General features: G+C 38.0%; 2 protein-coding genes across 5 annotated transcripts; both read right to left on the minus strand.

Annotated features, from left to right (window-relative positions):
• Positions 1-29,913: 29,913 nt before the first annotated feature.
• LOC145591602 (uncharacterized) lies at positions 29,914-42,874 on the minus strand. 4 transcript variants are annotated; one of them, XM_081648110.1, is made up of 15 exons: positions 42,593-42,874; positions 42,414-42,490; positions 41,027-41,108; positions 39,926-40,029; positions 38,254-38,380; positions 37,829-37,923; positions 37,542-37,665; positions 36,956-37,036; positions 36,365-36,463; positions 35,054-35,212; positions 34,911-34,974; positions 34,734-34,804; positions 34,186-34,230; positions 30,807-30,983; positions 29,914-30,726 (listed from the first exon to the last, which is right to left on the minus strand). In XM_081648110.1, the coding sequence occupies exons 2-15, from the start codon at positions 42,449-42,451 to the stop codon at positions 30,286-30,288; spliced, it is 1,707 nt and encodes a 568-aa protein (XP_081504236.1). In that variant the 5' UTR covers positions 42,452-42,490; positions 42,593-42,874; the 3' UTR covers positions 29,914-30,285. The 4 variants fall into 4 exon arrangements, with proteins under 4 accessions (XP_081504236.1, XP_081504237.1, XP_081504235.1 ...); XM_081648111.1 differs by having other exon boundaries at positions 34,923-34,974; positions 39,926-40,032; XM_081648109.1 differs by having other exon boundaries at positions 39,926-40,032.
• Positions 42,875-45,437: 2,563 nt separating this feature from the next.
• On the minus strand, positions 45,438-51,698 carry LOC145591960 (uncharacterized). Its single transcript, XM_081648437.1, has 8 exons — positions 51,357-51,698; positions 48,861-48,893; positions 47,169-47,594; positions 46,998-47,054; positions 46,762-46,904; positions 46,641-46,650; positions 46,081-46,292; positions 45,438-45,948 (listed from the first exon to the last, which is right to left on the minus strand). Exons 1-8 carry the CDS (start codon positions 51,696-51,698, stop codon positions 45,438-45,440), a joined length of 1,734 nt encoding a protein of 577 aa, XP_081504563.1.
• Positions 51,699-72,089: the final 20,391 nt, after the last annotated feature.

Here is a 72,089-nt window from a genome sequence, read left to right on the forward strand (position 1 = left end):
ACAAACACAATTCCTCATACATTAGCACTAGACACACCTAATCAAGTTCGAAGTTGCCTTCGCCCTAGACGTGAAAAGTTATAATTTCTGAGGGTTTGGTCCCAAATCTCTATTTTAATTATTTAATTTAATTGTTTTATTTTATATTTTCCTTGAAGTTACTAACGCCTGTATTTTGTTATTAGAAAGAGGTACGAGGCATCAAAGTATGTAATCTTATTGCTCTATTCTTGTAGAAAGCATGTTTAAATTTTTTTAATTCCTAGCATCATGTTAGGATGTTATTATTGCTTTCTAGTATCATGTTTAGGGTGCCTTTTACTCTTTTCTAATATCATGTTAGTATCATGCTAGGGCTAAAGCTTTGATTTTTATGTTTAGTGACATGCTAGGGTTTGTTATTAATCTTGTTAGTATCATGCCTAGGATCTTGCTATTAATATTATGCTTTAACATGATTATGATAATTATGATTATTATGATTGTTATCATGATTATGATTATTATTTTTATCATGTTGCTTGATGATTATTATTGTTATTGCTTGATCACGCCTTTTATGCATGTTTAAAGGGAATTTGTACTTGTAATCACGCTTAATAAGATAATTAATAATCTTGTTTAGGCTAATATGATTATAATTCAAGTGATCGCCAATAATAGTTTTGCTTGTGCATTAATATTCAACCAACATAGATAAACAAGTTTAGGGTTAACCTATTGATTGCATGTTAGTCAGAAAGCGCACATGAATACGAGAAGAATAAAGTAGAGGCCTATTTAGGGCAGGTTCAATCTCTTTTAGGTTGGATTTGTACCTTCATCCCCGAACCCTATTTGGTTCAAGACCTTTTGGAGTTGACGATCTCTTGGATCGTTAAGGGGTGTAATCTTCACCTTGTGAACGGTTTACAAGTTCCTAACACTTGTTGGCGACTCTTTTGCTCTAGCTTCCTTCCTTTTGGACGCCACCATACTTAAATGTATGATCACAGTGGGGTTCAAGTTTGGGGTAATGCTTGAAATATTCCCTACACATATCATAAAGCAAGATAATATATATCCTTTTAATTACCTGAGACATTCTTTAACATAAAATCTATAACCTCTAAGAAATATATCATATCTTATTACATATGTCACATATCCTCAAATGTATAACTGATATACTCTAAGAGATATATGGTATATATTCAATTAATAAAACATATCCTATATTGGTTTACTAATATCCTGTAAAAAAGACATTTATTAAATTTTATATTAAAATTCAAATAAGTGTAATAAGAATATTAACGTATCTAACAAAACAATCATATGATATTTAAACAAATGATATCCTCAAACAATTAAAACATGTCATCCATATGTAAAAATGTAATATAATTACAATTGAAAATATATGTTCATATATATTTATAAAAAAATACTATTACAAAATAATATTATATATATTAAAAACTATTACAGAATTATAAAAGTTTTAAAAACTATAACAGCATTACAAAATACAAAAAATAAAAATAAAAAAAATAAAATAAATAAATAAATAAAAAATTCTATGTATATATATATACCTAAAATTACAAATTTTCATGTTCATTTGACTCTTGTTTATGCTGTTTACTAAGTTTAGCAACCAAAGCTTGTGTTTCTCTTTCTATTCTTGCTTGTTTAGCATAAAACAATTCTTCATCTTTCTTCCTAAGTTTCTGCTTCGCAAAAACTTCTTTTTTGTTTAGACAAAATTTTACACAGTCCATTCGAATAGCATTAGCAAAGATGTTCTTAGGGCTACGTACCAAATCCAGTGCCAGTTTACACCTAAAAATCTTCCTATTGACTTTTTGCAAAAGAAAAAAAAACAAAAAAAAAAAAGAGAAAATATAAACTATATCCTCAAATCAGATAATGATATCCACGGATAGTTTAACTCAATATGATATCATCTACATCAACAAAGGATAAAATGTCCAAGAATAGAGAAAATCATCGAAACAATATAAAATAACGACAATAAAAGAGGACATCATATAAACATTTACAGGACATCATCAATATAATATAGGAAAATGATAATGAGATAAAGAACATAATCAATAAAATAAGGAAATATAATAAAAAGAATAGAAGACATCATTAATGAAATAAAGGACATAATTAAAAAACATAAAAGATATAATAAAATGAATAGAGGGCATGATTTATATGATATAGGATATCATCAACAGTATAAAAGATATAATCAAAACAATAGAGGACATCATCAACACAATAAAAGATATAATCAGAATAATATATTACCGAATTCAATTATGATAGAGTTTCATCGCAGTCACCATTATATAGCTCCATAACTTTGATTAAGTACAGACCACAATCTTCTACTTCTTTGGTTGACCTCCATTTAAAATTAAGATATTTATTGTCACCCCATGTAGTAAGATTAAACAAAATAGGATGTTTAAATATTTTCCGACCAGCTGAATGTACAACATCAATCTACAAGAATAATCAAATATTGAAATTAAAAATGAAAGATAAAACATATTATCTATATGAAACAAAAAATAAAAAAATTAACTTACCAACATATTATCTCTATTCTTAAATCTTACAAGTTTATCCCTTCGGTTGTCAATGATCTCAACTGCAGGTCTTCTTTTCTTATTTCCAATAATATTGACAACAATATTTACATAATGATTGTGCTTATTAACAGGGAAAAATATCTGAAAAAACATTACAGGATATGGTTAAAACAAAAGAGGAAATCATATATCAAACAAAGGATATCAATGAACAATAGAAAAGACAAAATAATCTATGGCATACAAGATATCTTAAAACAAATAGAGGAAATTATGAATGAAAAAAGGATATCATGATAGGAATAAGGGAAATAATTAAAGAATGTAGGATATCATAAAGCAATACAAGATATCATTAGAACAAAAATAATAAAAATAAAAAATTACAGAAAATCATGAATCAGAATACATAATATCATATAAGCAATAGAGGAAATCATGAATTATTAACAGGATATCATCAAACAAACAAAACAAAACATCTATCCAATGCAAGATATCATTGAATAACTAAAACATATCAAAAATCCGGCAAAACATATAATTAAAATAATGAAAGAAAATATTAAAAGAATCGAAAAATACCAAATCCAATTTGTTGAACTTAATTGCTAGAAATCTATCACACCACCTCTGTATATCTTCTACAACCTCTTTATCAGAAATATCTATTGGTTCAAATGAAGATTTTAGTTTATCCAAATTCTGCTTTGCATCCAAATAAGCAGCATAATCAGAACCATTACGCAAAGCCTCCATCACATCCTCTGCTTCTTTCACCTGTGCACATCTCTTATTTAAAACGCTTAATCTTTTTGTGCTGCCTATCAACTTCATGCTGTTAAAACAAAAATTCAAATATGAGAAAATATAAAATACATTATTAAACGTGAATTTAAAAACAATGTAGTAAATTTACTCACAAAAACACTGAGTGTAAACCAGAATTTCCGGATACGCTTTTGCCCATCTGGAAGTTTATTAGCATATTGACTTTCTAGTTCTATTTCTTTCAAGTTGAAGAGATAAGCAAAACAGTTAACAATATTACCACCCACCTAAGTACTAGGTGCTAAAGATAATATATCATCCTTGGTAATGGTAATTTCAGTGTTAGAGCCAGCAAAATCTGCAATAGTATCTGAATCAAGTTCAAAGAATCCATCTCCTTTCTTTTGTCTCCCTTCTGTAGTTTCAACTATCTCCAAAGGTTCTTCTTCTACAGAAGGATCAAAAAACAAGAAATCAAGTAATTGCTTCTCTTCTGAAGTAAATGATTTATAATCCTGCTTTCTTTCCTGCAATTTCCTAGCCACAATGAAATCAATATTTTCTTCAGGTATTTCTACTGGCAAAGAAGGAACTTTAGCATTCTTCTTTTCAATCCTTCTTTGTCTCAATTCCTTCGACCTTGCCTTTCTCAATTCAGAATTAGCAGCAATTTTCTTTGCAACTTCTTGACGCTCAGATTCATTCAAAGGAGTTTCAATACTAACAATAACAGGTTGTTGGACAGGTATTGAAACAGGAGTCTGAACAATAACATGAGAAGCAGAACTTGTTGTACAAAGAGAAACAGGTAGCATAAAAGCATGAACAAATTCAGATACAGAAACAACAATAGAACTTATTGTTTAATGAACAGAAATAGGTACTGCAAAATTATCAGGAATAGAAGCCTTTGGACCAAGAAAAGAACCATGTAGAATAAACCATTGTGCTGAACTTATTGCTGTATTAACAGAAAAAGATACTGCAGAAACATGAACTTCACCATTACCAAAAGCATTTGGGGCAAGAACATAACCAGAAGAAACAGGTAGAGCAAAACCTTGTCCTGAAGTTGAAGATGATCTTCTTTGCTTTTGCATTAACACTTGCAATATCTGACTAGTACGCCTTACCTCTCTTTCCTGTAAAAGATATAATCAAGTAAAATAAAACAAATGGATGAAATCAAATAATAAATAAAAGATGAAATCCATTAAATAGAGGATATCATACATAAAAAAAATGAAAAATATCAAGAATAAATGTAATCAATAAATAATAATAATAACTGAAATATATTAAAAATATATTAATATTCTAAAATAAATATCAATTACATAAACCAATAAAATACACTGGTATAATTTACAATACTGTTTAACATAAAAACATTACAAAGTGTTGTGTTGAAGATACCTCAAAAGGATTTTGCTGCCCAGAGGAAGAAATAGGATTAGAAGTAGTAGAAACAATAGATTTAACAGGAGGACTAATAGTGGTAATAGGAACAGAAGTAGCAGCAACAGTAGAAGTATCAGAAGGAATAGAGCCAGCAACACCAAACGAGGTTACCAGAAGTGAATTAGTTTCAGTAGGAGAAGTTGTTTCTTGACTGAGTAACAGGTTAAAATTAGGAGATGGCAAACCAACAATTAGCTTTTTAATTATATAATCAACGGTAACTTCTGGAGTAACATTGTCCTTTGACACCAAATTTTGAGCTGGTCTTAGTTCCAAACATGCAGAGGTAGCTTCATAAATTCTCTTTTCCAAACCCTGAAAAATAATCTCTGAAGAATCAGCAGCAACTTCTGGAATAATATTCTCTTCAGATTTACGGCTAGACTTAATTCCAAAGTTCCAGAAACAGAATCATCAATTCTCTTCTCCAAACCCTGACAAATATTCTCTGAAGAAGGTAATGTTCTTGAAATACCTCCTGTTTAGGGGTATTTTTACCCCCTTTTATAGACAAATGAGTGGCCAACAAGTGGCCCGATTATAAGCCAACACGTGGCATCCTGCTAAGCTAATATAGGCTAATAAGAGCATGACACGTGGCCAAAAGAGAGATATCTGAAAATGAAGGGCTCAAAGCCCATTAAGGAAACATGCCTAGCATGAAGGAAACCCTAATACACGTGTCAACCACGTATAGGGCAGCCAATCATCCTAGGTTATGAAACCCTAGGAGCATGATCTCCCACCTTCCTATAAATACCCCATCATTTCATGATGGAGAGGGAGAATACACAATTCCCAAAGGCACAATACCCAAAATATGCTCTCACTTCTCTCTACTTTCTCTCTCTAAAATTCCGTTTTCCGGTCACTAACTTGATCGTCGGAGGCGGATCTCCGGTAAACCGGAGATCCGTTGTTTTGCAGGTGTTCAGATCGTACGAGTGTTGCATCCCGGATCTGTCTCCCGCGGGAATCCATACCCCCTTTCGGATTATCCAAAAAATCCCCGAAAAATTTGGCGCCGTCTGTGGGGAAACACATCTGGGATGGCACTTAGCCATATCCGAACACCAAATCATGAAGTAGAACTCTTCCTTACAAATGTAACCCAATGTGAGGGCAAAGTTGTAGTTCTTCTGGATCGTCTAGATTGTCGTCTTTCTTAAGAGAATGAGACGAACTCTTGTGTGAAAATAAGACTTGGGCGGCACTAAAACCCAAAGTCATGATCATTATTATTGATTATAAAAAAAAATCAAAAAAAAAAATCAAATGAAATTTTGATCAGGCAACATTGTTCATGCCCGCGAGCTAGTCAAATGACTTGTCAAATGGATGAGGAAAAGCGTCAGAGCAAAAGCAAGAAACTCGTGGACATGAGCATAGCTACTCGTACAGGGCAGCCAAGCAGCATGTACAAGCCAAATTGAGAACCTCGTGGACACGAGCATAGCTACTCGTACAGGGCAGCCAAGCAGCCTGTACGAGCCAAATTGAGAAGCTCGTGGACACGAGCATAGCTACTCGTACAGGGCAGCCAAGCAGCCTGTACGAGCCAAATTGAGAAGCTCGTGGACACGAGCATAGCTACTCGTACAGGGCAGCCAAGCAGCCTGTACGAGCCAAATTGAGAAGCTCGTGGACACGAGCATAGCTACTCGTACAGGGCAGCCAAGCAGCCTGTACGAGCCAAATTGAGAAGCTCGTGGACACGAGCATAGCTACTCGTACAGGGCAGCCAAGCAGCCTGTACGAGCCAAATTGAGAAGCTCGTGGACACGAGCATAGCTACTCGTACAGGGCAGCCAAGCAGCCTGTACGAGCCAAATTGAGAAGCTCGTGGACACGAGCATAGCTACTCGTACAGGGCAGCCAAGCAGCCTGTACGAGCCAAATTGAGAAGCTCGTGGACACAAGCATAGCTACTCGTACAGGGAAACCAAGCAGCCTGTACGAGCCAAAATCGAAAAGTTTGTTTATACAACAATAGCTACTCGTACAGGGCAGCCAAGCAGCCTGTGCGAGCAAAATTGAAAAGCTTGCTCACACTAGCATAACTACTGGTACAGGGCATGCCTAGGCGTATGACCCCTTAGAAATTTACAAGTTGAGAAATACTTGAAATATCATGAGTATGTCCGAGAGATAGTGTCAAAGGACGACTCAATACCACCAAAAAATTATATATATGTATTATATATATACAAAAATATATAAGCCGAATGGCCAAGGTGAACACAAAAAACTTTGTGAATGTACAAAAGTGTGTAACAATATTGATAATCTAGTAATAATATTATAATATTAATATTATTATTTTATTATTATACCTTCTGTTTCTGTCTGGATCTGAATTGTTTCTGTCTAGATCTGATCTCCCAAAAACTCGGACCCGAGATCCTGATACTCCTATCGGCAAGCTGAGAACCTACACAATGAGAAGAAGTTAGCTAACCCCGGGAAGATCCGGGGATAACCACTCCGATGATAAAGTCAGAAAGTGTTTAAGAAAGGAAGATAAGTATGAGAGAGAAAGTAGAGAGAGAGAGAGTGTGTGTCATTAAAATCCTCATTAATGAGGTCTTACCTACTATTTATAATGATCCAACTTGACAGGTGGCTCTCATCCATGCAAAGCTTCTTGAGCCAAGTGTCAAGCTTCTGTTGCCACGTGCCAAATTCCGACAAGCCGATATGTCTACTTTCTGGTACATATCAGCGCCTTTTCGCAATTACTGAAGGTTTGATCACGCGTTTCTTCAAGATATCGGCCTTGCCTACATATCATCCCATACAATTAGCCCCCCAAGTGAGGACGCGTGATCACATATCATCATTCTCAGTTAATCTAGCTGAACAAACTTTGGGTTCCGCTTCTCATTCTTCAAATTTCACCTCATTTTGGAATTTTCATATAACACAACGTTTCTTGCACTCTGTCAAGCACTGTGCACCAATGAAGCATTACTGCCGTTCCTATTGTTGCTCCAGTTCGTTATGCCCATTTGGTTTACACTCAGATACTGCAGTGGATGAAGTTTAAGGATACCTCAGAGACTTTACTCTAACCTGACGGTGCGGCCACAACTGGATTTATCCTTGTCCTTTAAGCTCTATATTCTTTTGTTGAGAAGATTTCAATACACAGGTTTCTTATTTTTGTAACATTCAGGATGACTTCTTGTATAATGTTATAATTCCTTGGTATATTCATTTGCATTATCTCCGATTTTATCTCTCAATTTTATAGTCCATTATACTCCATCAACACATTACTATTATTCATTAACTCCGTTCCCCCCCCCCCCAAGTGACCTTGTGTGCCGATAGCAGACAAGGTCTACTTGTTACAATATCTGGGAGCAAAAAACTCTGTTTTCCCCCCTAAGTGACCTTGTGTGCCGAGAGCAGACAAGGTCTACTTGTTACAATATCTAGGAGCAAAAAACTACGTTTCCCCCCCCCAAGTGACCTTGTGTGCCGAGAGCAGACAAGGTGTACTTGTTACAATATCTGGGAGCAAAAAACTCCGTTTCCCCCCCCCCCCAAGTGACCTTGTGTGCCGAGAGCAGACAAGGTGTACTTGTTATAATTTTTGGGAACGAAAAACTCCGTTTTCCTCCCCAAGTGACCTTGTGTGCCGATAGCAGACAAGGTCTACTTGTTATAATTTTTGGGAGCGAAAAACTCCGTTTTCCTCCCCAAGTGACCTTGTGTGCCGAGAGCAGACAAGGTCTACTTGTTACAAATTATAAAATGGAAGCGTAACCGTTTATTTATTTTTTTTTTGAGCGGGAAACTTGATGGAATTAAGTACACGTGTTGCAAATCCCATCGCTCCTTTTTGAAAACGATTGCCGATTCAGGACCGTTGGATCTCTGAACCACCTTTCACCTCAACTGCCTTTTCAGTTTCTTCCTTTTAGATCTAAATTCCGCCATTTTTCTTTTTTACTTTTCATTTCTTCCAAGTTTTCTCTCAGAACCAACTATACTTCGATCAAAGCTTTTACTTTTCTTTTCTTCGCTGAATTTGGTCTGCGCATTTCAGTATTTTCGGCGTGCTTTCCTTCTTCGTCACTTTTTACCATTCAAAGACATCGAATCAGCGATTTTCATCGAAGGTATCGTCGCACCCTAACCCCTGATTTTGCATGTTGTTTTTATTTCTTATTTTTAAATTAAATGTCTAAAGATAGTGTTGAAGAGAACTTTCCTAACCTTAGCACTGCTAGGCGTCGTTTAATTAGGCAATCCCTAGGCAAAGAAACCGGTAGTAATCAGGGTAACTCATCCTCTCTTTCTGATAATATAGATTACCCCTTTGAGGCGTTATCTTTTGTAGAAGAAAAACGCGCTTTTATGCTTCATAGGACCATTGCTCATCGCGAACGTGCTTATTACCCCACTAATCCTGATATCCCTGCCGATATTGAAATTCTTGACGTTGAGCCTGTTAGTGTTCGTTATCACTTACGCAGCTTTGCTGGGAAACGGTATTTTAATCAATACGGCACTAACGTTGGCAATATAGGTATAAACACTATGCCAAGGGTAAAGAGTACCAGTTATCAGCCTCGAGCTGTTGCCCGTGAGGCTGCTGAGGCCGTCAAAATAGCTAAGGCAGCCGAAGCCGCTAAAGCAGCTGAATCCAGCAAAAGACCTGGGCAAGGTCAAGTCGTGAGTTCTTCTGAAGAAGAACAAGAAGCTAATTTCCCTGTAAACCCCCAGGAAGGTCCGTCATCTCCCGTTCATGATTCAGTCGTTAACTCGGTTTTAGGAGATGACGAAACTCAAGAAGGTAGTATCAACAATGAGAGCAGGGAAGATATTGTTGACATGACGGCAAAGGTTATCCAGGAAGAGAATCTGGATGAGGGCTACAACTCTGAAACAGATGGGGCTGAATTCCGACAGCCTATTATTCTCGCTAGGGATGGGAAAGTGGCTAAGGCAAAAATAAATGATGATTTTAGGAAAACGGCAATCGAAAAAGACTACTGCCGCCGTGCTAAGAAGTTTTTCAACTTACCTGACGGGTATGAGCTGTCAGTTCCCCCTTTTGGAGCCTCAGTACTAGATTGCCCGGCAGGTTCCGTGGCCGTTTACATGAAGCATTTTGACTTTGGCCTCCGTTTTCCTTTACACCCTTTTGTTGCAAAAATCTTGAAAGTCTGGAATGTCTGTTTAGTTCAGGTGACCCCTCCCACCATTCGGGCTGTTATTGCCACCATTTGGGTTATGCTGTATCGGAACTATCCCCTAACCCTTAATGTTTTTAGACGACTGATTACCCTGAAGAGAGATGGTCAGTCAGATGGGTGGTGGTCTTTATATACCCAACCCCACAAATATACCGTCCACCCTAAGCTATCAAGCTGCAAGGGTTGGCAAGTCAGGTTCTTCTTCATGTCGGTTCCAGAGGACTTTCCTTTGAGAAGAACCTTCTTCAGGCCTCACCCTCATTTCGACTCAATTCCCGAGAGAGATCTCCGTAAACACGAAGAGAGAGCTGTCAATCATTTTGACATCTCAGAATTTGACGAAGGTGACGGCAAGGTCCGTTTAGTTCCTAAGGTGTGGGTGCCGAATGTGAGTTACATTCTAGACAACGCGCCGTTATCTCGTGTCGGTCTCTATTGGACTGACCGTTATGGTACTGTTCATTTTATTGACCTCTTACTTTTGTTTCTTTTATAAAATTATTTGCCCTTGGCTGATTGAATTTCTTATTCTTTGCTCTCAGGTATTGATAAGTTAGACAACAGGCAACTTGGCCTATCAGCTGACGGGAAAAGAGTTATTAGGCGCTGCTCTAAGGCTTCAAGCCCTTACGATACCCTTGCTACCGTTTGTGGCCGCACTCCTGCTATCAGTGCCAAAAGAAGAGCTGAAATCATGGCCGATGATAATGCCAAGAAGAGAAAGACGACATCACTTGCCAATCGGCGAGGTGGAGGCGTCGTGATCTCTAGCCCTAGACAGCCTGAAGGGCGTGGTGAGAAAAGGAAGGATAAGTCGGAGTCCGAGAAGATTCCACCCACCACAAAAACTAAAAGCCCTGAGGCCATTGTAAAGAAGGTTATTCAGGGGATTGAGATCGAGGATCTCACTGCTGCTGAGTCCCCTCGTCAGCTTCAGCCAACCTCTACAATTGCTCCCACTACGGTTGGCTCAGATTCAAGCATTCCGGCTCTGACTTACCGGTCCAATCAATGGATTGAACGAGTCTCTGGAAGGTTTCCAGACGAAGTTTTGAAAGGCTTCGCTGTCCCTGCTGGTCATTCCTGAGACCGTTGGCAACCTAACATGGATGTCGGTCGGAATGAATCCATGATCACCGATGACCCAATGCAAGGTGGGAATCTCGGCTATCGGCTTTTGAGCAATCTTACTCTACCGATGGACAGACCTGCTGGTCCAATCGGCCCCCTTGCTGCTACTCATATGCACAACATGATGAAGGTACCTTTACTTTTGTTATTGACCTTGTCTACCCCACTCTTTTTTTATATATTCTTATGCTTTATGCGCACCTTTAGTATGTACTTCCCACTCTCTTTGTTTATTTTTAACTTTAAACATTTCTTTATGTTCAGGCCGTCATGTCTGGTACGGAGCTTGTTGAGATGTACCGTTATTACCAAGAGAAGAATCATCAAGCCTCCTCCAGCTAAAGTGCTATGCAGGAAATCATCGACAACGCTGAGGGGGCCTTAGATGATTTAAAGAAAATAAAAGAAAGAGACGACAAGGAGATGTCGGAGCTGAAGATTAAGGCTGAGAAGGTCGCTGGTCTGGAACTGGAAGTGCAGAGTCTGAAGACTCAAATTACCGAAAAGGATAAGGCCATTGAGCGCCTTCCTTCAGTTGAAAAAGATCTCGGCGATGCCAGAGCTAAAATTAAAAGCCTTGAAGAGAAGGTTCAACAAATGGAAGCTGACAAGCGTGGCATTCGCCAAAGGGATGTTGGCCGCTATCTGGCTTCTGATGAGTTTTGTTCCAAGCTCCAAGATCGTTTCGATGGAGGTTGGACTGCTGCTCAGAGATGTATTGCCCATGCTGCCGGTTGGAAGAAGGAAGATTGGGCCAAAGTTGAAAAAGCTTTCAACGAGGAAGCTTACAAGATTCCTTCCGGCTTTGAGGCTCAGCAATTCTCTGAGGAGGACTTGTACAATCTGGTGCCAAGTGTTGATGACGGCCCCAATGATCCCAGCATTTTGAACTCCCCAGTGCCTGAGAATGCACAAGCTTGAAGGGGCGGGCAGTCATCACCGACATCTTCTTGTGGGTCTTGTATTATTGGGCCTTACCAGTTGTAATTCTCTTTTCATTGCCTTTTGTCTATCTGAATATTTATTTTGACATTGCTGTTTTATCGGCATATACCCCTTTTTTGTGGTGATGCCTGTCGATTGTCAACTTTAATTTTATTGTTATGTAAACTTCTCAACTTATTTTCATTACGCTTTGCTGCTTATCAATTGCTTGTAAATTCAAACATCTCTTACCATATCAGTTAGGGATACGATATTTTATGTTGCAAATTTGCCTATTTAAACAGTGTTATTGTTTGCAAAAAACAAAGATATACCTGATATCTGACAACTCTCAACAATTATCAAACCATAACAATATTCAATCATAACAGCCTTAACAACCTGTCATTTAAAAATGATCAATATACGATATCTATCTCAGTCTTTACTCCCCCTAGTGTACATAGTTCGTATTGAAATTATGTACACTAAGCAGTAACTTGTGTTGCTGGTCCAGATTATAACATCGGTCACCTACTGCTTTGTTGTTTCAGCCAGTTAGGTACCCTCTCGGCGATCACTTTCTGAGCTACGCCTCATATCGGCGTATACTCGAATTGATTTGGCTGGTATTATATTTTGAACCAGCAACCTTGCGAGTTAATGTATACAACTGATCAGGTTGTAGATTCATTAACGTCACGGAAGCGGTTTTGAGCTGTCCGTCCCATTAAACAATGTTCTGTTAAATGGAGGATGCCTATTCTGAACATACGTTGTATGAATACCTTTTCATTCATCACTGATATCCTTTGTTGATATTAGCTTCACAACAAAATTTCATATATTTTGCATATAGTAGTTTTTTCAACACAGCCGAGTTCCATACATTCTTTAGTGGTACCCCATCCAAAGTCTCCAGATAATACGATCCCTGGATGACGATATCTCTAATCCGAAAAGGTCCTTCCCAGCTTGCTGTCAGCTTTCCGTCTTCATTTCCCTTACCCGTCGCTGCTGTTCTTCGCAGTACCAGATCCCCTACACTTAACGGCCGATGATTCACTCTTCTGTTGTAAGCCCTTGACATTCTTTCTTTATATCCAGCTGATTAAACTGCTGCTTTTTCTCTTAGCTCTGGCAGAAAGTCTAACTGCTGTCTTAAAAGCAAATCATTCTGATCTTCACAATAATGCTGAACTCTAAATGTCGGCAACCCAACCTCTGCCGGTATCACTTCTTCTGTTCCGAATACTAAAGTGTAGGGTGATTCTCCCGTGGCTTCTCTGATTGTAGTCCTGTTTGCCCATAATATTTCCGGTATCAAATCTGCCCACAAACCCTTTACGTCTTCAATCTTCTTTTTTATTGCTGTTATAATTTGCTTATTTGCTGCTTTTGCCTGGCCGTTAGACTGTGGGTGGCATACTGCAGCATAAGCAAATTTCACTTTGTACATCGCTAAAAGATCTTTGACCCGCTTACAATCAAATTGGGTTCCGTGATCAAAAACCATTGCCATTGGTAACCCAAATCTTGTGAAGATATTCTTCCATATGAACTTCTTTACTTCTGACGCCGTTATCTTTGCTACTGGTTCTGCCTCAATCCATTTTGTAAAGTAATCTATTCCCACTATCAAAAATTTCCTTCCACCCGTAGCCGATGGGAACGAGCCAACTATATCCATTCCCCATTGTGCAAAAGGGATTGGATTTAATATCGGAGTCAGATCATTTGGAGGCAAGTTAATAACTGGTGCAAATTTTTGACATTTCTCACATGTTTTAACATAGGCCACTGCATCCGCATTCATCGTCGGCCAGTAATACCCTCTTCTCATTGCTTCTCTGGATAAGGCTCTTGCTCCGAGATGATTGCCACAGCTGCCCTCATGCAACTCTTCCATCAACCTTTCTGACTCAAAGTCCGTTATACACCTCTGTAATGGCAGTGAGAACCCCCTTTTGTATAACTGACCTTGGTGCATGACAAACCATACACTGTCTTTCCTTAACTTTTTCGACTCCCCCTTATCCATCGGCACTGCCCCATGAAGGAGGTATGCCAATATCTTATCATACCACTGGACTCCGATATCCACACATAGCATCTCTGCTGATGTCTCATCTATGCTCCTCTGCTTTAAAACCTCCACCATGACTGTCCTCTCCAGGTCATTAAAACTCGAACTTGCCAACCTTGCCAATGCATCTGCTCGAGCATTTTTCAATCTCGGAACCAATTTTATCTCAAAATATTGTAACTGCGCTGCTAACTGTTTCATCTTCTCCAAGTATTTCACCATGCCTGGTTCTCGAGTTTCATACTCCCCACTATACTAACTTGATACCAGCTGGGAATCAGTTGTTAAAACCAACCGTTTTGCTTCTACTGCTATCGACAACTGTATTCCAGCTATTGCAGCCTCGTACTCGGCCTCGTTATTTGTATCCTTGAACTTAAACTTCATGGCATATTCAAATATTTTTCCATCTGGCGCCGTTATCACAATTTCGGCCCCTACCCTCGTTGCCGTAGCTGAACCATCAACTGATACCTGCCATGTTCCCAACTCTTCCCCTTCATTGGTATATGTGGTCTCGACAATGAAATCTGACAATGCCTGAGCCTTTATTGACGTTCTTGGCCTGTAGCTTATTTCATACTCCGATAACCCTACTGCCCATGTCAGTAACCTGCTAGACGTATCCATTTTGTGCAATGATTTTTCCAAAGGATGATTGGTTAATACTTCTATCGGATGTGCATCAAAATAAGGCCTTAACTTTCTAGCCGCCATTACTACTACTAGCGCCATCTTCTCTATCACTGGATATCTGCGCTCTGCCGCATTCAGTACATGACTAATAAAATATATCGGCTTTTGCTGCTTCTTCCTTTCCACCAACAAAACGGCTGCTACCGTTTTTGGTGATGCCGAAATGTATAGCTGCAACAACTCTCCCTTCTCGGGCCTGGCAACCGTGGGGAGAGATCTGAGATGATTCCTCACTACTTCCAGAGCTTCATTCTGTTCTTTTCCCCATTCAAATGCCTTGTTCTTTCTCAACACCATGAAAAACGGAAGTGCCTTGTCAGCCGACTTGCTGATAAATCTGGTCAATCCCGCCATCCTACCAGTTAATCTCTGTATATCACGAATGGTTTTTGGTTGTTTCATTTGGAGCACTGCATTCACCTTATCTAGATTTGCATCTATTCCCTGTTCACTAACCATAAAGCCCAAAAACTTTCCTGATCTAACCCCAAACACACACTTCTCTGGATTCAACTTCATTTGATACCTCCTCAACGTCTCAAATGTTTCCTTCAGATCTGCTATATGGTCTTCTTTCTCCTTACTTTTTACTATTGTATCATCCACATACACCTCAACATTCCGGCCCTTCTGCTTCTCAAATATCTTATCCACCAATTTCTAATATGTTGCTCCTGCATTTTTCAACCCAAACGGCATTGCCTTATAACAGTACACACCGGCATCCGTTATAAAAGCTGTTTTGTTCCTATCGGCCTTATGCAAGCTGACCTGGTGATAACCCGAAAACGCATCCAAGAAACTAAGCATAGCATGACCAGAGGTTGAGTCTACTAGCCTATCTATTCGAGATAATGGGTAGCAATCCTTAGGGCAAGCCTTATTCAAATCTGTAAAATCCACACACATTCGCCACTTCCCTGTCGGCTTTCTCACCATTACTACATTTGCCAACCATTCCGGATATGTGCAAGGCTCAATGAACCCTGCCGCTAAGAGTTTATTCACCTCAGCCTGAATTGCTTCTATCTTTTCAGTTGAGAAATTGCGCTTCTTTTGCCTTATCGGTCTGAACTTTCTATCAACATTCAACTTATGCTCCATCACCTCTGGATGTATCCCCGGCATCTCATTCGCTGAAAACGCAAAGACATCTACATTCTCACGCAGCAGGCTTATCAGATGGCATCTTGTGTCTACATCCATATCAGCCCCAACTTTCACTGTTCTACTTGGATCACCTGGTTACAACTCAACCTGAAAAGTTTCCCCCCTGGTAACGGCCTTGGGGTTTCCTCTGGCCTCGTGTCAAAGTTCTTCATGGTTAAGTCTTGGACTGTTGGCTCACCCTCTCTTATCGGATTGCACGGTACTGGAGCACTGCCAACTGGATTCTTTAAAGCAGTCACATAATAAGCTTTTGACATCACTTAACCTCCATACACCTTTTCTACAGCTCCCAAATTTGACACATAAGCTATTGCCAAATGGTAAGTCGACACAACGGCCTGCATATCATGTATTATCGGTCTGCCGATAATTGCATTGTAGGCTGACCTAACGTCCACCACCAGAAATTCTGTCATCACATCTCTTGCCTATGGCCCATCACCCAGCCTGACTGGTAATACTATGCTTCCTTCTGGCCTTACAGTAGACCCATTGAACCCAATGATAGGATACGATACCGGCTTCAGATACTGCCTCCCTATATTCATTTCATTGAAAGGTTGTACAAACAACACATTTGCTGAACTACCTCCATCAACCAATACTCTTTTGATGTCAGCCCCGTTTATTTTAGTTATTAAAACTAATGGGTCATCATGCGGGAACACTACACCCCTTGCATCTTCTTCTGTGAACGTTACTTCAGGTATTGCAGCTGGCCGGGGACGGTTGTCCACATCCAAGGCACAAACTAGATGACGGTGTTCAGCTAAATGCTTCTTTGCTCCACTAATCGTTCCTCCATACACCGCCCCCCCCCCCCCCCCGTTATCACATCTACCCTTCAAGTGGATAACGGCGGCATTCCTACATCTCCTTGTCGGACTACTCCTCCTTGCACCCTTTCTGGTCTTGCTTCTACCCGTTGCCTCTCAACTGGCTGTGCCGGTTGCTGATTTCTTCCTGTGTTCAATTGGTATTGTGCCAAATGCCCTTCAGCTGTGTACACTCCTCTGTGTAATGCCCCACATCTCTATGAAACATACAATACTTCTTCACATCCCTTGGCCTTGCCTTCATGGGAATCGGCCTTGACCACTCTTCTCTATTTTGATTCACTGAATAAATTGCTGCCCTTGGTGTATTCAAGGGAGTGTAAGTGTTGTATCTCATTGGCGGCCTTGACGCCCTTGGATCTTGCCGGCTTCCCCCTCCCCTTCCTGGGGCAGAGGCTCTCGGCCTACCACTTCCGGACGATGTCCCTTCATGCTGATTTTGCCCTCTTCCGACAACTGCATTTCTACTACTAGTTTTCATCAATTCTTCACTCTTTATGTAATCATGGGCTTTACTGAACGCCGCTGCCAATGTCGGCAAATTTTTCCTCGTAAGATAACGCTTGAAATTAGAATCAACCAAGCCATTCATCAAAGTCATTACAGCTATTTCTTGTTGCAGTTTTGGGATTGTGTTTGCCTCATTATTAAATCGCCTAATGTAATCCCTCAGAGACTCATCTGGCCTCTACTCAACAGCCATCAGCTCCCCAGAGGTCCTCTGCCGCACACTATTGCTGATATACTGACCCACAAACATTTCGGTCAACCTTTCAAAACTATCCACCGATCCAACTCCAAGGTTGTTAAACCAATCGGCCGCAGCCCCAATCAAGGTAGTTGGAAAGACCTTACACCAAACTGCATCTGAATTGGTATACAACATCATGTTTCCCTCATAGGACGTTATAAACCTTGCTGGGTCTCCCCTTCCATCATACCTACAAGTCGGCATTTTCACCTTTTCCATCGGCTGGTCTAGAATATTCTGTGTAAATGGAGATGCCCTTAGCTGCACCACGGTTCGCACTGCCTGCCCATCTACTTGCGAACTTCTCTGCTGTTGGGTTCTTGTACTAACGGTATGACTTGAGGATTGCTCAACCCGTCGCGACATAGTGTGAGTTCTTACCGGCGACTCATGTTGGGGTCTCCTGGGCAAGTTTATCAACTGATTATGTTGCTCTCCCTGATTGTTGTGTGGTGTTCCCTTATCGGCCTGAGCGGCCCCCCTTTCAGCTTGTGCCATCTCAGCCTCCTTTCTCTTCTTACTCATTGCACTCATCACCCTTGCTGCTATCTCCAATTCATCTGGTGTGAATGCTGCCATAGGATCCTCTGCCTCCCCTCCACCTGCAGGGGAGGTTAACGGCATATGAAATTGGTTATCCTCCAAGGTATGAGTTTCATCCACTATCTCTACCTGAGGTTGCTCTACTGATTGGTTAACTACTTTTCTCGTCACTAGTGTTTCATTATTTCCGGCCATGATTATTGTTGTTATATATTTTTTTTTTTGTGTGAGGTTCTTAGGCGATAGAAGTGATCAACGTCCCCTCCTTCTAGCGCCAAATTGTTTCTGTCTGGATCTGAATTGTTTCTGTCTGGATCAGATCTCCCAAAAACTCGGACCCAAGATCCTGATACTCCTATCGGCAAGCTGAGAACCTACACAATGAGAAGAAGTTAGCAAACCCCGGGGTGATCCGGGGATAACCACTCCGATGATAAAGTCAGAAAGTGTTTAAGAAAGGAAGTTAAGTATGAGAGAGAGAGAGAGTGTGTGTGTCATTAAAATCCTCATTAATGAGGTCTTACCTACTATTTATAATGATCCAACTTGACAGGTGGCTCTCATCCATGCAAAGCTTCTTGAGCCAAGTGTCAAGCTTCTGTTGCCACGTGCCGAATTCCGACAAGCCGATATGTCTACTTTCTGGTACATATCAGCGCCTTTTCGCAATTACTGAAGGTTTGATCACGCGTTTCTTCAAGATATCGGCCTTGCCTACATATCATCCCATACACCTTCCATTTAATATATATACACATGATGAGTGAAAATTGTCTATAGAGCCATAAAAAGCACTAAGCTAAGTGTCGTGGTATGTGCCTTGTACTTGGCAAAGTTATAAAGTGCATCTATAAAGGAGCTTATTAACAAAAGCTTCATCAATATGTACTCCTTGAGAAATATTGGAAGCAATTGCTGCTCAGCCCCACATTTACACGGGCAGTGTATTAGCCGAGTTTCCATCACGCATAGTTTCATGTGTTGAATTTGATACGGCTAAGGCAGGGTGGCAAAGCACTCAGCTGGATGAACAGTCAGCCTGGCCGAGTAGCCCACTTGACCGAGCAATCTAGCAAGACTCAGCAGCAGCAGCATAGGAGTCTGGCCGAGTAGTCAGCCTGACCAAGCACCTACATGGTCGAGCTGCTATTGAGGAAGGGACCATGTTTCGACTTTCATGCGGCCATCAACTTGACGGAGCTTATTGACCAAGTGAAATAGGAAGAAAATCGGCAAAACTTTGTATGCCAACTAGTAGAGTTGTACTAATAGTGATTGATCATTATTATGATTATGATTAATCATTAGATATTGATTTAAAAAAAAAAGGTTCGATCTCCTAACCAATTTCAGGCGGACAGGTTCTAAGTCGGCCATGGACAGGTGTCCGAGTTGCTACTTAGCAAGAGACCTCCTAACCAATTTCAGGCGAACAAGTTCTAAGTCTGCTATAGATAGGTGTCCGAGTTGCTATTAAGCAAGAGATCTCCTAACCAATTTTAGGCGGACATGATCTAAGTCGGCCATAGCTAGGTGTCCGAGCTGCTATTGAGCAAAGGACCACCTTCTCATTTTTTAGGCGGATGTTGTCTTGCCAAGCAAGGTGGCCGAGCTACTACTTAGCAAAGAACCACCTTCTCATTTTTAGGCGGACGTTGTCTTGCCAAGCTAGGTGGTCGAGCTGCTACTTAGCAAAGGACCACCTTCTCATTTTTATGCGGCTAACAGCCTGACCGAGCTAGGTGGCCGAGCTGCTATTAAGCAAAGGAACCACCTCCTCATTTCTAAGCGCGCGACCTTGGCAAAAGAAGTTAATCAGCACAAACAAATCGGCACCAAGGTAGAACGAGTAGCTACTGGTTCCCTCGCCAAATGTGGATATGAAGCCGATCTGGCCATATAAATGAAGATAGCTTTGAGAAAATAGGCTGCAAGAATAATATTTCCAAGTGGGCAAGAGATGAGACCGACCAACATCTTGTCCAAGTAGACGTTGCGTGTCATCCCTCGAACATGGGCATGCAAGACAACTCTAAGCCAAGATCATAGCTACTTATGGACGACCCTCCTCAAAAGACTAAGCGACCGACAGCTGACCAAGTTGTTGGCAGGCGATTATTGAAGAATGAGCAGGGGCTAGACGACACACATGCCGAGCTTCCAAATGTAGTGTCCTAAGACTTGTACAAGGGGCATCAAAAGAGTCACCCAGACTTAGTATGCTCCAACCGAATGGCATCGGTGACGAGTATCTAGCAACATAGATCAAGGGCAAGGCATTAAGGTCCTAGCCAAATCATGCAGCCTGCCGTATGATGGCATGCAATATTTGAAGTGGGGCCTCTAGAGATTCGTCCAGCAACAAAGTGAAACCGAGCACCAAGATGAGGCCTGTCCAAAAATAATCAAACGGACATGAGGCTAACTAAGCATAAAGTCCTAATGGATAGGGGCAAATACGCAAGTGATAGCAAAGCAACTGATCAAGCTGGCCGATGCATGAGCCGAAAGGCCTAGCTTGAGAAAACAATCTTCCTTTTGGAAGATAAATTGGAAGAGTTAAAGTGTTAACCAGCTAATGAGAAAACAACCTTCCTTTAGAAGGATAAGCGGCACTTGTGAAGAGCCAAGTGGACGAGTACTATTAGGCCTCGACTTATTACCAAAAACCGCAAGCGGCAACAAATTTCTAAAGCCTAACACAATTAGGCCGAGTAGGCCCTCTATGAATCCAAGATGCCTACTCAGTGTCCGACTATCTACACAAGAATTCATTGCTCACAAGATAGCTTCAAGGTCGGGTATCGTTACAATATAATCAAGTTGATAATCGAAAACAGAAGAAAGCCTATCAAAAATAAGATAGGGCAGCTCCTTCTAGTTAGCAAACGGCCTAATTACTGTACCAAATGCTAAGCCGTCACATTTTATTCAAGTCTTTGAAAGACAAGCCACCCCATTTGGGCAATAAGGAAAGACTAAGGTCCAAGCATTCCTTATTGAGTAGCCACTTCATGAAATTAAGGACAAAGGTCCCCTAGTATAAGGCTTCGGCCCAATAAACGTATTAATACCTTCGGATAAGCCTCCCTTAATAGGGCAATGTACGGATCTTTATATGGTCCGAGTGTACATTGAATGGCTCCTTCATCCGAACAAGTACAGAAAACTCTAGAAGATGTTGAGGTGTTCATACATCACCCTTCCAAGTATGAGTAAGACTTACCATATAAAAGAGAAAAATGGCACATGTGCCGAGCTCCTATGTAAGGAGAAAGTCCATATGGAAGATACATACGGCAACATTGCCAAGTATAATTTCCAATATGATGGTGAAACACCGAGTATAATCCCGAAGATTTACTCGACAAAACACATTGTACAGCTTAAAACACCCAAAGTACAAAGATTCTAGGCGGCAGAAATGTCAATTAGAAATCTCAAAGGTACTCCAAAATGCAGGAATTCTAAGCCTATGCTCCAAATTGAATTCCGAAGGCAAGGGCAAGAAGTGACAGATGGTCATCTTTCGCCCCAACTAAGTCCGAGCCCAATTGAGTCATAAGTGACAAGGGCATGGGATGAAACTTCTCGTTAACAAGAACTTGAAGTTATTGAGAGGGCCAAAAAGATAATGTCAATTGACCTCTCAAAGGTTAGTCCAAATGACTAAAAAATTGTTGGACGCCTAGAAAAGAAAAAGGAAAATTCATCCCACGTGGCATAGAGAAGAGACTAAAAATCTCGACAAATGTTATATCTAATTTGGCACAGACACGAGGCAAAGCCCCTCGGCAAGTGTTAAAAGTTTCTCGGCATTTTCCTAGTCTAAGTTAATTGAAACCTTCTAGACTAGATGCCGAATGAATGCAAAAGAAGCATTTAAACCTAATTGGCCATTAAAGAAAAAATTGTCTAAATGACAAATATCTTTTAACAAGCCTAGGTCCAAAAATAATCCTTAAAAGGATAGACCAAAATAGGGCAAACCTCATTCAAATGAATAAGAGGAAATTGAAAAAACTTAATAGCCAATCAAACCTTGTGAGAAGGTATTTTAAGTAACCCATTAGTCGTGAGACAATCAAAGTGAGGCTTAAAAGTATAAGGATCGACATCTGTCTAGTTCAAGGGCAATCATTATTATGATTGATTAACTTTGAAAATAACATACCGGCCAAGGTATAAAAATTTTCCAAGTTAATCAAACCTTTTTAATTGAACTAGACATGATGTCGAATCCATAGAAGTTATAAAATTCATTTTCGAGAGGTAAAATCCCTCTTGAGAAGAGAAATTACCCCTCTCGAGGGGCTTATGTTTAGGGGTATTTTTACCCCCTTTTATAGACAAATAAGTGGCCAACAAGTGGCCCAATTATAAGCCGACAGTGGCATCCTGCTCAGCTAATATAGGCCAATAAGAGCATGACACGTGGCCAAAAGAGAGATATCTGAAAATGAAGGGCTCAAAGCCCATTAAGGAAACATGCCTAGCATGAAGGAAACCCTAATACACGTGTCAACCACGTATAGGGCAGCCAATCATCCTAGGTTATGAAACCCTAGGAGCATGATCTCCCACCTTCCTATAAATACCCCATCATTTCATGATGGAGAGGGAGAATACACAATTCCCAAAGGCACAATACCTAAAATATGCTCTCACTTCTCTCTACTTTCTCTCTAAAATTCCGTTTTCCGGTCACTAACTTGATCGTCGGAGGCGGATCTTCGGTAAACCGGAGATCCGTTGTTTTTCAGGTGTTCAGCCCGTACGAGTGTTGCATCCCGGATCTATCTCCCGCGGGAATCCATACCCCCTTTCGGGTTATCCAAAAAATCCCCGAAACACCTCCCTCCAAATTATCTTTAAGGGCACCAGAATCCAGTAAATAAAAATTATTTTTATCCAAATCATTTGGACTCTTATTCTTTTCAAATATCACAGGATATCCCTTGTTGTTCTTGCAATCTCATTTTGTTTCACAAAATTATCTTCTACAACATCAAGCATCTGAAAGAACTCTTCATTCATATCAAAATCTGACTCTGGCTGAGAAGCTTTTTCTGATAATTTTTCTCCATCTTTCCTAAGATCCTTAATCAACTCAATATTGATAGCAGAACCAATTTCAATATTCCACTGTATAATCAACAATTTCTTATCAAGATCCTGAAAAAACAAAACAAAACATGATCTTAGAACAAAATTCATAGAATTAAGGATATCATTTAACTAATAAAGGATGTCGAAATGATTATACCAAACATAATAAATAACACATAGGATATCTATAAATATAACAAGGATATTATAATATCAATACAGGATATTAATCAAGAAATAAAGAAATTATTTTAAAATATAAGGGAATTAAACAAAAAGTGTTGGATATAATTCATAAAATTTAGGATATCATTCTAAATACAGAGGATATAAAAAAAAAGCATATAGGATATAATGCAATAATAGATAAAAATAACACCACAAAGGATATCATTAAATCATAACAATGATAATAAGAATAATATAAATGCTGAAGAAGGCATAGGATATAAATAACAACATCAAGGATAAAGTGTATATAATACAAGATATAAAAAAAATTATAAAAACATTTAAGGAAATGAAACAAGAGATGTAGGATACAATTCATAAAGTTGAGGATATCAATTTAAAAGCATAACATATCAAATTAAGTATAAAGGATATAATACATTAACACAAGATATAATAAACACCACAAAGGAGATAATTAAATCATACCAGGATAAGATAATAAAAAAAATGTAAATGGTAAAGAAGATATGATATCATTAACAACATGAAATATATTGTATATATGATACAGAATACAATTCATAAAATTTAGGATATCATTTATATTGCATATGATATCAAGATGAGTATACAGGATATAATAAACACCAAAGAGGATATCATTTAAGTCATTACAGGACATGATAATAAGAATAATAAAAATAGTAAAGAAGGCATATGATATCAATAACAAAATCAAGGATAAAGTATATATGATACAAGATATAAAAACATTTAAGGAAATGAAACAAGAGGTGTAGGATAAAATTCATAACATTGAGGATATCGTTTAAAATGCATAGGATATAAAAATAGGTATACAGGATATAATGCATAAAACAAAGGATATAAAAATATTATAAACATATAATAGATAAGGAAAAAAAAAACTTACTGATATATCCATAGATTGAATTTCTTTGTCAGAAGGAAAACCTTTAAGAATCTTATATTTCACAAACATATCAGAATCATCACTAACAACTTCAACATCAGTTTTATATTCAAGACTTAAAGGCACTTCCTTCTGAAGTTGTTCAGGTTCCTTTGAAGATTTATCAACCTTTGAAGATTCAGCAATCACTATGCTAGAAACAGCAATATCTGGTAAGACTATACCACTACCAAATTGAGATGGACTTTTACTTTGTGCTTTCACTCGAGCATTCAATGAATCTGAATCCCAATTTCTTATAAAAGGAAATTAACTTCTGCATGTTCTCCAAAATGCACTTTTTGAACAAATCCAATCAATAATGCTAGCAAACACCCACCAATCTTCTTCAAATGCTTAGTACCAATTGTGGGCTGTTTTTTCTTTTCAAACAAAAACTTTTGAAAATCCTCTATAGAACTGCACATTTCCCTTATAATATAACCACAGCAGTCAAAATCTTTGATTTTATTAACATCTCTCAAAGATTTAACACAACTAATGTTAAGAGACTTGTCACCATAAGGTGCTAGAAAATTAGTCAATGCATAAACCACAAAGAGTCTCTTAAACTCATCTCCACCATCCTTTAAAGCCTCAAATTTTGCCTTAAAAACCTCCAAAGGAATATATCTCTTTTTGCCAACAGATTTAGGAGCACCAACCTCCTCTTCAGATATATCTTCAGAAGACTTCTTCTCTGTCTCAGAAGATATAGGAGCTAGACATACAAAAAATAATTACATTAGTATACATTAAAAAAATATTATTAAAACAATAGAGAACATGAATAACATAATAAAGGATATCAGTAAAGCAATAAAAGATATAATATCACAGAATAAAGGAAATTAATACCTTTTTCACCAACTTTTTCACCTTTTAAAGGAGCTGTTCCAGATAAAAAAAATAAATTTCTTCTTCCGAGGCTTCACAACTCCAGCATCCCCATCATTGTCTAAACCAAAATAATCTCTCCATTCCTTGATTATATCCTTATCTGGATTTTCACCTACCTTCTTTTTTGACAACTCAATAATTGCATTACCAGTGTGAGGAATACCAAGAACATTGTGTAAATCAGCACTGTTAAAAGAAATCTTCTGATCACCAACCAACAAAACTTTTGCTGTAGGATTATAATTCAAAACAAGAGGCTGTTACAAAGATCTGTTTAGATCTCTAGAAAAGTTCATATACAAAAGTCCACCAAACCCAATCTCTTCAACATCACACTTTTGTTTATTAGATAAAAGACTTATAAAATATGTCATTGAATGTGCACTAGATTGACTAGAAATTGTAATATCTCTCATATCATCTATAGTTATGTCACTGGAACAACATAAAAAAAACAAGAAAAATATTAGACAAGGAAAAAAGATATAACAAAATACACTTAATAATCTTTTACAAATATAATACCTCAAATCAAAATGTTGTTTTTCAACCTTCTTTCTTCTTTGGGGAATTGCAACATCAAATTTAACTTTTTTCACAGAAGATAGTTTGACTTGTTTTCTGAAATATAAATTACAGTGTTAGGGATAATAATACAATACAATATATAAAATAAACTATAAGAAATAATTAATACAAACAAGGAAATCATATATAAAATAGAGCACATAAATGGCAGAATATAGGATAACATAAATTAGATAAAGAAATACAGGAAAATATAAAAATATAAAGTTCAACAAATCATCAATAGAGTACAGGACATCATCAACAGAATAGAGGAAATCATTTATACAAAAAAGGAAATCATCAAAAAATACAAAACAGCAGTCAAAGTATTACAATATATATCAACTTCACCAATAAAAGATATAATGTCTAACAATAGAGGAAATCATCAAAACAATATACAATAGAGGAAATACAAAATATAGTGAATAAGATAACAGATATCAACAAGACAATAGAAGAAATTATGTAAACATTTACAGGACATCAACAAAGTAAAAGTAGACATCATAACAAAAAAAATAAAACATCATCAATAAATTAAATAAGAGGAAATCATAAGCAAAATAAAGGACATCATTAACTAAAACAAAGCACATCTTCAAGAGAATGTAAAACATCAATCAAAGTATCAGAAGATATATCTACAACAATAAACGAAATCATAAAACAATATAGGATATCAACAACAAACACAAAAAGAACTCATAAAAAAGTAAGACAACAGCAAACGAAAAAAAGATATCAAACAGATAATAAATATAATATAGAGGAAATCGACAACAAAATAAAGGACATCAGTTAATGCAACAAAGGACATCATCAAAAGAATGAAAAACATCAATCAAAGTATCAGAAGATATATCTACACCAATAAAGGATACAATGTCCAGCAATAAATGAAATCATATAGTAATATAGGATATCAACAACAAACACAAAATGAACTCATTAAAATGTAAAACAACAGTAAAGCAAAACAAGATATTATACACATAATAAATATAAGACATCAAAAAAAGCAATAGAGGATATTACTGAACAATTAGAAGATATAATTTAAAACAAAACATATATTACACCAACGACAAAACAAACCTAGTTTCGGCAGTTAACTTTCTCTTCGTCAATTTCTTTGGCGATTTTCTGCAAATCAACAATGAAATTTTAAACACAAAATAATAGATGACGTTGTAATTGAACTAAAAACCTAAAAAAATTTAAAACAAACACAAAAAAAGAAATTAAACAACAATTATAAACAATCAAAGAAGTAAATTCCAGTAAAACAAAAACTAAAATCATCAAAATTAACATAATCATCAATGATAAGCAAGTATAACAAGATCAACAATAAATATCATCAGAAGCAGAATTCAACTGCAAAACCTAAATTAAAAGGAAAACAATCAACAAAAAAACGATCAAATGTATACCTAGAAGCAGAATTCGACTTTGAAGAACCAATATCTTCGGCAGTTAACAGAGGTTTATTAGGATTCTTCGACCTCATCGTTGATTTACGACGATAATAAGTACGATTAAAATATTTCATAAAACGAAGAAAAAATGAAGAACAATGAGAAAACAACAATGACAAAATGCAGAGAATATAAATCGAAGAAGACTGAAGAGAAAACGAAGAAGAAGGAAAATAGAGAAACTTCAAACACAAACTATTCTCAACTTCAAATTAATGGCGGTTTATTTTGGAAAAATAGAAGAAAGAGGAAATATAAACGTTGAGAGATATTGGACTGGACAAACAAAACATTGAAAGAAATTGGGCTGAACATCATTAATAAAGTTGCTAGGCTGAACAAAACAATGTCGGGCCAACAATCCCGCGCGACTGACACAACTATTGGTCAGGCAGGACTGACCCAATAGTTTGTGTATATTTTATTAATACACTTGGTTATCTATGTGCGATGAAGGTTAAAATTATTATTTTTCAAAAAAATTTTGTAATGTAGTACTGATATAAAAAATATTAGATTTAGATATTAAAATAATTTACATTTAGGAATATAAATAAGCTACATTATATACAAATTACAATTAATAATTAAAATAGTCAAAAGAAAATGATTAACGGATGCATATTAATGAAATAGGAAGAAAAGGTGAAGTTAAACCATGACTGACATTAACCCTGAGTTGAACGTATTTAACAAATAAATAATAAATTATATTGGCATTATTCAAGTCCAAGTAATGCGTATAAAGTGAAGATAAAATAAATAAAAAAAATAATGACATCACAAATTAAATTAGAGGGGAAATGTTTACTAAGAAAACGACATGTAGGATAGTATGGGGTATATGATGTTAGCAATATTTTGTTATAGTGTTAGTTAATAGATAATTTTGAAACAAAGTTACCATGATTAATGAAATTTGACACTTTAAGTTAATGCATATTATCAATAAATAAATAAAGTAGTAAACTTCTAATAATATATAAAAAGGAAAACATATATAAAGTGGCCAAAAAAACAAAGACATACGAATTATATTTTAGAAGGATCAAAACCTTTATGAGCAGAACGTGAGTTATTCGACTCGACTCGATTTGAAACATTAACAAGCAGAAGTCACGCAAGGTACTAATGAGCTTAGCGAGCACGAGGGAGCATATATACTAGTTAAAAGTTTTTGATCGAGTCAAGCACCCCTTAACTCGTGATCTACTCGCTCAATTAGCACTCACAACTATTAGTCTATTACTTGTAGAGTTGTAGCAAATTAACCCCATAACTTTTTATAATTGTGAAATGGAAACCTATACATCAAATTTAAGCAAAATCACAATAAAAATATAAATATTATATATGGCAAAAAAAATTTGAAATCAATAAATTAATAAATATTACATCGAAGTTATACATTATCATACATATTAAATACATACTCCCTCCTAGGGTAGCTCTTGCTCAACTCTTGTTTGTTAAAGTTTAGAGTTGATTACGAACTATCAACATTAATATTTGTTTGTTCTATTTGACTTTTATGCTTTTAAATATGTCAATAATTATTAAAATTTGATATTAAAATTTGATTTCTACAATTAAATTTCAATTGACTGTATTATTTCATATAGATTAGTAAGAATTTGAGGTCAAAATTTTTAAAGTTTGATCCCAAAAATTAAAATAAGGCAAACAAATAGGGATATAAAAGATACTTATTACATTTTGTCTTTCTAAGGCTATGCTTGGTTTATTTAATTTTGTCTAAAACTAATTTATCTAAACTAATAATATCTCTGTTTCTAAAAATTCGACTCACTTACTATTTATGTGGTCAAAATAAAATAACTTAGACCACATTTTATGATTTATACAATCAAAATAAATTAACAAGTTTGATCTTATATTAGATTCCCCTATGATAAATTTTTCAAATATCAACTTTTAAAAATTTTACTTATACATAGCCGAAGTTATTAGTGGTCAAAAGTACTCATTGGAGACCGTGCAAATGCAAAGTGAGTCGAACTTTCAGGAACGGAGGGAGGATCCTCCGGGGGCGAGGGCCAAACTCCACTTCTTACTATTTTATCTGAATGTTTTTTTTTTTTTTTTACTTTATCTAATTTAAAATTTATTTTGTAAAGATAATATTTACTTGTCAGGACTTTACTTTGACTATCGATATTTTTAATTGTCTATTTTTAATAAAGTAGTAAAAAAATATTATAAAAAATTGACATTTTAACTAATCTAATGATACATTGCCTAAAATCATTTATTCATTAATAAGAGAAAATAATAATAAATAAATAAATCAAAATGATGCAAATATTTTAAAAAAAACTGAGGGATATATGGTACATGTAGTGTGCAACCTTCGGGTCACTTAGAGTTCGTGCAAGTTTATGAATCACCCACAATAAATAGAATATAAAGTTATCGAATTATGAGACCAGTTCGTTTGTTGAATCTTTGGTGAATTTAGTCAGTGTCGGGTCTCTACTCTCTACAATTGATTTTCTGTATTTGGAGAACTTTCAAGGGATAAAAAACCATCAACCATTCCTTAAAATTAGCTTACGATATCGAGAAAAGAACAAACATATAAATATACAACAGCGAAAATGAAAAATATGCAACACGGATTTACAATAGAACCGGAAACTTTATGCACAATAAAGAATTGCCGATATCTTCATTACCAAGAACCAAATATTCACACTTAACCAATTACCTTTTCTTTTTATCTTTCAGGAACAAATCTACAGAGCATGACCAATAGCTCAGTAAGAAATTACCCCAAATAAACAGAAATAGTGCTCTCTTTTGTTAATATGTTCCCTTGTATCTGGTCTGGTCTGGCCTGCCTTTGTTACAACCATTGGGAGTATACAGCCACAACATAACTAGGTTATCTTTACCGCGTGCTTCTGAAGAAATTTCGATCCCATCTACGGAAAAACCCATCCATGATACTACTTCCTGAAGAATTTTTTTCAACAGTCAATGTGGCTTTTGTACCATCACCAGATTCCCTGCCAGACGACTCTGCATCTTGAGCAGGTGCGTTATTTGCTTTCTCCGTTTCAGACCTTTCAGTACATGGAATTCTGGAAGAATGGTCTAGATGACGTTCAGATGCAGTGCTCTGAGATGCCAGGGGCTCACTATTTGTTAATGAAAGGAAAGTTGAATCTGACTTGGATGGTCCACAACATTCTTTATCTGTGAGAGTATATGGTTTAGGAATTTCTTGGTTAGATCCAATGACATTGGAGTCAGCACAGGGGGGAGGCTTTTCCGGCGGTTGACTTGTACCCATGTCCTTCAAAGACTCAACTATGGCTTCCATGACCATCTATTCAAGCAGTACACAAGTAAATTAATGCAGCAATATGAAGACGTTAACAGAATGTTTAGATTAGTAACTTGACTCACCCTTTGTTCTTCCTCCATATCACGGGGAAATTCTGCCATGTTGTCAAGGGAGTATTCTACATATTGATCATCGTCAATGGCAATTGGAACGTGAGGACCAAAGGGTTGACCATTGGCTAATTCAAAGCTAATCATTCCAGAACTTGAGGAAGATGACTCGGTTCCAGCTGCCTCTTCCTGGAGCCAAGCATGAATAAAGATTTTTTTAAAATGGGAATTAAGTAAAAGCTCTAAAATACAAATTACTTTAGCAAGAGAAATAATTATGGTTATGGCCAAAATTTTAAAAAGGAAATAAAAAATAAAGAACCCAAAAGCATTGAAGCATAGCTGCATTTGATGGTGAAAAATAGCAAGGATTTTTAACTGAAAAGGATCAGCTGGTAGGGAAAGGTATACTATAAGTGACTGATGAAAGCCTTGAAGAGAGAGAGAGAGAGAGAGAGCCTAACTAATACTTCCATTAGATATCTAATTTCCCTCCCTTTCCCTTTGTCCCATCCCCTTCATCTTTTTTCTCCCTTGGCTCTTTTACTTTTTTCCTTCTTGTTCTTCTTCAACAATACAGACTTAACAATAAAAAATATAATTGTCGTGAAGAAAAAGGGGATAAACATTCAAAAGCGCAAATAAGGAATACAAAGGAATTTTTGAATCAATAATTTGAATTACGCTGGCTCTCCCACAACTAATTTCAGGCTGCAAAAGTTGCAACTATACCAAAATGATCCCAAATTTTGGGGGGCTCTCAGAAAATTTTCCCAATAAGAACAGTACAATTTTCCATCAAAGAAATAATATATTTTCAACTAGAATAACATTATGTTATAAATCAATAAACAAAAACTGATCACCTATACTCCCTCCAATTCATAGTGATGTTGCAAGGTGATATTGGGGGATAAACCAACATAATTCCCATGTGTTACTGTCTCTTCTAGAATCTTAGAAAATGTAACTTCTTGTGCTATTCTTTCAAATTTTAAAAAACTGGAAGTGGCCTCATGAGTAGCAGATATGAGGACATATTGGGTATTAATTATTCTTTATGGTTAAACAAGGGAATAGAATTTGCTAAAGTAACAGATTCAACAGAACATATTTATAAATCACCCCAAAGGAAACCAGGAAGGCAGGAACATCAACTATACAGAGCGAGTACTACAGTATACAAACTTAAAAATAAAACCTTTGTCCACACATTCCTATCACCTGCCTTTACTACCTATAAAACCATGTATAGTACCTCCCTTTCCCTTCCCTATTGTTATCCAAACATACTGTAAAAGAAGTTGGGGGGGGGGGGGGGGGGGGGGGGGGGTTCTGTAAACTTAACTAATGCCTACAACAACTTGCAGATATTGAGGAAACAGGGCACATTCAAATATAAAGCACATATAACATTTTTTTATTCAATAGGATGGTAAAGCCGCTCAAATAACTTGACGAGAGCAACTTTGAAAACACGTGAATATCAAAAGTTGATAGGCAGAAAAGAATATCCTATCGGGTTAACCTAATTAGTCCAACTCATAAGTTGATTCTTTTTTTTATTTTTTTATAAAACTCTTTTAAATGATATTTTGTTATGTCCTTTTCTTTATATCGTACAATTCCTTATGACGATTCATGTTAGCCGACCCCAAATCATTTTGGGACTAAGGCTTTGTTGTTGTTGTTGTTGTTAGATACAATTTCACAACTTATTTTCTAGTCCCAAACTCTTTCCTCCAAATGCCTGTTTTAGTTCTCACGTTCTGAGGAATAATAAAACTAAAATCATTAGCCATTTTTTTTACCTAGTTCCCTTAAGAGAACCCTAGTTATGATCTTTTCATTTTTCGTTACAAACACGAAGGCAGCTCTCTGTGACTATCAACAAGAATTGATACAAAGGTATGTAGAGCTTGTTTTTTGGACTGAAGTGTTTGTTTTGCTTGTTTTGGGCATTATTGATACAATTTTGACGTTTGTTGATGGTTGCCTTCTATCTAAACTTGTATCTGAGTATCAAGGTGCCCGAGCCGGAAACGCAGTAAGACTTTCTAGAGATAGATTTTTTTTTTAGGTAATATTTGAATATCTTTATTTTGAATGTTTTGAATCCGATACTGGACTTTAAGATCTAGAATTTCAGTACCAAATAATTCTGTAATCCCAACCCCTTGTATTTCTCTTTACGTAAACTATGCTTCACATCATCTTCATCATAACATCATAGATTCATAGTGTGACACTGTGACAGATTGAGTTTTTTCAAGGATATGACAATAATGACGATATTAAAGGTAAAAGATATGATAATGATGGAGGATAATGCAAGGAACCAGCCCAATGAGCAGCTCAGGCCTGTGATACATTTCACTTATGCCCGCAGGAAAGCTAAATCAGCTGCAGCATCTAAGTGAAGGATGAGCTGGAATATTCAGTTATGAGTTTGTTAGCCTTGAGGCCAGTTTTGTAATCCTTTTCCTAGTTTGTTATTCCCTAAGCTAGTCAGTTTGTTATGATTAATTGTATTAATAGAGGTTTGCTTGAGGAGGAGGGTATGAAAATCATAATTAAGTAAACAAACTTGGAGAGCTGCTCTTCCTCTCGAATGAAGAGTGATTGTATTGTTTGATTACTCTGATCATCAATACAAATATCTGTTACTTAGCTAATTTTCTGCTTAATCTTCTTCCCCTTCTCTCTGTTCTGAGTTAATTCCTAGCAGATAATAAAGGGGATGGAGAGAAAAGGAGACCAAGGGGGTGGTTAGGGTGTGGGCTGGTAATTACAAATGACAAGGTTATTATGTCATTTCAAAACCTTTTGATTTTGGGTCCTTTTAAGAACATTCATTGAATTAGACCAATCAAACAATAGATTTACCCAATTCTAGAGTTTCAGGTGAAATTCTAGTATCCAAATATTGATATATTACAAATTTGGTGGATAGTTTGGAGGACCAGAAAATACCTTGTGAAATTTGTATCTACTTACCATACTTAGAAATATTAAGAAAATGAATCAGCTTAATGAGGTGGGCCAATGAGGTTTAATGGTACATGGAAGAGTACAAAATGCACCAAAAGATGGTTATCTTACACTAAAGATACTAGTTTTAGTCTATTCACTGATCATAACTATCTTTATATTTCATCGAACCTGAGTGAATTGTGGTTCATGTTCCTGTTCGAAGGTCAATGTTTCATCAAGAAAGGTACAGCTTGTTCAGGGGCATACAAAGTTCTTTTCCACATAACACAATGAGAACTCACCTCCCCTGCCCCAAGATTCTCAACAGCTGCCCTACGTTATGCTCCAGAATGAAACTACGGAAAATGCAAGAAACAACTACGACTTTAAGGTGCACAGCCAAAATAAATCAATATACCTTTGCCTCAGATTGTTCATTTTCACCAGCCATTGTTGGGGGTACCTAAGAACATTCAAATTTGAAATAAAATCAACCATATATGATGCATAAAAAAATTCAGTAAAAAAGATAAAGCTTGCAGCAATGCTTTAGTGATGTTCCATTACTTTGAAACACATGTTTCACACTGAGCTATTTTTTCGCCTATTATTAAAAGAATAAAAGCACAGCCTGAATATCAAAATACAAGTGATGCGGTGAAATAATGGGTCAACAATTAAAATCTTCATCAAATATTATTCGTGGTGAAATGTCAAATTTTGGATGATTGAAGGTAAGAGTATGAGAAGAGGAGGGGTTGTAATGGTGTTTTTTTTTTCCTTTCTGAAAATAAAAATTCATAATACTAAATGGGAGGAGGTGATAGGATGGGGACAAGCAGCATGTCAAATTCCTGTTTAGATATAGATATGCATAAATCACGCATTTCAAGACCCACCCACTGGAATTCCATCTTCATATCAGCTGTTACTCAATTTAATACGGAGGTATCTATCAAAGCTAACCTCCATTCGGCTCATGGGTCGTTTAGATCTGAGCTGCTCAATAGCGTCTCCAGTGCTACTCCTGGCAGGTTCTACATAAACAAAAGTATAATAATAAATTACAGAACAATTAGCATTTAAGACATCAAAAGTTTAGCACCCATTTTAAATAAAGAATATAAGCTACTACAGGCATGCCTCTAGATCCACCTGAGGAATTGCTACCAGAGAATCCCAGTCCATGCAATGCATTCCAAGTAGCCTGAAGATTATTAAGCCATTTAAATTGGTATCAAAACTAGTGTAAATCCAAATACTTATAGTTATTAATTTAAATCTACCTTGTCAATATATTCATGCACTGGATCAAATAACCTTGCTGGAACATCATCCTCTGGAGGTTGCAAAACATTATTGAAAAATATACTTATGGAATCAAAGTAAAACTGAGGCCGTGGAGAGTTGTGATCACCCTCAAATTTTATAAAATTCTTGTCTCCCTGTCAGATTTACTTCAACATTAAACTTTTGATGAAGAATGATGTCAAAAATAGCTCTAATTAAGAAATAGATAGTACAAGTGCATGTTTATCCTATGGCAGCAAATCTTAAGACTATCGCAAGATTCATAACAACCCTAAGTCTGGCAACCATAACTAATACACCTTTAGGGTAAACTCTTAATATATACGTACATTTGATAATCCCTTGACAGGATTAATAAGCGCAGAATTATATGAACAGCTATATTTTAGGATGAAATGGTAGCAGGCAAACAATAGCTGATCAATAATTATATCCTTACATGGATAGTTTAACTCTCCTTACCAAATTAAAGAAACAAGAATGAAGACTGAAGTTACAATAAAATTGGATGTCACCATTTTATACTGCTAACAAGTTTTCTATTCTGTAGTATATTGGTTGTTCTAACTACAAAGCATTTTTTGTCACAGATATTTCCTTGATTATTTTGTTTGTTCCACATGTAGTTCTTGCCAGCTAGGAAACTAGGACACTACAAATATGGCAACATTACAGGGAAATCGAATCTCTGGCAGCATCAAAAACATGTCAAGGAGTAAATACTCCGCCAATAAAAAAATAAGTGTCACCAACTTGGTCAAATAAAAAATAGTCAACAATATACAGTTAAAGACTTGCAAGTTTTCTACTATAAAGTTCTCTCAGAAAATTTGCCGAATTTGACACATTTCCTTAATTGCATATTTGCATCTAGTACCCAGATATGCATGTCATCACATACACTTCCCTCCTATGAGTCCCAGTAACTCAGTGCTTCCTTGATATATGCATTATGACGGTAGAAAGTAAATTCCAGCTAAGCTTAAAGCTAGGCTCATAGAAGCGCCGACCCAACAAATGATAGTGAAAAATATAGGCTTACAGATACACAGTAAAAAAAAAAATTATTCACAATTATCTAAAGCACAAAACTGTCGTCACATGGAAAACTTCAGCTGTATCACACGCATAAATGTTTCAACTGAGCCAATAGATACAAAGAGTAAGAGATACATAGTTATGATGAAGTATATAAGAATTTTTCAAAGTAATTAAAGATCAATTATGAACCATCAATGGTTTTAGATAGTTTCTTTCTTAAAAGTGAAGAAAAACATTAAACTCACCATGTAAACATCATGTATGCGTTCAGAATGGTGAGGCTGTATAAAATCATCGTCAATTGCATGGCCAAACAACACCGGAACAAAGGAAGACTTTGCAACCTATCAAAATCAATCATAACAGCACCAAAGTCAAAGAGCTTCTTCTACTAGGACATCTAAATTATAATACAGGAACAAAAATTAAAGAAAATGTCCTCCAACACTTCATGAATCAACCTCCCTTTCTAATGCATTGACCAGATAGACACCTAGCAATGATTTTTAGGCAACTAGCAAAGAAAGTAATTTAACATAATGCAGCAAAGATCTACCTTCATGCAAGACACTTGAATGTTTCCAAACATTATATACACAAAATTCTGTTAGGCAGTGTAGTACCTTTTTCCTGGTAATAAGGTTATTCATTCAAATGGAGTATTTTGAGTTATTTATTAAACAATGCAAGAGACTAACACCACAGTAGATTTTGTATTTAGTAGAAGAAAGAATTTACATTTATATTGCAAAAAAAAATAAAAAAAATAAAAAAAAAAAAAAAAAAAAAAAGAGTCAAATTGCAACAAATTACGATGTAATGAAAGCACATTGAACCTTAATGGTGTTCAGGTCCATAATGTCAAATTTTGCTTTCTTCATGATTGCTCTTCGCATGCATTGGATGGCAAATTTTACCTATTAAAGAAAAAACATAAATGTTAATGTCAATCTAAGAAATTACAATAATATAGACGGTAATAGAGCAGTATTGGTAATATCATCGGTTCATCACATGCACACATAAATACATCATTTGATTATGATAATGTATTTTACTAAAAGTGGCAGCACAGATGTCAATAGTCACAGAAAGAGACAATGCACACATCCTTCAGCAGAAGTTTAACATTAACACTTGGCAGAATCAGTTAAGTACATTCATATGAGTAGTAGTTCCTTTGATAGCAAGTGTTTTATGAAAAATGTATGTGCTACATGGCGATGCACAAATTTTAAAGTTCTTACATCAAACATTTCATAATGGATCTTGTTCACTGAGTTTTAAAAAGTCTCTAATCCCTCAAATGTTTGGAATCTTTCCTTAACATAGCAGAACATCTTCATTGCCAATTTACAGTTACAACTTACAAGGCAACTATAAAGGAGGAACTTCTTGCAACTCATTACAGATATCACTCACAGTAAATTTAGGAAGTCGGACTTTATAGGTATCCACAAGCTCCATCATCAAGTCAACCAAGTCTGAGAAGGGGCTGTCAAGAACCATTCCAGCAATTGAAGGATCCTCGGCTCCATACATTAAGCTATAGGAACAGAGCATACTATTAGATAAAGCAACAAGCAAAACATTGACAATTTTTAATTTAAAACAGGACAGCAACAGAAAAGGCTTCATCCAAAGCACAAGTCCAGGTAAGAACTTGATAAAATACAGAGGAAATTAAGTAATAAAATACACATAGGAACCTTGTAACTGCGCCCATTGAACGGCCCCACAAGCCAATCATAGATACGTTCCCATCTAATCGTAAATAATCTACGACAGCTTTCAGGTCATCTTTCTGCAATACAGAGAGGAAAAGTTTCAGAATAATAGAATAAGATACCCTCGAATACAAAGTTTAAACAATATATAAAATAAAAATAGCAACCAGTAAACAAAATCACTCTTTTTGACATAGAAAATCACCGATTCTTTTAGATTTTTTTTAAAAAAAATGCATCTTTTAAACTTTGGGAAATCAAGAAATGTCAATTATTGTTGCTCCAGATGAATCAGTTGTCATCACATATTCTAGTTATCTAGTAGCCTAGTATGGGTAAAGTCCATTTAAAGAATAGCAAAAATTATCGATATTTTCAATCCTATTAAAACAGATATGAAAACTTGCCTCGTTCCACCCTAAAGTTACATGCTCCCCTCCAGAGAGTCCAGAACCTGAGAAGTCCAAGGTGAAAACTGTAATGTTTAAGGGCAATAATATTAAAGCAGCTTCACTGGCATCTGCCCTGCACCCACTGGTATACAATTGACATGACATGAACTAAAGTCAGTATGAAGTTAACATGACATGAACACTTAAGCAGCTATGCCCTCTGATATTTTCAGAACATGGCAACATAACAATTATAAGATCACTTATTAAATAATAAAGTAAAGACCAGGAGAATTTCATAAAGTACGAGTGCCTTTTTATGGAAAGAAGAACAAATTACAAAGTTAAAATCATTTAAGCCTATTCCTCCGATAAATAAAAAGGCAAAATTGGCCTCAACAACACCAACTATAACCTATGGCTTGAGAGCAGCCAACAGGACAACCTTAAGCGGGTTTCGCGAGGTGGTCTGGGTTTTTGGGATGTGTGGAGGGATTGGAGAAGGTGGTCTGAGTTTTTGGGGGTGGTGGTTTAGGTTTTCAAGATGGGTAGGGGTTTCGCAAGGGTTTTCCGGGTCGTGGATGGGGTTTTTGGGGTGGCAGTAGTGGCTATGGTGGCTTAGGTGGTGGGGCTTGGTGATGGTGTGGTGTTAGCCAAGGGGTAGGTTAGTAATTTAATTGATTTAATAACTATAAATCAAAAGGTTAACTCATTTAGTGGATTATGAGCACTACATAGAGTTAATCAAATCACAAGAAACTATGGCAAAAAAAAAGTTTCCACCAAATAGAAAATCAAGTCAAACATGTAGAATTTCCCAAAATAAAATAAAATAACATGGACATGGACTTGAATCAAATCGCTTCAATGCCAGAAAGAATTCTCAATGTCTCAGTAGAAGCAAATGGAGTTAAAATAGGGTATAATTGTTGTGAAGGGCTATATAGAACATAGGTCAATAACATTAAGGTGTTTTAATTTTTGAAGAAAAATTCAATAAGGTGTTTGTCATGAGGTTTTTTGTGTATTTTTAAGGCCCAATTGTTGTTTGCAAGGTCGGCATGCATACATTTTTTTATACTTTTTTTTTTTGGCTTCTTTATTTGTCATGTCGGACCCGCACATAAACCTGTGAATAGGTTATTTTACTGTTGGATTGAGGTTTGTTGTGAAAGAGAACCTCCTTGAGGTTTGATCTAATATTAATGCTCTTAGATAATACATTAAAAATTGATAATTTAGGAAGTTTTACAAGTCCTATTGTTGATCATTTTAAGTTGTATATCACATTTTTCTTAGATCCAAAATTCCCACATATGAAGTGGAAGAAGAGAAAAAAGATACTTATGTATCATCATCTAAAAGTAACATAAATTGCATTAAATTCTCTTTAAATTAAGGAGTATGTTTCAAATATAACAAGCATTGCTAATATAGATTTTAACTCCATAAAACATCTGTTGTTGTAGAAGAAAAGGAAAAATCCTGTTCAAACTACAAAGTGTAATACCTAATAAGTCATAAACCTTCTTATCCGGATAAAAGTAAGGGATCAAATCATTACAACTCCCAATCAATCAGATTTCAGACATATCGATGAACATCAGCAAAGTGCACTCGCAATAAAACATAGATTACTTCTTTACAAAATAAAGTAGATAAACTCTAAACATGTATTCCAACTGACCTGTTGCCATGGCAATATATGACACATGGTAGAAGCTTCCCATCAGGCTTCACAAGGGGAGCATAATGACTGCATTGAAGAACATCCCCACGGCTGTTCTTAATCTGCTAATGAAGATAGACAATGTTTAGCCTAGTTGAATTCAGAACAGCGGCTGCTATTCAGGTTATGCACCTGTGCAGTGGCCATTGCAACGCACAACAAAGACTAACACATTTTTGGAGCACTTATGTATAAGATTATGAGGGTTTCCTCAAATTTCTAGGCAAGTCCCAAAACACTTTGATTTACAAAATCATACCCAAAACACTATGATTTACAAAATAGTTTTCTTGGTGAAAAAACAAACCACCAACCTCTTTCCAATATTCAATTCAAAATCATTCCTAAAATTCAACGGTTAAAACGTCATAAATTTGTTATACAAGTAGGAACCTCCCCAATCAGATCCTACATGGCTGGTATTGTAGTAAACTAGTACTCATTATTTAGACCATAGGAATATTCCCTAGTGTAGCAATATCTAGGGATATTTTTTTTTTTTAGCTATTCGATGGGTTTTTAAATGTTAATCAAGCTATGGCATGTAAAGTTCTTTTAATAAATAAAAATTAAAAACTAACATTATTAAAATTACTAAAAGGCTAAACATATCACTAAGAAGACAATGCATCCTAAGTAAGCTAATGCACATAGATAGTGCTTCAATCAATACATAGCACTTATACCTAGGCCAGAAATTCCTCACATGAAGACAACACCACAAAATATCAAGAAACACCACATTTTAGATTCCCTACTAGAAATTTGCCTCAAAACTCCACTCATACTTCTCATCCACAACAATCAAGGGTCAACTTCAACTAGGCAAGCTGCTCATCATGAAGCTGTGCCATGTAAATTATTATTTCTTTAGGGAGAAAGGAGGGAAAAGGCTTCTGTATGGATCCATGTCGCTGACTAATGGATTTTCAACTTGTCTGATTTGCAGCTTTGATTGGCTCGATATATCTAGTTCTTTAAAAATTAATGTTGCCAGTTCATCCAAACAAATAGTACAATATCGGTATCATATGACAATGACATACACCAAAAGATTACCTCAACATCCTTCCTCTGGTACCATTTTCCTTTTAGCATGAACTCTTGATCTAAAAGGTCGTGCTCAGGGCTATATTCAGCTCTGCATCAAAGTTAAACATGTTATATGTTGCACAAATTATTGTTCATGCTACCAAACACATATAGATATTTATAGAGCACAAACTTTCTAGCACACAAATCTACTTCGTTTTGTGGTTAAGTTCCATAACAAATGTTTAGTGGAAATTTACAATACACTTGATCAAGTTTCACACTATGTGTCTTTGTCAACCAGTACAGCAGAAAATTATATGCTTCAGCACCTCTAATTACACGGCAGCAGCTGCATTCTCTTTTCCCATCCTCACTCTACCTTTCTCCACTCACCCACCAAAAATCTAATTACTTGGGATTTATAAAAAAATAATGTTGCTGTTAAATTTTGGAAGTCTTAAATTTGATATTGATATTACGATGTAGAAAATATTTGTTTGAATTCAAATCAAGGGTCAGACAACGCCTGATCCTCGTCCCATAATCTCTTATATTTTAGCTCTGTGAATTTTTCAGCAAATATGTTTAAAAAATAGAGTAAACAAATGCACCCTCACTAGATATTATACATGTGTAATAAATGGGTCTAGAACAAAAACCACCATCCCCTCAGATAATTCATAGTATTCATTTCAATAATACTCACAAATGCTCCATTGATTAAGACGCAATAGGAATAGAAAGTAGCAATGCACTAAAGCACATTGTCAACAAGCTATATGGGATCCATTCGCCAATTTCTACATTGGATTATATAATGTAAAAAAAGTCCATTTCAGAATTTTAAATATTTTTCGTGCATTTCCCGATCATGTGGATTTCCTGATTTATACAAGAGGATCCTAACAAGCCTTCAGCACATATCTTCACTATTCAATACAATCCCCCTTTCTTTATTCTCATAATATTCACGAGGTAGATAGTTTAAACTTCAAACCGCAAACAAAAACATAAACTCCCAAATAGAAATTATTTGTATACTTCAGGCTAGTAATCCAATATTCGACCACACTTAGAAAAATAGCAATTCGATTATTATTGCAATTTGAAAAAATCCCAAAAAGGTAAGCCAATGATTTACAACATTATCAAGGTAGATATCATTAATTCTTACCTAAAATTCAGCTTCCCTGCTAAAATTACATTCTAGTTTGACGAAATTATCAAGGTTTATTTGATTATTTCTACCTAATCAGTAAAGTGTTTAAATAATTTGTTTCAGTGAATTAATCAAAACTTAAAATGGGAACCAAATATCAAATTAAACAAGCAAATCTAACCAATACAAACTTTTCCAACAATTACACAACTAAAACAGAAAAAGAAAGTAACATAATACTTCATAACATACCTTGGCGGCCGAATAATAAAGTTGACGAGTTGTTCCATAGTTGAAAGGAAACAAAATCTTTCACAACTTCAATTCACCTGCAAAATCAAATTTCCAACACTAATTAATCAACATGATCGCAATAAAATAACAAGAAAATTAATAAATTATTACCCTACAAATTAATCAATAAATCAAACCTAAAAAATTAAATAAGATTCTTTCAGGTAAAATTAGGGAAGTTAGGTTGATAATCAATTGAATTTAGCGAAAATTGCAGAAATCAGAGATCCAACGAAGAAGAAGGATCGCCGATTGCCGCCGCCATAGAATCGTCGGCAGAAGGTTTTTGACGATGTGATGATTTTCTCTCTCCTTTGACCGCGTCGTTGATACTTCGGAAGCCGGGAAAGGTAAAGTCGTTAGTTTTTTTTTTTTTTTTTTTTTTTTTTTTTTTGGGATTTTCTGATGAGGATATGAACACCGAACACTTGTTGCCGTAGATCTGTGTGTTGGGAAGTGAGACCAAGGTCATGTAGTTTGTACTGGAGACCAGGTACAAAGTGCAATTGTTCTTTTAGCGTCGAGTTGGATTGGGAAACCCAGTCACGACTCGCACATGTTTTGTCTGGAGTCAGTTAGAGTAGGTAAACGAATGACTTTATCAATATTTCAAGGAAAATTTTTAAATTACCACCCAAAAATAAAATCATTTTTAAAATAATCACCGACTAAAAATTTTATTTTAAATTATCACCCTTAAATTAAATAAATATTCAAATTACCACTTATTTTGAGAATCTAGTGGAAATCTATTGTGTGAGGCCCAGTCAACGGCTAATAACAGCTATATTTTAGTTTCTAAATGAATTCCTCCCCGATTTTTTTCTTATAAAACTCTTCCCCTAAATCAATTAGTCATTTCTACTTCATTCTCTCCCAAATTTCCACTGATTTGCCATCTCCTAATTGCAGAAGCATCCACAAGAAATTCAGAAAGTTGAATTCACATCAGGTAATCTCATTTTTGTGGTTATATTACGCACTTTAATTGGGGAAATTTGGGGGATTTGTTAATTAGGATTCTTGTTCGAACAACAATTTAGTTCTGATTTAGGGTGATTGATTGAAGCAGAAATAATTAGGTAAGTAGTGAAATGTTAATTAGGGTTCTTGTCCAAAGTAGTAATGAATTGGGGTTTCTCATAATTTTTGTGATTGATTGTTAGATAACCTTTGTGTGATTGTGTTTTGTGTTTGTTTAATTGTGGGTTCATTCAGTACTGTTATGGTAGATTTGATCTTACTGTAAGCTTGTTATGTTTATTTGTTGTTGCAATTCTTGTGGCATAAATGGAGGAGAATAAGGTGATTTTGAGATTTAAGTATTTGAGTGTTGTTATTGACATTGAATATGAATAGGCAACAGTAATTTGTTGGATACAACAATAGATTTTGAAGATCAACTTCGTGACATAGAAGATCCAGTAGAAGGATCTGTTGACCTCTTGCACCCCACATTTCAATATATCTACAAAGGGAAGTATAGGACTTTAGAAGATGATGGTGATGTGTTCAAGATGATTATGAGATTACCTAATAAGGACATGTATACCAAACATGTTGGAAGCACAGATGACCCTGGTTTCTTGACTGACTGTATCTTGGAGTACAGGATGAAGCAAAATGGAAGGTGGCCACCCCCTGGTTATCCTCATTATAGGGGGCAGCCACCACAGTGAGTAGGTATGGTTTAGTATGATGTGTATAATAGATTGTGTAATATAAGGGGTTACATTGACATTTGTTTATGGTTATTGCAGGTAGGAAGATGTCTTGGAATAACTCCTCTCCCATAAACCAGAAGAAATGCAATTGTGGATTGTCTTTTACAAAGTTGACATCTTGGACAAGGGAGAACCCAGGGAGGAAATTTAGGGCTTACAAATTCTATGACCCTAACACTTAAACAAGGGGGTGCAAGTGTTTTGAATGGGTTGACACTAATGATGGAACATATTGGCAGAGAGATGTGATCAACCAACTTTTGCTTGACTAAAAACTGATGAAGGCTGAAGTCAACTCTTTGAAGAGGGAGGTTCATGACATGAGTGGTCAAAGAAGATGTCTGCTAAATAAGGTCGACACTTTGAAACTGAAATGCAAGGCCCTAAGTGGTGACAGGAAGAAGATGATTTGCAGCAATGGCAATTCAGACAGCAAGCTTTTAGTTGTTGTTGTTATGTTTTCTGTTTTGTTAGTATTTGGTTGTGTTGTTGTGACTAAACTGGTTTAGTGTGGAGGTGGAGAGATAGGATGATTGTTTGTTTAGCTATTATAATGCAGTAATGTAATGAACATGTTATTTTAGTAATGAAATGAACAAGTTATTTTGGTTTAAATCTGTCATGCCTTTTAGTTTCATATATTGATGCAATTTTCCTTTTGTTAATTTTTGTAAATGATAGCAGGTTATTTTTTTTTAAAAAAATAAAATAAAATAACAAGACACACATATGAGAGGCTAATAGTCTATATATTTCATTCCCTCATTTTGACCAAACATCCAAAACATAACAGCCAAATGCATAGCAACTAATCCATCCAATTTACATCATGTGACATCAAATACTGTTCAAAATGCTCAAAAGAATGCCCCAACCAACACCTTATGTTAACAAACTATCTAGTTGCAAATACATCTACTTCCTAAGTCTAATGGGCTGCAACTTGGTCCTAGATCTAGTAGCTGGCGCAGAGGAAGGGATAGTAGTTGTGGATGATGCTTGACTCTACTAAGTCTGAAGTTGATTCTACTGCTGACTCTGATGCTAACTCTGTTGCTGCTGTTGCTTCTTCTGCTACTCTTCTTGAGGGAACCTCTTGCTCCTAATACTATTTGGTCTAGGGGTACCACCAAGTGCACTCTACAAAGAAAACAACACACCGAAGTTAGTTTTTGTTCTTAAAGCTCAAAATAGCACAAACTTCATATAACATCCTTTTTCTTACCTTTTTCAAAGCTCTCTCTGCTTTCTTTTGTCTCTAGTCATTCACCCAAGCAGTGTTCAAATGTGGTCTAACACCTTCTTTCTTTGGGGAAGAAACTGCTACTGGTGTGACAGAAGCATTTTTACATGTCTTAGCATAGTGCCCAAGCTGGCCACAATTCTTACATGTACCCTTCCTTTTCAATGGTTGCTGGTCTTGTTGGTTCTGCCCACCTTGTTCTCCCCACTCCAACTTCCTATTCTTGGACTTAGGCCTCCTAGGCTGCACCTTGATGGCCGATGGAAGTGGTTGCCTCAACTTCACCTTTTCCCAATGATGTGGACCTGGCATAGGTGCTACTTCAAACCTATATGCCAACATATATGTTGAGACAAGGTAAGAATTGTCTACATAATCCTCTGGGTCTGCCCTTTTGTCCATGATGCATGCGTATGCATGGACACAAGAGATACCAGTTAGGTCCCAATGATAGCAAGTGCATGTTGCCTTGCTGAGGTCAACTGTTACTATATCAGAGTTCAGCTCCACTTCATAGCTGTCACCTCTAGAAACTTGAACAATGCAATGCCTTGCAGCTGGTTTTATCCTCTAGAATGCCTTCTTGACATATGAAACTACTTTTCCTTCCATTTTCTGAAAACTTTCCCATTTGTCATTGTTTCTTTTCATCATATACCTCCTAAGCCACGCTATTTGAGTCAAAATGGGCTTATCCTCTTCTTTAATTACAGCATTAAAAGTCTCACTAATGTTGTTGAGCAACATATTTGACTTTGGGAAGGTACCGAAGGCATGTCTGGACCAATGCTTCGGAAGGATGTCAGCAAAATATTCAAATGCATCGTCAGACAAGAACTTTATTGACTCCATTGCTACTTCGAAGTCATGCTACAGAAATCACAAAACACAATAACTCACACTCTCACACATATTCGAACACAAACAGATAGCAGATCAGACAATACACATTCTTACACAGTCACTCAAATCACATACACTCTCACACATTCACACACACTCTCACACATTCACATTCACATACAGTCACACACAGTCTGGCACATTCTCACACATTATTATACAGTCTCACACATTTACACACACTCTCACACATTCTCACACAGTGACACACACACTCACACATTCACACAACCTCTCATATAGTCACACACATTCACTAACACATCAGAAATAACAAAATCACTAACACACTTTCTCTCACAGATAAAAGAAAACAGTCTCATCACTGACACATCAGAAATAAAAAATTGAATAACACATTGTCTCTGATAGATCAGAACAAACAAAATAATTTTAGAATTCATATACACAACTGAGAATAATAATCAAGGCATACCAATGTTGTAGCCTTTGCTGCTGACCAGAACAGCTCCTTGAAGGTTGCTCCACTAAATTGCAGCTTGAAGTTACCCATATATGTCTCACACAATACCTTGTGTCTGCATAAGGAACAACCTGTTGCAAAGCATCTAACAAGCCCTGTTGACATGGAACAAACAGTAAATCAGTCATTTGAACACTGAATGAAATAGCTAGGTGACATAATATATAAGATAGGGTTCATATGTTTACCTTTTGCCTATCTGACATAAAGGTATATCCCAAGCCTTGATTTTCATCTTTTAGGGCCTTCATTAGACTATTAAGGAACCAAACCCATGTCTATGTGTTCTCTATTTCAGTTGTAGCCCAGAAAATAGGGAAAATATTATTGTTGCCATCCTTACCAACTACAACAAGTACCTGACCTGGATATGGACCTTTGAGATGGTAGCCATCAACCCCAATTAGTGGTCTATAGCCAGAGAGAAAGCCTTTTGCCATAGGTGCAAGACAATCAAACATTCTAAGGAATAATGGGGGCTCAATCTGATCTATCTCATCAACTACCACATTACATTGTGTTCCAAGGTTATACTTCATGAGAGCCTTCCCATAGTCCCACACTCTTGCATATTGTTCTGCTGCTGACCCATAGATCATAAGCTTAGCCCTTGCCCTTGCCATCCAAGCTTTGCTGTAAGTTAATTCTATGTCGAGATCAACTAAAACCCTCCTTCTGAATCCTTTTAGCTTCCACCCTGGGTCAGTTCTCCAGTCCTCAATGTACTTGTCAACTAAAAACTCAGCAGTAAGATTTAGATTGCTTCTTACCTTTACACACTTGTGCTTCAGATTCAAATTCTTAATTTGCTAAAAATCTTGGTTGACAGACCTCCTTGCAACCACCCTGAAATGGCATCTTCTCCCCCCAACATAGGTACACTTAGGCAGCCTACACTTTTTGGCATTCCATTTGCATTGCCACCTCCTCCTACACTGGATGGTTACTTTGCTGCTATCATTGTGCAAATACCAATATTCATACCTATTCTCAATGGCATGAACCCTTAAAGCTTTCCTCAGCAGTTTGTTATTGAGGAACTTCTGCCCTTTCAACAATTGAATGGGTTTTTTGAAGTCTGTTTAGGCATGAAACCATGGACAATTGTCTTGCTCATCATCAAAACCTCTAGGGCTATCTAACTCCTTGGAATTAGAAGTGAACATACTCTCTCTGTAGAGTAACTTATTTGCTCAACAGTTCACCTTCAAGCATAAACTCATGGTTTTGCACTTCATGTTCACTTTTATCTTGCACACACTCTAAACTTGCATTGGCTTCTTATAGTATGTTGTTAACAGTGATGTCCATATCTTCCCTAAGGTCAGCATCCTCATCTACCCCCTCCTCTTCCCTTACTTCCCAGTCTAGGTCAGTGTCATAGCAGTCAGAGCTGGAGGAGCCAGATCCACCTTCAGATTCCAACTCAGCATCTCTCTTTGTCTTCTTCTTCCTTTTACCCTTTTTTTCTCCTTTCCCTTCACCCTACTTCTCCTAGATGTACCTTCCTCTTCACCTTACTTCTTCTTTCCTTTCACACTCTCCGAGAACAATTTCTTTCTTGATGTTTTCTCAGTATGCTCTACAGCCTTATTACCCCCTTTTTTTGGTTTTCCTCATCCTTGTCTTTATTTGCCACATGCTGCTTAAAGCTAGGGCTTCTCCTAAATTCAGTGGGCTTAACAACTTTGATTTGAATGTTTTGGGTGGGTTGAACAATGTTGGGTACTTGGCAAGTACAATAAACAACTACAAACCCATCTTTAGTCTTTGTCTCCAAAAAGCCCTTCACATCATCTTCACTCAGAAATTTTTTTTTCCCACTTGACCAAGAGTCTTCCCCTTTTTTTTTTATACCACATATTTCACAAGCTTGGCTGCTTGGCACATGCAAATCAAGCTTCACAAACACCCAAATGCAAGATTCCCTCACTAAGTTGACTGACATCTCACTCACTTTGCACTTGTACCTCAAATATTCCCAGCCACCTCATACCCACACAAAGTCTTCCCCCTTATTTTTTTGGGCACAAACACACCCCTAATCTAACCTTTACATCTACAAATTCAATCGTAACAACAATCTGTCCATATAATAGCAATATTAATTCATTTACAAAAGACTGACTTGTTTATTAAACCCCAATGTACATAGCAGCAATAAACAAATCCCCCAATTCACTGTCCTATCAACATCCCTACTTAAACAATTCAACATCTATTAAAGAATAATTGGCCTCTATTAAATAATTCAATCAAGTACACAATGAACCCATGTTCTAAACTTTTTTTTATGTTCTAAATTTTTTTTTTTGCTTATGTTCTAAAGTTTTTCCTATAGTCTAAATTTTTTAATACGTATGTTCCAAATTATTTCCTATGTTCTATTTTTTTTTAGCTTATGTTCTAAATTTGTTCCTATGTTCTAAATATTTTTTTAGCTTATGTTCTAAATTTTTTCCTATGTTCTAAATAAATTTTTCAACTTATGTTCTAATTTTTTTCCTATATTATAAATTATTTTTTCAAATTATGTTCTAAATTATTTTTCTTATGTTCCAAATTGTTGTTTGCTTATGTTCTAAATTTTTGCTATCTTCTAAATTTTTTTTCCTATGTTCAAAATTTTTTATGCTTATGTTCTAAATTTTTTCTGCTTATGTTCTAAATTTTTTTCTATGTTCTAAATTTTTTTCTATGTTCTAAATATGAATTTCTCAAAATTACAGAAATGTCATCACTAAAGGATCATTTTAGTTGGTTGGATCAAAACTAATAAAGGGTTGAGATTAGTTCTTATATAAGATTGAGTTCTTATATAGAGGAGGATTCTTATATGAGCCTTCCTATATATATATATATATATATATGACAGACCTAATTCTAATTGATTTGAAAAGTAGACTTCCGAAGCTTTCCAACGGTATATAATTTGCCTTAATCCAAGTTCATCATTAAAAATTATGATAGAAACAAAAATTGCAAAACCGACAGTGTAATGTGACGTATCAAATTGCAGTGTGGCGCACTGTACTGCCATGTGTCACACCACATTTTCCAGGACGGATTACTTTAATTTGCAGCATGGCGTGCCGCCTCGTGTAGTGTCCTGGTGCCTTTCCAGCCTTCTTTTAATCATTTGCTTTTTAGTCTAGAAATACCGATCTATTTTCTGATATTTGAGAGAGGAATTCGAACCTGGCAACTAGTTTTCAATCCCATACGACCCAAAAGGATTATCCGTAAAGTTTTGACGTGCAATTTTTATTGTTCTTAGCTATATTTCTAATCCTTTTCAAGTAATTCAATGTCCAACACAAGATCCATAGGTTCTATCTACTAAGGCATGAAGGTAGAATCCCGAGGGCAACATCAATTTTTCTAACTCTTTAATTAAAATTTTATCATTATTTTTATTGAATTTATTAACAATTTATTCATGACGTAGTATATACTCAAAGTTGCGCGTTTGAAGTGAGTACTTAATTTTTCTAGTTTTATTTACTCTAATTATTTTTGTTGCTTTGATTACTGATTTACTAGTGTTAACTATGTGACTCGAAATCTAGTAGGGCTAACTTTGAATGAAGATATCTCTCAATCTAAGTGATCTTGAGGTGATTCAAGGTAGAGGTGATAGCTTGTTTCAATAGCTTCCAATGATGGGTCATATGCTTAATTTTGATAAGAAATGCATGAGAAAGTTATGGTCATTTTATGAAAAACTGACGAAACTAGAACTTTGCTCACGAAGTGCTTAACTTGTCACATCCGTGCCAAAAAGAGGCACGTCCGTGTTCGGTTGAAAATTATGGCTTTTAAGTCTATACCTCGACTTTTTGGAAGGGGCACAGATGTGCTGTGCCTAGCCGGATGAGACATTTTTTTTTTGGTTTAATTTGGGTTTAAGCTTACGTGTTTTATGGTATATTTCCTAAAACTATATTTCTTCTATGACAACTACTTGAGTTATACTTGGGGGATACTTTAGGATTTAATTAGGGTTTCTTTATGATATAAAAGGACCATCTAGGTGATCAACCAGATCACACCTTTTGAGCCTTTAAGGTTTAAGGCACCTTTGTATATATTCTCTAGTTTTTTCTCCATTATAGTGAAGAAGCTCCCAAATCCCCCGACCTATAGACGTAGGCCTATATTGATCGAACCACGTAAATCCTTACTTTGTTTATTTTCTTTATCATTTTTTTCGTTCTTATTTTTCATTGAATTGTTCCACAGTAATCAAACACAATTACACCCATATTTCCTAACCATAGGTATCATGTTAGGATTATGTTGAGTATTGCTGGTATTCATGTTAGGTTGCTTCTAATATTTATGTGTCGCATGATCTTCGTGCTATATATGATCTTTATTGCTTTACTTTTTTTTTTGAGAAAAGGCGAGAAATTTTATTAATCACAAAAAAAGATACACAGAGGTTACTAAACCCCTAGGCATAAGCCTCTTAACCAAGCTACATCCTTAGCCTTAACTTTACAAGAAAGAACACTACAAATTCTATGATACACGTTTATACAAACTCTATTGACAACAATATCATGTCTATCTATCTTTCCTTCCCAAACAGCCCCATTCTGTTGCTGCCAAATGTTGTACACCAGAGCACAACTTATGCTCTGTAGAACCTGTTTCTGAAACCTGTTCATTGTCTTCCAGCACCACTCATTACAAGTAATCAGGTTCCCAAAATCCCTTGTCATTTGAATTTTATCCTGCATCATCTTAATCAGCTTCTTACTATAGTCACATTCAAAAAACAAGTGCTCACTAGTTTCTGAAGCATCACCACATAAAGGACAGGCATCATCACTGGTAACCCCGTACTGCAGGAGCTTGTTTCTTGTTCTAAGCCTTCCCCACATAGACATCCAGAGAGTAAATCTATGTTTAGGAATGTTGTACCTGTTCCAAACCCAATTGCACCAATTGACTTCAGGGTTAACCTTTTGCAGCCATTTATAAGTTGATTTCACAGAGTACCCAACAGCATTATGTTTATTGCTTTACTTGTTTAACCATAATATTGCATGTTAATCAAGACTAGTATTTGAATATCACACCTAATTAGATAATTATGGACAACATGTTAGGATTCCACTAATTATGTTATTAAATCAAGCAAACACGATATTAGCAATTACATGTGCAATAATATTCAACCGACTTAGCATAATCTAGCTTAGAGCAATTTGAATAATTGTTGTGTGTTTTTTCGATTGCAGATTATATAGGTCGCTATAAGAATTAAATCAAGGCCAACATGGACAGAATTGACTTCCTAAATCAATTTTGCACCTTCATCCCCGAACATCCAATAATGTTTCAAAATCATTATGAAGTTAATAATCTCACAAATTATGAATGGGGTGTGAATTTCATGGATTAAAATTCGTGGTTGCCTTTACCTCTTTCGTTTAAATCCAGGAACGATTTACAAGTTCCTTAAAAGTTTGTTGGCGGCTCCCTACTTGTCCTTTCGATCTAAAATCAATCCTACATCTTCCTACGATTAATAATTAAGCACACTCACACGTACTAATTAGCTGAACCAATGACTGCTATAATTCAATGACTCCCTGATAGGAAGACAATTGAGTACCAAGTAATTAAAATGTTTAAGTTTCAAAGGTAAATCAAATTCCCATATTTAAGAAAATTCCCATTTTTTTTTATTAGGAATATGTTGTGTGACAACTTATAGATAGCCGGTAAATAGTAATATATCATAAGTTGTCACAATCTAACAATATTGTGAGTGTGAGGGATAGTTCAAGTGGTTAGAGCCTCTCTCCCGATTCCAGGAGATCTTGGGATTGATCCATGAAATTCACAATCTAACAATCTTACAATATTTGTCACAATCTAACAATCTAACAATATTGTAAGAAAATTCACAATCTAACAATATTGTAAGAATATTACATGCTTCCTTATTTTATATTAGAAGACATATTTCATTTAGACATGTATGTCAATTGATACTTTCTAATACAAATATCCTTTATAACATATGGGCAAAAAATATAAAATTTTGATATTTAAAAAATAGATGTTGAGACAAATTTAACTAAATCCGACATTACTATATTTTTTCTCAATATGAAATCTCAAAACAAAGTCCAAGCAATATATGTGAATAGTACACAAAATCAAACTGTGTCATCTAATTTGAAATGAAGGAAATATAACAGAAACATTATTCCTTGCTTTTTTATATTTCACCGAGGAATTCACTGCCTATAATAATGTGTGTCATAGTCATGAGTGACCTCTAATAACATGCATTGGTATTAAATTATATTATAGATGGTATTATCATGATACCAAAATACTTATTCAATAGTACTGACGAATACAAAAATGTTTTGTGGGTATCGATATAATCCCTTAGATTGTTGGTATTTAGATGATAACATTTAAATATACTCCCTCCGTCCCCGAAAGAACGACCTATTTGGGTTAAGTTCGCGGGTATTAAGAAACTTAATTTGCAAGTACAAATGTATGGGAAAACACAAGTCAGTAATAATTTGCAATTAATACCTAGAGAGAGAAAGTCCTAGATGTAAGTTCTTCACCGGTTTTCTAAGAGAAAACCTTTGGGTTTTTATATTTATCCTATGCCAATAAACATGATGTAATAATGTACTAATCCATGTGATGTTTTATTAGCCAATAAGATTAAAGTATTGTTTTACAACAACCAATATAATTAAAATACACAAGATTGCCAAGCTGGCACTTTTAAAATGAAGAGAGAGAAAGAGGGGGACAGAAAAATTAATGGTGGCAGGAGAGGGAAAAAAAGTTTAGAAATTTAGAGAGGAGATGACACAAAGATCTAAAAAAAATACAAGGGTAAAATAGGAAGAAGGAGCTACATGACAAAAATATTTGAGGATATATTGGTAATTTCGTGATTTTAATAGATGTTGGGAAAATTAAGGGTGTTTTTAAACGTCGCTCGCAAATTACATAGTAACGCTCCCTTTTTTATAAGAAATTTCCTTTTGTACTCCTAGCATATAATTACGGAGTTTCTACTCAACGAGTCACATATTTCACTCTCTAACCTCATTCACTCTCATTTTCTCTCTCTAAAAATTGAAATCTGAAAATTTTATAAAAATCTGAATTTTTTTAAAAAAATCTGAAATTTAACTCCTTAAAAAAAAAAAACATCACCAACAACCACCTTACAACCACCACTTGAAGAACAAGGCAAAGGGATGGCTGATCCGAGGCGAATTAGGGTGACTTACGGTGGTCGTGGATTAGGTGGCGGCGGCGGCGAGTAGGTAAAATTTTTTTTTTAAAAAAAAAAAAAAAACGGAAAAAGGGACTTCCGCCCAGAAATTCCGGAAGTCCCTTGGAGGATCCGCCTGAAAATTCCGGATCCTCCAAGGAATATCCGGAATTTCTGGGCGGAAGTCCCTTTTTCCTTTTTTTTTTAAATTTTTTTTTTGTTTTTTTTTGTTTTTTTTTTCGTGAATAAATCTTATTATTATGATTATTGTTATTTTTATGATTTTTATTATGATTATTGTTATTATTATTATTATTATTAGTAGTAGTAGTAATATGTTATTATTAGCATGATTTTTGTGATTATGATTATTGTTGTTGTGATTATGATTGTTGTTATTGTTGTTGTTATTGTGATTATTATGTTAGTAGTACATTATTTGTAATGTTATTGTTATATTTAGTAATAGTATTATTATTATTATTATTGTTATTTTTATGATTTTTATTATGATTATTTATATTATTATTCTTATTTTTGTTATTATGATTATTTATATTATTATTATTCTTATTTTTGTTATTATGATTATTTATATTATTATTATTCTTATCATTAATCTTTATTTCCCTTTTTTTTATATTTTTTTTGTTGAAACCTTATTATTCTTATTATTATTAGTAGTAGTATGTAAATGTTAGTTTATTTTTGTGATTATGATTATTTTTATTCTTATTGTTGTTATTATGATTATTAATATTATTATTCTTATTATTATTCTTATTTTTTTAGTTATTTATATTTTTTTTGTTGAAACCTTATTATTCTTATTATTATTAGTAGTAGTATGTTATTGTTAGTTTATTTTTGTGATTATGATTATTGTTTTTGCTATTGTGATTATGATTATATTTTAAAATTTGTGGTTGGTATGATTATTTTGTTGAGTATGATTTTTATTATTATTATTAATATTATTAATATTATTATTGTTGTTGTTGTTGGTGGTGTGTTGGTATGAAATTAATTAGTTTGAATAGTATTTTTTGTAGTCCAACTTTAAACAAGTAGTATTTTTTGTAATTATTACTGAAATTGGATTTTGTACTTATTTTATGTAGATCGAGGGTTCTGGTGCTCGACATGCAATATCACGACGTTTGAATGCGTCTGTTAGGAGACAATCATCTCGTTCAGCACCGTTTCAGCCCGAGCAGCAATACGGGTCTACTAGTGGTTGGTCGGGAGACCAACAGTCAGGAAGTAGTCGACCTATGTATTCGCCAGGTGGAGTACCTACATCTGACGAGGAGGAAGTCTCGGCTAGTCATGCTGGTGACCGGGATGAAGAATCGAGCCCCCCTCAGGATTATCATATGGTATATAGGGGTCAGTATGGGAGATTTGTTGGTAGTGGATCGAGTCAGCCTACTACCAGCTCTGCAGAGGCATGGTTAGTGCAGGAGCCGATGCCGGGTGGTCCTGAGGATGGGATTGTTATCCCTAGTTTTGGTGGTCACGTGGCACGATATATAAGGGTGTTTTGCGGTGTTTGAGTAGGTCAAAGTTGTGTTCTGACTTGGTTACGTGGCGAGGTAGTCAATCAGCGGAGAACCTCCACTTGATTGATGGTAGTTGGTTGTCTCACTTGCCCGGGCTGTTGTTTAAAAAACTTGATTGGCCGTTGATTTCTGCTTTTGTTGAGAGATGGCAGCCAGATACAAACACTTTTCATATGCCATTTGGGGAGATCACGATCATGTTGCACGATGTGTACAACGTTCTTGGGCTACGTGTACATGGTAAGATGGTCACCACTACACCTAGCACGGACTACTTACGAGACGCATGCTTGATTACCATGGATATGACTCCGGATGATTTGTCTGAGATTTGCGGCACAAAGACGATTTGGCAAGGTAGTGGGGTGTTGACTGATAAGATTTTTGAGTCGACATTGGAGGTTGAGAGGCAGTTTAGTGCTCAGTATACTGCGTACTTGTGGTTAGTGCTTGGAGGTTCACTATTTATAGACAAGAGTGGTAACCGTACGCATCCTTCCTTCCTCCATGAGCTATGTTATATGGATGTCCCTATTAACGAGTACGCTTGGGGCACAGCTGCACTGGCTTACTTGTTTAGGCAATTGGGCACGGCATCACGGAAAGGTGCTGATTCGATCGCGGGTTGTCTCACGCTTCTACAAGCGTGGATTTACGAGTACTTTCCGTGCTTTCGGCCTTAGCAGGGTACCTTGACGAGGGACCTTAATATCCCTCTTGCGTCTGCTTGGGATGTTGGAGCGGGATGTCCTAGCAAGAACTTGGAGCGCCTGATATCTTTTCGTACTAGAATTGATGCGCTGACTGACCGTGAAGTGAACTGGCTACCATACGGAGTTGATCCTGGACTTGGAGTGCCCCCCACTTTATTCATTGGCTGCATCCAGTACCGTAACATCATAGAGCCGTACATGCCTGATAAAGTGGTTCGATAGCTTGGTTTCGTGCAAGGCATTCCACGTGACATTATCAGGCCAGAGAAGGCCAAGAGGCCGACTAACTTGAAGATGTACCGGGTAGACTTCCCGACCGAGATGACAGAAGTGATGTAGAAGAGGTTTGTCCCTGGGACATCTTAGAGTGTAGTTTTAGGTGCCCTCACCAGACTTAGTGCTGGAGCTCCTTCTGTTACGCCTGGTTACATGTAGTGGCTGTCCAGGTTTTCTCACCCTCAGGTATCTCCAGGTCCAGCAGTTACAAGCAATCTACCAGAGCGGACTAACACTGATTATGTAAGTTTTTGCGTTTATTTTACTATTTAGAATGACTTATAATAATTGTTGTATATATAATACGTTATTATGTGATTTGTAGTGGATGAGTCGGTCCATGGAGATTCACCAAAGAGCACTAGCTAAGTATCCTCACATGTCTAGTGAGACTAGGACAATGACGGAGCAGCTTGTATTTGATTGGAAGTAAAAAATGGGACTCTAGATTGCTTTTTTGGTCGTATTAGTGGTTTTTATGTGAACTTCTTTGAATTGCTTTATATTTCTTTTTTATTAGTCATGTACAATAAGAACTGGACAGTGTATATTTCTTAGTTTTTGTTGCACCTACTATCTAACTAATGCATCCCACATGTTCCTTCTAGCTTCATATTGTTGATCCCATCCATTAACACTAGCCTCGTGGTGCTCAGTCCACCAACCGGCGATCGGCGGGAGAGGTGAAACAGGTGCAAGGTCAAGACGGATGAAATGTGATCCACCAACTGTAGCAATTACGAACTCCCGACTCGGTGACAGGACCCCATTTCGTGTCCTCAGCGGTAACACTGTGATGCATGGGTAGTAGCAAGTTGTTACTAGGCCTACCCCAAGACAAATCACCCTTGCGTTGAACCATGTAGCAATAGGAAATAAATCTTGAATAGTTACCATCCAATGCCGCTCCCCAACAGCCCCACCATCCCATCGAATACGCTCTATGTTCATCCATAGTCGTCCAAGCCCGTAAATCCGTTCGTACAAATCAAGATGACCGGCGATCTCGTTCGCTATTGTTTCCCAAGCGTCAAACCATAGTCCCTGATCACCAAAGAAGAAGTCGGCGACACAATGAAAGCCACAGTTCCCATCACCAATGACATCCTTCCAAGACGTAATGTACGGCAACATCGGGCCCGGAATCTGGTTCAAATACCTGCACTGACTAATGTCACACGGATCTGCTGTACATAATTACAAAGATTAATTATTAGTGAAGCTACAAGATGAAATACATATAACTTTTAACATCACTAGACTTTTAATATTACCTGTTTATTGGTCACCACCACGTTGGCTGTATTGACGATTCACATGCTCGAAATAACTTCGATCACGCCTGGTGTCATTGTTCCTCCGTCGACCACGAACTTTGAGGTTCACATGTGGTTCTTCAAGTTGTGTGTGATCCGGGTGCAGCTCCTCTTCAATGATGCGCGATAAATTTCGACGTACAGCAGGATCACTTTCCATGACTTCATCAACTAGGGAACGAAAATGTGCGGCCTCCTCGATCGAATCGTTAACAAATTCTGGCATGTTAACACCATCACCAATAACCAAAGTCTTCCAGAAAGAATGAATTTGGCTGCTATACAAGCCTGTCTGTGCAACTAGCGAATCATGTATCTGGCAGGCACACGGTACACCATGAGTCACACGCATAGCACATCCACAGCGTTCATAAACCTAGTAACTCAAATCCCGCATCCTTTTGGTCTCCGCATGAAGTAATTTCAAGCAATATTGAGACACTTTGCCTTTTATACATGACAGTGGCAATTGTCTGTACATCTCCCCAATTTTAGACACGGTATCCAAAGAACCTGCCATTGATTCCAATTAGTAAAAACATTTTGCTATTATTTATTATAATTACAGTTACAAAATAAAGACAACAACTAATATAGTAAAACAACTAACCTGTGGATAATTCAAACCACGTTTTCACTACTGAATGTTGGCTCTCAACTCTACAGTTGGTGGTGTTACCAAAGTGAAGAATTTGGTTCGTCCAATACGTCACAAATTTGGTTTTATGACACAGCCATGTTCCCTCAACGTACTCAATCACTGCCGGAAAACTTGCCCACCTTGCTTTCATGGTAGCCAGAGCATGATCATACTCCGCCTCAGTTGATGCATCCATAATACGTTTCCATTTGCCATTTTTAAAACTGGCACCAATCTTCTTGTTTTTGAACATCTTCGTCACCCTAGCCTCCACATCTTTGTTAATGTGCCATCGACATAGTAAATGCGACGTCCCTGGAAAAACTTCTCTCAAAGCCGCACATAGCCCAAGTTCACGGTCTGACAAAAATACCGATGGCTCTTTATCAAACCCAATCAATTCCCTTAATCTCTGCAACACCCACCGATAGCTAGCCGTGCACTCGTTGCACATGAAAACATAACCAACTAGAAAATTCTGGTTTGTCGGTGTCACGCCTACTATCTCAAAGAACGGCATGCCATATCGATTGGTCTTGTAAGTAGAATCCATCCCTATGACGTGTGGGTATGTGCAGAGTATGTTGACCGTGATCGGGTGCACCATAAATGCATGTTGCAAGACGTCGAGATCATCGGACATGACCCAATAAATGTACTTACTCTCTCTCGCCAAATGAAGAAATTGCTGAACAACTCCTCTTCCTTCGGACATCTCCATCCTGAAGTCATTCTGACAGTTGTAAATGTGCCTAATGTTTGGACGATCATTAGGAAATTGCTCTGCAATAGTTGCCATGATGTTGCGGGGCGCAACCTTGGACTTTGTCATGTCACGCACAACCTGTTTAGGGTAGAAGTACCCCAAGTACGTGGCCCAATCTCATAGTGACACGTGGCCCAATAAGAAGGCGACACGTGGCATTATGAGAGGTTGACACGTGTCCTCCTAACAGGGTGACACATGTCAGCTACCTTTAAATTCACAATACAACATCAGAAAGAGAAAAAAGGGGCTTTGATTACATCAGGACCAAATCCCGAGAAAAACCTTGAATGCCGTGAAACGGCGCCCCCCATGACACGTGGCGACCCCTGATTGCGCAGCCAATCACGTCACGAAATTCTAGGGTATAAACCCTAGAGGGGCAATGTTCCCACCCCTATAAATACCCCAATCATTTATGATGGGAAGGGGGATTACGAGATAACATAAATATAGAGCATTAAAAAGCTCCAACTTCTCTCTACTTTCTCTCTCTAGCTTTTCCGATTTCCGATCTCTAACTTGATCGTCGGAGGCGAATATTCCGATAAACGGAATATTCGTTGTTTTGCAGGTGTCCAAGTCTCATTGTCAGAAGAACGCGACCAGTATCCGAGGAGTTCACAAAAAACCCCGAAACATTTGGCGCCGTCTGTGGGGATACTCGTCCGTTATGGCAATAGATGGTCAGACACCTAATACTGGTCCTCGTCCAGGCGAGGACGGATATGTAGAAGACTTACATACAACCATACATTCTAGCAATCCTTTGACTGCCTCATTTCAAGAGGCCGAACAACCTCCTGTTACCCCAGCTACCCTAATGGCCGAGCTGACTAAGTTTCGCCAAGAGTTGGCCTCCAACCGACAAAAAGGGGGAGGAGGTGCTTCCAAGAAAACACACAACAAGACCAATGCGACTGATGCTGGTAATACCCCATTCCGTCGTCCGCATGGAAGGTCTCCCCGAGTCCCACGGACAAACCTCTCTAGCCTGTTGGCGAAAACACAGTCGGCTGGGGGAGGGGCAGACAGCCGAAAAGAGTGGAGACTGAGCCGTCACAGCGTTTCATAGACACAAGGGATTACATTCGGCACAAGCAAAGGGAGAGGGCCGCATACTCTGACACGGCCTCTACCCCAACCATGCCGGATGAAGTCTCCAACCAATCTTTCTCTTAATACACCAACACGGCCGTCTCTAGCAGAAGTCAAGCCGCTCATACTATTACTCCCATTCCAGTTCAGCCATCACAATATCAGCCCCCTCAAGTACTTAATGGGTTGATACATCCAACTCCCCAAGTCTTTGGGCAATATGGGCCGTATGGCCAGGTGTTCAGCCAGGCTCCCTACCTGGCTGGAACATCCGTGCAGCCTCATCCCATCGATTGGCAGATGGGTTTGTTGAATTTGGGAGATAAGCCGCCTCCGTTTTCGCAAGACATACTAACGTCCCCTCAACCAGCAAAAGTGAAGAGTGTATTAGTGGGTGCCTATGATGGTACGGGCAACCCAGAGGAACATATTACCTCGTACAGGAATTTGATGTACTTGCAAAGTGTAGATGATGCTACATGGTGCAGATGCTTCCCGACCACTCTTAAGGGGGTGGCCCAGGATTGGTTTAACAGCCTTCCGGCCGGATGCATAAATTGCTTTACTACCCTCAGTTTGTTGTTTGTGGGAAATTTCTCATACAACATCCCACCAAGAAAGACAAGTCTCAACTTGGCAACAATTGTTCAAGGGAAGAATGAAGGACTACGCTCATACGTCCAAAGATTTAACCAAGAAAAAACCCAAATTCATAATCTTCCGGACGAAATGGCATACTCAAAATTTCTCCGGGGATTAAGGCATAATGGTTTTAAGTTTGATTTGGTAAGGAAAAAGATTCGGTCATACGCAGGTGTATTGCGGGAAGCCGAAGCCTATATTGAGGCCGCAGACTTTTGTTCGCTCACCAAATCAGAACAACCGGCCAAGGGGGCTGAAAAGAAGCAATCTTCTCAGCAAGACTCGGCCGGCCGAAAGAAAGAAGGAAGCAAAAGAAAAGAAATTTGGGTAGCTGATGACAAGCAACCCAAGTCAAAGAAAAGCAAGACGTATGAGCCTCAGTATGAGTTCAACAAGGATGGCTACTCCATTTTGATGGAGATAAAGGACAAGTTTGAGTTTGAGAAGCCTCAGCCTTTGAGAGGCTCGGCCCAGTACAGAAACAAGAACAAGTATTGTCATTACCACAAGGATGTAGGTCATGACACGAACGATTGTACCAATCTCAAGAGGCTGTTGGATAAGTTGGCCGATAAGGGTCTGCTGAAACCCTATGTGACCAAGTCCAAATTCACCTACAAGCGGACAGACAACACGTCCGAGAAAGAGCAACAAGGTGATAAGAAAAATGACAAGGAAAATGATGGGAATAGCACCGATTCAGGTTTTGTGGCCATGATATCAGGAGGCTTTGCTTCAGGCGGCCCTACCATGAAAGGAATCAAGCAGGATGCTCGAAATTTATCAAATGTGATGCAAACGGACGCCGTTAAGGCCGAGCCATTTCCTGAAGTGATCATAAGTGAGGCTGACCGTGGAGAGGTCAGGGCTTTGCATAATGATCCCATGGTCTTTGTCATGAAGATAGCAAATTTGAAGGTGGGACGAATATTGATTGATACGGGCAGTTCGACCAATATCATCAGCTTGTCTGCCCTAAGGAATTTAAACTTCCCAGAAGATGCTCTCCAGGATATCACTCACCCCTTGGTAGGATTTGGGGGGAATGTCATTCATCCGGTCGGGCAGAAGGGAGAAGGGAGAGACATGGTCGTCCGCTTCCTTGTTGTTAAAGAGTTGACCGGCTACAACGTCATCCTTGGCCGCCCCACTCTAAATGCAGCCAAGGCGATCATAGTGCCTCACTTAATGTTGTTGAAGTTTGAAAGGTCGGACGGAAAAATTGGAACAATTCAAGGAAGCCAGAAAATGGCTAGGGAATGTAATCAGCTGGCCGTGAAGCCAACAGCGCGCGGCCCAAAACTGTCCGAGCCAAAGGAAGAAGGAACCTCATTCCCAGCATACCAGGTCGGCCAGAAGCGTAAGGCGGCCAGGGCAGAAGAAGCCTAGCAATTAATGACTGTCGGCCGGCCAGATGAGTTGAGGCCCCAGCCGGCCGGCAGCCACCAGGATATAGTGCTTGACTCCAACCACCCAGAACGGACAATTAGTGTCGGCACTATAGCTTTGGGATTGCTTGGGGATGAGTTAGTTCAGCTTTTAAGAGAATTCAAAGATGTGTTTGCATTTGAAGTTGGTGAAATGCCAGGGATAAGTCCTGACCTGGCCGTGCACAAGTTGGCCGTGAATCCTTTGATAAAACCTGTCCGCCAGAAGAAGAGGAATCACGGAGAAGAGAGGAATCAGGCGGCCGCAGAAGAGGTGAAAAAGCTGCTGGACGCCGGTTTCATTCGGCAATGCTTCTACCCAGATTGGGTGGCCAATGTAGTTCTTGTGAAAAAGCCGAATGGGACTTGGAGAATGTGCGTGGACTACACGGACTTGAACAAGGCGTGTCCTAAGGATAGCTTCCCCTTGCCTAAGATCGACCGTTTGGTTGACTCTACGGCCGGACACGCCCTAATGAGTTTTATGGACGCATACTCCGGATTCCACCTTCCTTTGTGGGAAGAAGATCAAGAAAAGACAGCGTTTGTGACCGAGCAGGGGTTCTACTGTTACAAAGTCATGCCATTCGGCCTCAAGAATGCCCCTGCCACCTTTTAGAGGCTTGTTAACACAGTCTTTAGAGACCAGCTCGGCCGGAACATGGAGGCGTACATTGATGACATGATTATCAAGTCAAAAGAGCCGGCCGACCATCTCAAGGATCTACGAGAAACGTTCACCGAACTCAGGCGGCATAAGATGATGTTGAATCCAAAGAAGTGTGTATTTGGTGTTGAGTCCGGTAAGTTTCTCGGATTTTTGATTGATCAACGTGGAATTGAGGCCAACCCTGAAGATTTTTGTCAAGGTCAGGGGATACGTGCCGTTAATTTTTTCAAACCATTAAGAAGAAAGCCATGTTCGAGTGGACAGAGGAGGCCGAGGAAGCATTCGTACAGTTGAAAAGTCACTTGCATACATTGCCTCGCCTCGTCAGTCCGCTTAAGAATGAGAAGCTATATATCTATCTTGCCATCTTTGAACATTCTCTAAGTGTCGTCCTTCTTGCTGAGAGGGACAGCCATCAGGTCCCGGTGTATTTTATCAGCCATGTACTTCACAATTCTGAGCTTCAGTACCCCCCAATTGAAAAATTTGGCCTGGCCTTGTACATGGCATCAAAGAAGCTGTGGCCGTACTTTTTGGCACATTCAATTGTGGTCTACACAAACCAATCTTTGAAGAAGCCGTTCTCAACGTTAGAAGCAAGTGGCTGCATGCTTAAGTGGGCTTTGGAACTCAGGGGCTTTGACCTTGTGTTTGAACCAAGGAAGGCAATCAAGGGGCAAGATTTTGCGGATTTCTTGGCTGAAATGACTCGGCCTGATCTTCAGCCGGCTGGGGACATAGTCAAGAAAGTGTTTGTGGATGGTAGTGCAACAACGACCGGGTGTGGTGCTGGTGTTATATGTGAATCTCCTGAAGGAGACAAATATGAGTATGCGTTGAGATTTCAGTTCCAAGCGTCAAACAATGAAGCTGAGTACGAAGCATTGTTGGCCAGCCTAAGGATGTGTAAAGCGGTCGGGGCAACCAAAGTTGAAGTGTGCTCGGACTCCCGGCTAATAGTCCACCAAGTCAATGGTGGCTTCGAAGCTAGGGAGCCGACCATGATGAAGTACATGCAGCTAGTGAAGGATGAGGTCGAGTGCCTAGAACATTTCTCTCTCAAACAAGTTCCTCGATCAGAAAATCATCAAGCGGACGCGCCCTCCAAATTGGCTTCCTCGGCATCATGTGATACTCCAAAATCAGTGTTTTGGGAAGTAAAGGAGAGAAGGAGTATTGATGCCGAGCCCGTTCAGATAATAGATAGAAGTTCAACCTGGATGGACGGAATTATTTCCTATCTAAGGGATGGAATACTTCCGGACGACCCAAAAGAGAGTTGGCTAATGAAGAGGAGAGCGGCCTAGTTCGAGATGAAGGATGGGGAGCTATTCAAAAGAGCTTTTGTGAAGCCTTATCTTAAATGTATAACTCCTGAAAGAGGGCATGATGTGTTGGACGACCTCCATCAGGGGCATTGTGGCTCACATATTGGAGGACGAGCCTTAGCTGAAAAAGCGACACATTTGGGATATTACTGGCCGAGCTTGAATACGGACGCCTTGCAAATGGTGAAAAAATGTGACAAGTGCCAGAGGTTTTCAACCCTTATTCATCGTCCAGCAAATAGCTTATCAGCCATTAGTAGTCCGCTTCCTTTTGCTAAATGGGGCATGGACATTTTGGGGCCGTATACTCCTGCATCCGGCCAGAGACGATATGTACTAGTGGCAGTAGACTACTTCACTAAATGGGTTGAAGCTGAGGCCGTCCGGGGCATCAAATGGACGGATGTGTCCGCCTTCATTTGGAAGAGCATAATCACTCGGTATGGGGTACCTAAGTCAATGGTGTTCGACAATGGACCTCAGTTTGAGACGCGCCAACTCAAGGAATGGTTGGGGGACCAGGGCATAACTCATTGTTTTGCCTCAGTCGGCCGACCACAAGCCAATGGCCAAGTTGAGGCCTATAACAAGCTGATTTCAAATGGGATCAAGCGCAAGCTTGAAAAGGCGGGCGGCCTATGGGCAGATGAGTTGGTTAATGTGCTACGGTCCATACGGGCAACAACAAAGAGCTCAACAGGTGAGACTCCATTCTTTTTGGTCTATGGAGCTGAGGTTGTACTCCCAATTGAAATGTACGAGCCCACTTTGCGGGTAATGCTCTATGATGAATCGGCCAATTGTCAGGCCATGAAGACCACTCTAGACTTTCTTCCAGAAGCTAGGGGCAATGCGGCGCTTAGACATGAAATTTATCGCTTAAGGATGACAAGGGAATATAACCGCCGAGTGTCTAAGCGGCCACTCAAAATGGGGGATCTAGTGTTGAGGAAAATGGAAGCTGTTGGCCGTGCCAATGAGGACGGCAAGTTGACCCCAAACTGGGAGGGGCCGTACCGAATCAGGGAAGAAGTCCGAGACGGCACATATCGCCTTGAAGCAATTGATGGCCGTCAGATCCCACGGACATGGAACACTGACAATCTGAAGAAATATCATGTTTAAGTTTCTCTAAGTACTTAGCCAAAAAAGCTGTGTATACAGCTAGGTCTATTGACCGAGCCATGTAATCAAAGCCATACGGCCGCAACAATGTATTTTTGACAAAATTAATGAAAAGTCAAGCATTGTTGAACTACTTTGCTATTTTACTCATCTTTATTTGCATATTATGATTAAAGGCCGAGTGAAATGACTTACTAAGTTGCTTCCAATATAGCAACACGGCTTATCAGTCTTACTGAGTGGCCGAAGCAAAAAGGAAGCAAGATTGTTTCCGATGGAGCAATTCGGCCACGAAAAAAAAAAAACTGATTTAATTCAGAGAACAATGCGTCCGCACCAATTCAAGGCGGACGGTTGAGGCAAGGTATTCTGAACTTGTTTAAAAAGCAAGTGTCCTTTACAAATAGGGCAAGGGCATACCTAGGCGTTTAGCCCGGCCGAGTCAGGAATCTCTAAGTTGAGATAATACTTGGGATTTCTAGGGTACGTCCGAGCGATAGATTCAACGGATTACTCGTACAAAGATAGCTGAACGGCCAATTAAATTGATTCGGTGCTTCACCTAGTCCAAGGGCAATCATTACTATGATTTGATTAACTTGTTAGTCGTCATACCCTTTAAGGCATAAAGACTACCAAGTTAATCAAACATCTTAGAGTATGGACTAGGCGAACACCGAATAAAGGGGCATACCCCTAGGAGTGTACGAAAAACATTCAAAAAGCACAACATTGCAAAAAATTGCTAAGTATGAAACAGAATTAAAGAATCGCTCAACGGGCGGACGAAATCTTCATTAAACTGACCGCGCAAAAGGTGGCCGAAACGCTTACAAAACCGCTCAAACAGGCGGCCTCAAAATAAGAACAAAAAAGAGTACAGAATAAGCTAAGTAAAGATGAAAAAAGAAGAAAAAGCTGGGTAGCTGAGCAGACGGTTGCTGGAGGACCTGAGCTCTACTTAGCCGTATCATCCTTGGCAGGCTCCTCCGCAACCTTGGTGTCTTCGGTCGGAGCGGCATCACCGTCCGCCTCCTCCTCATCTCCCTCTTCCTCGTCCCCTCCGGACTCAGGAGAGGTAACTACCAGCTCTGGAGGAGGCTGGCCGGCCTTCTTCGCCTCTTCCCTGAGGCAGACATAGTTCAGCCGCTTCTTAAAGCATTCTTCATAGTATGCGGCCTCACCATCATCCACCATCAGCTCGAAGGCATCGAAGAAGTATGCCCTAAGCCTGTCTTCGGCATTCTGCTCAATGCGGACGATTTCCTCCGCGCTGGGCGGCCGAGGAGCTTTTAGCTGCTCAGCATAGTCCGAAACGGACTTCTTCAAGGCCTCAACCTCGGCCTTCAGCGCGTCCGCTTCGTCCAAAGCAGACTTAAGATTGGCTTGGGCCAACTTCAGCTCACTCTTCAAGGCCTCAGACGCCTCGAAGCCCAGCCTCCATTTCTCTTTCTCCAGGACGGCCTCGTCCCTCTCAACCCTCATGGCCTCCCTGGCCAAGGACTCCTCTTCGAGTGCCTTGCCCAGTTTGACCAGGTCTTCAGTTTGCCGCGCCGCCTTATCGGCCAGCGCGGTTATTTGGGTCTCAAGATGCACCCGTTGGACGGCGGTCGTCCCCGTCACAGCATCCTCGGCCTTCCTGATTTCGAGCCAAGCCTGCTTCAGCCGCTCGTTCTCTTTATCCTTCCATTCAAGGAAGGCGTTCAGGCGGAGGAAGAACTGCGGACAGAAGAAGGAAACTTAGTCAAATATAGAAAAATTTGCTAAGTGTTGGAAAGAAAAGGTATAGAGAAAAGGAGACGTACCTCAGCACTACAGTTGAGCATAGGGCCGAGGAAGCCCTCATTGATTCCCCGCAGCTTATCACGCTGCGCTTGGGGAACCGCGCGAACCATGGCCTCGCGCATGGCCTTCCTCTCCGCGCCAGTCAGTGACTGGCCGGGCAGCCTCATTTGTAACTCCTCTGAGATGTCTGCGGACGACCGTACAAGAAGAGTTAGCTAAAATTTACAAGTACAAGTAAATCAAATGGTACAAGAATAAAGAAGAAAGGCTAACCAGTGGAGAAGCTTGGAGGAGAGAGATTGATGGGAGGGGGCGGCAAAGAGGCGTCCTCCTTGTTGTCTAAACGGCCAGCAGTGTCACTGGCCGACTGACTGGCATTCAGCCAATCAGATTTTTTAACTACCTCGACATGCGGAGTCGAGATGGAGCCGGTCATTTAGTCTGGGGATGACTTACCCCCATCGTCCAGTGGGACGGACGAATGGTGGACCTGATCAGCAATAGGTTCCACGGGCTTGGAGACCCCGCTTTGTGTCAGCCGGGGCTGTTCTCCTTGAGACTGCGTTGTAGCAGTCTGCAACTTTGCCTTGGCCGCGGATTTTGAAGGCGTCCTGGTTGCAACCGTCTTCCTCCTTTTAGATGCGTTCGCATCAGGAGTGGACGAAGCCGGCTGCTTCCTCCTTGCCTTCGGAGTAGAAGAAGACTGTAAAAACACAAGCAAAGTTAGAAAAATTACACAAGGCAGAAAGCATGTCAGTGTCCGTGTGAATTGGGGAAGGAGCTCCCTTCCAACATGCCTGAACGGACGAAATGCGTCCGTGCAAACTTGGGAAGTAGGCTCCTCCCAATACATCAGAACGGACAATGAGAAAAGAAAAACTCAAAAAGAAATAAACTAAGTGTTTACCTCCTTGATTTGCTCGTACATCTTGAAACAAGCCTTGTATCGAGCAATGTCCACCTCGGACATAGCCACCTCCCCCTTTTGTGTTGGGTCAAGCATAGCGTACGCCTCCGCTACAAAGAGAAAAAAGCAAAGTGTTAGAATATCTTTCCAAAAAACTCTACGTGCGTACAAAAAGTTTATATATCTAAGTGTCCACCTTGGGGCATGTTCTGGTACAGGCCGTACGCAGACATAAAGGTAGTGTCCCTAAGACAATTGGCAAGAGGAACCCAATGGCGAGGGACACGTTCAGTTTTGTTACCCCGCTTGACCCGATTGACCTTGAAATATTCAAGTTGGTGCTCGTGGCTTGGATGGATGGGCGGCTTGTCAGGTTTATGATCCCTGCGTCCGAGCTGAATGGGATCTGGACGGCACTCTTGGAAATTTTTTCAATTGAGATGACAATCCAAACACGAAAAAATTATCGTTGAAGAAGACACTCAACAATCCACTCTTGGAAATATTGTCCATTTGAGATGACAATCTAATCTGGGAAAAATTGTCGTTGAAGAAGATGTTCTTAAACCCTGCAAAAGAGATTAAATTTTTCCAAAGGACCTTGACAATTGATTCGCTTAAGGTTGAATCAAGTTTCAGTGTTTACTTGACTCATTGTATAAGACTTAATGTTTTTGCTTGACTCGACGTGTAACTTGATGTACTCAAATCGACTCGATGTGATGACACGACATGAGTCAATGTGTACATGACTCATTTGCGTAGAATTAACTCGATATGATGACACGACATGACTCAATGTATACATGACTCGTGTGCGCATGGTATTGTGATTGTGCCATGTGTCTCGAAAATGCAATAAAACAAAAAATTTCCGTCATTTTTGTGGAGGGTATTGACTTTCTCCCGAAAAAAGAAAGACGTGAAAAAGAAGAAATGAAGTGTTTGATGGTGCATGTTAAATGAGCTTAGTCAAATGTTTGCATTGATAGTGTATCTCGTGTTGCGAGGACTATAGCATCCTAAACTATCCCTGTTGATGACTCGATGATGAAAGTATGTAGGCGACTTAGGCGCGGAGGCTAAGTTCTTCATACTTTGTGATGCAATGATGATTATGATAATGAGTGATTTTGATATGACAAGGCGTGCTTCAACGTTGTGTTAAGATGTCATGACAAAGGGTTCCTAAGGGAAGGATTATTTGGTCATGTATCTGTGATGTGTGTGAAAGTGACACTAAAGTTAGGCCGCAAAGGCTAAGTTTGTGAAAAATATTTTGAGAAGAGTCAAATGATGGTGACTCTTAGACTAGGTAGGCCAATAATGTAGGGATCAAGCCCCCAAGTCTAGCTCTAAATGAATAGGGATGAGCATTGGAAATCCCTTGATATGATCATGCATGAATGTAAATATGAATGTAAATGTATTTTTATTACGTCCGCACCTCGATGTGAGATTGCCTACTTATCCATTAGGAATCAGGCCGAACGTAGCTCTAGCGGAACCTCGCACAAGTATGTGTATACCTCAAAGAGGTCTTTTGAAGGGTTGTAACGTTGTTAGGCTAAAGGTTGAAGAAGAAGGGGATAAAGGCTCAAGACCCTAGATAAGCCCCCAAGGTGTGCAATCATGCTTTTGAATTTTTGTACTTTGTATGCTTGAGGTTTCTCACTCTTTTGAACTCTCTCTTGTTTATATTTTTTTGCTCTCTCTTTTTTTTTCTTTTGCAAGCATTTTTTTATTTTGATTTTTTTTATAAGTGTGGGCAATCCCAATCATGCGGTCTATCACTCACTCGGCATTCATTTTTCTCAGGAACGGTACCTAGCACTTGATAAGAAACGCAATATGAGACGTGTACTTATCGAAGATATGTTTATATCAAAGACATTGGAACACTTGCCCTTTATCACACTTTTATTGCTATTTGTTGTTTTTTTTTTTAATTTTTAAATTTTTGATATTCTAAGTAAAATCACTCAAGCTTTTTATTAAATTTTGAAAATTGCATAAATTGCACACCATCCCATGCCAAGGTTAAGTAGATGTGGGTTGAAGAAAGAAAGGTCTATCGTTAGACGAGGGTCAAAGTGACTCATCAAGAAAGGATTATATATTTGAAGGGCGAAGATGATATGATATAGCAACAAGTGTGCCTTGAATCATTTGTACACCTTGTGCTTAGTTCGACATGGATTTTTTTTATTTTTTTATTTTTTGAAATGCAATGCGATGATCATATACAAGAAAAGAAATTCTCATTTTATTAAAGGAAAAAAGAAAAAACCTATGAAATAAATCTAAGGAAGACAAAGGGTGCCCATGTTAGACTTCTTAAGGGGAAAGGGAAACCAAAAAGAAGAAAAGAAGTCACAAAATTTTGTCGTTGAAGCTCGTCTTGTGTCTTTTGCTTTATCATCACCCGGTCTTCTTGCCAGCTAGAGGCAACGGAATCTTGTTTGCATTTGTGAGGTCTTGAATGAGATTTTGAAATCTGTAACATTCATCCGTGGTATGACCGTTTCCTCGATGGTACTTGGAATAAGAGTTGGGATTCCATCTTGAAGATCACTTTTCTGGCGTTAGATCTTCAGTAGGGTCAATAGGTTTGATTAATCCTTGATCATAGAGACGATCGAAAGCAACATCATAGGTCATTCCAATAGGTGTGAATTCTCTTTTGGGTTTCTTTTTAGGTCCTTGATTATCCATGGCTAAGACATCGTTAAGGTCAAAGATACTAACATTGTTACTAGAGTAGGTGTTTTGGGAAGAAGAAGGATTGTTGTTTTTTTTTTCCTTTCCAGCCACTGTTGTTACTATTGTTAGTAGATTTTTGTTTTGCAAGGTCATCTTCAATGTCAATGCCTATGTTATAGAAGGCCTTAAAAGTATTCAGGTTGTGTTAGTATTTCAAATGCTTTGAATACTTCTCTTGGAGGTTCTTGATGAACATCCTTACGGACTCTTTTTCAGTATGAACCTCTACCATCTTTGCGGAAGTATCCTTCCACTTGTTGAAGAAAGAGATAAATCCCTCGTTTCTCTTTTGTTTCAATATCTCAAGTTGTCTACGGTCTGTTTTAACTTGAATGTTGCATTTGTACCTATCAATGAAAGTGTTCGTAATGGTTTCCCAAGAGACAACCTTCTCTTTATCTAAGGAGAAAAACCATTGTTGACAAACGGTTTCAAGGGATAGTGAGAATAGGAAAAGGAAATGCCTTCTTATCAACTGCCTTAATGTTCATTATGGTCTCAAAAGCTCTCAAATGGAAGTAAGGGTTATCAATTGGTTTGAACTTAGGGATGTCGTTGGCATTGAACTTCTGCGGAAGAAGTTCCTTATCCACTGAGACCCCTTGTGAGCTAATTCCTTGATACTTATAATCATTGGAAATTTTGCTAAGGCTCTCTTCTATACGCTCAAGCTGTCGTTGCTTACTAGGATCGTTGACTTGAAAAGTGAGAGTTTTGAACATCTCAATTAAGTTAGTCATATTTTGTCTCAACTCATCAACTTCTTGTTGGGTAACCATTTTCTTAGCTTTCCTTCTTTGACGGATTGGTTTACTGAAGAGTAGTACTTGAATGAAGGTGTTGTCCTTAATTAAACGCCCTTCTTTTCTTGACCAAGTGCTAGGGAAAGGGAAGTTATGGATGTTTATTATTAATTGTTAGACTCAAACTTGATTCAACATGCATAGATGGGAACAGATCAAGGAAGAATGAGGGGAATGATATGTATG

This window comes from Chenopodium album, chromosome 18, assembly GCF_948465745.1.
Source record: "Chenopodium album chromosome 18, dcCheAlbu1.1, whole genome shotgun sequence".
Classification (NCBI taxonomy): domain Eukaryota; kingdom Viridiplantae; phylum Streptophyta; class Magnoliopsida; order Caryophyllales; family Amaranthaceae; genus Chenopodium; species Chenopodium album.

What these genes read in the sequence shown, in the direction of transcription:
- LOC145591960 (XM_081648437.1), bottom strand. Translation starts at nt 51,698, where the DNA reads ATGTGGGGAAGGCTTAGAACAAGAAACAAGCTCCTGCAGTACGGGGTT. An exon ending in AAGGTCCATATCCAGGTCAG is followed by an intron (nt 47,055 to 47,168) that starts GTACTTGTTGTA and finishes AGTCTAATGAAG; the next exon opens with GCCCTAAAAGATGAAAATCA. An exon ending in CAAATAGCGTGGCTTAGGAG is followed by an intron (nt 45,949 to 46,080) that starts GTATATGATGAA and finishes TCAAGTTTCTAG; the next exon opens with AGGTGACAGCTATGAAGTGG.
- LOC145591602 (XM_081648109.1), bottom strand. Translation starts at nt 42,451, where the DNA reads ATGGAACAACTCGTCAACTTTATTATTCGGCCGCCAAG. An exon ending in ATATATTGCCATGGCAACAG is followed by an intron (nt 38,381 to 39,925) that starts GTCAGTTGGAAT and finishes ATTGTATACCAG; the next exon opens with TGGGTGCAGGGCAGATGCCA. An exon ending in GCATACATGATGTTTACATG is followed by an intron (nt 35,213 to 36,364) that starts GTGAGTTTAATG and finishes TAAATCTGACAG; the next exon opens with GGAGACAAGAATTTTATAAA.